The 72,089-nt window shown below is 44.0% G+C and overlaps 1 protein-coding gene across 2 annotated transcripts; it reads right to left on the minus strand.

Moving 5' to 3' along the window:
* Window positions 1-1,884: 1,884 nt before the first annotated feature.
* On the minus strand, window positions 1,885-57,687 carry SGCA (sarcoglycan alpha). Of its 2 annotated transcripts, XM_082271253.1 has the most exons (10): window positions 57,621-57,687; window positions 50,249-50,371; window positions 47,814-47,962; window positions 47,656-47,728; window positions 40,585-40,783; window positions 21,468-21,627; window positions 12,384-12,583; window positions 9,730-9,756; window positions 3,913-4,131; window positions 1,885-2,330 (listed from the first exon to the last, which is right to left on the minus strand). In XM_082271253.1, the coding sequence occupies exons 1-9, from the start codon at window positions 57,649-57,651 to the stop codon at window positions 3,942-3,944; spliced, it is 1,152 nt and encodes a 383-aa protein (XP_082127379.1). In that variant the 5' UTR covers window positions 57,652-57,687; the 3' UTR covers window positions 1,885-2,330; window positions 3,913-3,941. The 2 variants fall into 2 exon arrangements, with proteins under 2 accessions (XP_082127379.1, XP_082127380.1); XM_082271254.1 differs by lacking the exons at window positions 1,885-2,330; window positions 9,730-9,756 and having other exon boundaries at window positions 4,023-4,131; window positions 12,357-12,583.
* Window positions 57,688-72,089: the final 14,402 nt, after the last annotated feature.

Raw genomic sequence — 72,089 nt, forward strand, 5'->3', positions numbered from 1 at the left:
AAAATAAAAATTTAAACCTTATTTCCTGTGTCTGTCTTGGTGAATATATACTCCCTAATTACTCCCAGCATTCTTCTGAAATCCATTATTAGACAGAGTCACATGGTACAATGGTCCAATTAAAAGTATGGAAAGTTTGGTGTATTAGGGACCACACATTTTGAGTTATTAGTCCAATATTTTACTTAAAGTGTCTGTAAAGTCAAAACTTTTTATGTTTTTTTTTTTTTGGTAAAAGGTAGGGAATGGTTCAGACCCCTGCCAGTTTTTTTTCTGTCTGTGTCCTTTGTTCCCCCCCCCCCCCCCCCAAATTTTCAAAAGTATTCAAGCTTGCTCTTCCTTGTTTTTCTATTGTATTAAATATGGAGATGCATTGCTTAGCCACTAGAGGGAGCTCTCATTAGCTCCATGTGATTTCAAATTCTTTACAGCTGTTAAGAAAAATCAGAACCATGCCACTTATGAGTCCAACTGAGGCTGGCACTTATGGAGGCACAGTGTAGGGCAGCCCTGAGGCCAAAGTGTTCACACAGGTATGCATGTCCAGCCATATGTACGTTCATTCACCTGGCTGCTTTGTGTCATCGGTTGTTATGGTGCAGGCAGCTGTAACCAATAACGTTGTGATGCCCAGCAGCCTGCGTCCTAGCAACCAATGATAATGTGTTTCCCGGCAGCCAACATTCTAGGGACCAATGAAGCTGTGTGGCCTGTCTATCAGCATCCTAGGAAACAGTATACTGTGTGGCCCGGCCGCCAACATTCTAGCAACAAATGTAGCTATATGCTCCATCCGACAGCATCTTACCAACCAAGATACTGTGTGGCCACCAATATCCTCTCACTCAATGAAGCTGTGTGGCCCGGCCGCCAACATTCTAGCAACCAATGTAGCTGTATGCTCCAGCTGATAGCATCTTACCAACCAAGATACTGTGTGGCCACCATTATCCTCTCACCCAATGAAGCTGTGTGGCCCGGCCGTCAGCATCCTAGCAAGCAATGATAGTGTGTGGCCCAGCCGCCAGCATCCTAGCAACCAATGATGCTCTGTAGCCTGGCCGCCAGCATCCTAGCAACCAATGATGTTGTGTAGCCTGGCCGCCAGCATCCTAGTAGCCAATATCAAGAGGTAATCAGAAAATTGGGGGATTTGAAAGTTGAAGATAACGTAGCAATTCATAAAAAGTTTACTTGTGCAATCATTTATTATTGGTTAAATATCTACTTCATGAAATAACAACGATATTTAGGCAGGAGAACAGTTTTATTGAGAAAATTATCAGTAGCTGAATAATGAACACCATTATAGGATGAGAGTACTTTCAAAAAACGTAACCTTATCAGTCCCCCTTTATGATATATATAACTTCTACAGGTTTTAGATCATCCAGGGACCCATAAGAGTAGCCATGGTCAATTCTGGGGCAGAATTCCCTCCTGTCTTCCAAGCCAGTTTACCCTGTTATTCATAGACCCCAATAGAGAAGTTCTTTACTTTTAAGCCTGCAGAGAGACGGCTTTTCCATTGGGAAAAACAAAGCTTGAAGTGAACCTACAAGTAATGAGGTGCCAGAAGAGACCGCTTTTCCATTGAGGTCTATGGACGAAGGCTGGTCATATGCAGTACTGTTTCATCCCGCTTGTCCCGAAGAGGATGGAAGTACCACCAAGCTAGGTGTAGGCCATGGCTTCCCTGCCTTGGTATGTAAAGGGGGAGATATAGTAGGGAGAATAATGGGGGGCTGTTAGGGTTGTAATTTTTTTTAAGTACTGTCATCCCAAAAATAACTCATATAGGTTTTTAAATTAAGGTGAAAATGAAAATAAAGATGCCTACAGCCTCATAGCAGTATATCTGCAGCGTGAGATCTAAGGCTCTGTCTGTTAGTCTCATGAGGTTTGCGGTAAGGTTTAGTGATGTCACCCCTGTGCTGCTCACTGTTCTCCTTGCTGGAGGCTCTGACATGGGTAAGCAAAGCCCTGCCTCTACCAAAATGGCAGCCCCCACATACAGACACAGTGCAGAACAAGGCATAATGGATCAGTAATGGAGAAAAGCTGCAGGAAAGACCACAGGCAATACTAGTTCTTTGCCTTCTGCTTGTCTTGTTCAGCACAGCTTCCAGAGTTCAGTTTCTTGTTAACATTTTGTATACATAAATTATTTCAGGGCTCCAAAGTCAGAGGTAACAGCAGTGGAAGAAGTTCAAGATCAATGACTTTATTACAGGAAATTGTTTCCTTTACATATCATACATGTAAGAACTGTAATTGTGCTACAAAATGTCCCCCATCTCTGGTTCCCAGATACAGAACAAGTCTTCTTCCTGAAAAATAAATCAAGATTACTAAGGAGGTATACATGACTAGACAAGAATATAAAGAAAAGGTTTTGGCTAGAGTCAATTTTTAAATCCATTCACACTATGCTTGGTGTTAACACTCGAAAAAATCTGATAGGAACCCTTTTTTTTTTCAAAGCGGAAATAAAGGCAAAAAAAATCACCTATGGTCCAACAGTTTGGCACCTGCAAGGTCCCTCGCTGGCACCAGAATCTCCTCCCAGGTTTTCCACTTGCCGAGCGCCAGCCGCAGTTTTACTGCGGCAGGCTGGCTCGGCTGCGCGAACCGAAGTAGTACTATGTCAGTTGTATGCGTGGTGCTGGGGGGTGAGCGCGCGCCGCCGACTGCGCGCTCCCCTCCCACTAGGCAGTGGGGATGCCGATGCGCGGGGCTGGCGGCACCGATTGCCGCCAGCCACCCACGATCGCTGCCCGCTGAGAGAGAAGAACGGGCAGCTATTGTAAACACAGCCGGCTGTTCCTCTCTCTGAAATGTTCACGGAGCGCCTGTGATCCTTCTATATACAGGATCACAGGTCTCTATGGTCATTTCACAAGCCCCTCCCCCCACAGTTAGAAAACACCCCCTAGGCTCACATTTAAACCTTTGATCACCCACTAGGTTAACCCTTTCCCTGCCAGTGTCCTTATTACAGTAACAGTGCACAATTTTAGCACTGATTACTATAGTAATGTCACTGGTCCCCCCAAAAGTGTCAAAAAGGTCAGTTAAGGGTTCGATCTGTCCGCCACAATGTCGCAGTCACACTAAAAATCGCAGATCGCCGACATTACTAGTAGAAATAAACAAATAAATAAAAATGACATAAATCTTTCCCCTAGTTTGTAGACTCGATAACTTTTGCACAAACCAATCAAAATACGCTTATTGTGATTTTTTTTTTTTTTTTACCAAAGATATGTAGCAGAATACAAATTGGCCTAAAAGGATGAAAAAATGTGATTTTTAATTTTTTATTTTTTTTTTGGGGGGGGGGGGGGCAATGTTATATAGCGGAATGTGAGAGATGTTTTTTTTTTTTTCAGAATTGTCGCTCTTTTTTTGTTTATAGCGCAAAAAAAAAAATTGCACAGGTGATCAAATACCACCAAAAGAAGGCTCTATTTGTGGGGAAAAAAAAGGACATCAATTTTATTTTCGTACAGCGTTGCACAACTGTGCAATTTTCCGTTAAAGTAACCCAGTGCCGAATCGCAAAATATGGCTTGGTCATTAAGGGAGCAAATCCTTCCGGTTCAGATCGGTTAAGGGGCTCGTGTTCAGCTGTTTTGATTGGCCAGGGTGGGACGATGTACCATTCATCCCAGCAAATTGGCACTGTGCCAGAAATGTATATGAAGCTGGGCATGCCCTAAAATGGGCTTTAAAATATAACCAAAATCTTTCTTTTTCTTTTGAATTGCCCATTTCCTAAAAGTCTACAAAGGACTATTGAAGGAAAACTTTTCAGGAAAAATAACAGAATAATGTAAATAATGTTACTTGTATAATTTTAGCCTGCATGCACTTTTTCCAGTAAATTACATTTATTAAGCGTCTACATACCTTATTGTGTGGTGGTGAGGTAAGTACTTCTACTGCTGGGACAGGATAAGAGGCACGCGGGCACTGTCATCTGTTAGATCCATTGGCGATGTCCTTTGCCCAGTTCGAGCATTAAACATGGGCAGCGTGGAGAGTGGTCGTGGAACATCCCGATCGCAAGCCATCTTCCGAAGTTCTTCCGTGTTGGAGAAGATGGACTGCTGGTGAACCAACTGGAGCCTGTGGGACGAAATGGTTGTGTTGTATTATCATTATATACAATGTCGTCCAACCTCCATTACACTACACTACGGTTATTCTGCCACCCATGAGAAACTTGCAGCAGAACAGAATTAAAGTTTAGTGCTTTTTGCAGTACCAAATCTAGCCTATCTGATCTGGGGGTGCAGTAAAAAAAGTCAGGGGGCATAGTGTCAATACTGTATGTGAGTCATTGACAGTCTATCACACAGTATCATGACCTGGGAAACACTATTAAACAGAACCTGTGCCCCTTTATATCAGATGTCCCTATCAGAGTCCCCCTTTACATCATGACAACTCGGAGTGCCCCCTTACATCAGATTTCCCCATCAAGAGTGCCTCCTTACATCAGATATCTCCATCAAAGTGCCCCCTTACATCAGGTGTCTAAATCAGAGTGTCCCCTTACTGTAGGTGTCCTCATCAAGAGTAACCCCCTTACATCAGGTGTCCAAATCAGAGTTTCCCCTTATATCAGGTATCCCCACCAGAGTGCACCCTTCAATCAGATGTCCCCAGTAGAGTCCCCCTGTACATCAGTCATCCTATCAGAGTAGTCCCTACATGGATTGTTCTCAGAGAGCCTCCTTACATCAGCTGTCAACATCAGACTGGCTCATGGTGGATCAATAGATGCACTCTCAGAGACCTGGGGGGGCAAACTAAAATCTGGTGGACTGCTGGCCTCTTTCTGAAAATGCCAGTTGACTGGGTGTCATGCTGACCCTTTGACTTTCGTATTTTCTGAGTCTTTTGAACTGGGATCAGCTAGCAGATCAGAAAAGTCTGAAAACAGTCACAATGCCTTATTTTCATAGTTGTTCCTAAACAGTAAATCAGAGTATTGGGGGGAAAGGGTCAGCGTGACGCCACAGTAACCAGCATGTCTTATTCTTCCTTCCTGTGACTATAGCCAGTGCTAACAATATTCACTGTGTGTTCTCCTGGCAGGGACAGCTCCCCGTGCCCAAAACTACCACCACCCCCCCTTCCTGCCTGTGGTTTTTGCATTCCCATACAAGTCTATGAAGCAGGCCAGGAGGTCAACTGATGGTCAAATGCACCTGTCAATAATTGCTGAATGACCTCAGAAGCATCTACAGTTTATGACAAACTGATGCCATCCACATGGGCCCAAAGCCTGTTTAACACCCCCTACCACCTTCCAGTTATTACACTGCCCTCAACTGCCCTTATTAGGGTCATACTGCTGCTTATCAGGATCTCTGCCGGGCTTGCACATAGTTACATAGTTACTGTACAGAGTTGGTAAGGATAAAATAAGACATCAGTCCATCCAGTTCAACCTGTGCACTCTTCATTTAATACTATAGCAAAGCATTTCTCAACCGTTTTACCCATGAGGAACCCAGGTCTTCAGGTCTTGGAGAACACTTGTTAAAATCAATTCATTGGGGGGTCAGTGGGAAAGTTGCCCCTTACAGTGGTGGCAAGTGGAAAGAAAGCCACCCCTAGTGAAAGCTAAAAAGATCATAGGTGTCATCTAGACTGACTCTGCATTCGTGATGTTGGCCCTGGAACTATGAAGGCACCATCAGATGGGAGGTCAATCAGCCACATCTCAAGCAACCTCTGGAGGAACTCTTGTTGAGAATGGCTGCTATAGAAAGGTTGTACTCTATATTCCAGTAGAGTGCAAGTTATACATCGGACTGAATAGAAAGTGTGACATATATGTACAGGCCCAGTGAAGAATCTCCAGACAATAACTTTTTTGGGTCAGGAACCAGGGCCAGATTAACGTAGGGGCTATTGGAGCTGCAGCTCCAGGCCCCTACCTTTATATAGGCCCCGGGTTGGCCATATTCACTGTTACCCCTCTTCTGTCACTTGTAAACACAGAAGTCTGGCTTCTATGCTCGCTTCCCCAGGCAGCTCCCTCAGAACCTCCCCACACAGCACGAAGGCCGGACAAGGAGGGACAGTTGCCGATGCATGGATGTGTTTATGGGCTTCAGAGACAGCATCCCATGTGGAATTAGGCATGCATGGCTGCACCCTTCCTCCTCTGGGTGCATGCCAAGGCACGGCCCTTAAGGCCCTTCAAAATCCTCAGCACCAAGCCCATGATGCTCTTAATCCGGCCCTGTCTAAGGATCAAATGAGTATAAACTCTGTGATAGGCAATTAAAGGTAAACTCCAGTCTTACCTATAGTATTGTATAGGCTGAATAATTTCATTAGCACATTGATAGGGCGGAAAAGGAGGAACCGTGGAAGGCAAATATAAGGCTGAATAAGCTTTAACTTGAACAGACCCTGTCATCAGTATTCTTGCTGTGAGAAGACCATGCAGAGGAAACATCTTCAATATCTTAACCTCTTCCTGCCCAACCCCCGCGTCCCTTTAAATAGATCTTTAAGCCAAGAGGATGGGACAGACTTCCCGATTACATGACCACTGTGATTGGCTGTTACAGTGTGGTCACATGATCAGGAGCATGTCCTGCCTGACTAGAGATGGAGAGCTGTCTATGACAGCTCAGTCACTGTGTTGAGAGCACACACTCAGCACAGAAACGTTGGCCATCCATTGACACATATGGGTGCTACGTGAGCAATAAGAGGTTAATATTATTCCAGCCTGTACCTGAAAAGTTCTGTGGGTTATCTTGGTGGCATGTCCGTGGCTTCTAATGCAAATTCTATATCTATATAAAATGTTGTGATTTTTTCTTCATATAAGAGACATCCTTCATACTGTCTTTTGTAATACAGAGAGCACAACATGTTGCAAACAGCAACCACCTTGCAAACACAAACATTCTGTAATCAAAAACATTAAAAAATCATATGTAATCAACCAGATAAAATACAAACAGGGAAGGATGACTCCAGACACTAAGGACAATCGGCCAGAAAGCTGCTCATGCATCAGTAAAATCTTCAGCCATGCTAAAGTCAGTGCATTTCATTTATCTTAAAACAGAACAACAGCCTATCCATGCACCTCCATGGATTTTAATATCAACGCTGCATTTAGATTTCTATGCCTAATAATGGTTCTGATACTGCGAAGGTTTGATGATATGTAAATTAGAAGTGGCTACTCACAGCTCCTAATTTTTTATGTTTTTACATGTATATCACAGAAACATTGGGGGCCAATAAAATAAACCTAAACTTTGCACATTTGTTTGTATTGTGTGACTCTCTCCTGTTCTTCTGACAATGTCAAACTGGCTGCAGAAGCAACCAAAGGCTCAGCTCAAAGACCAGGAATACTGACTATCTGTGATCTACCAAGGACAGAGCTCAGAGACAAAATATATTGACTTTCTTTAGGATCTATCAATAGTAGAGCTGGGAGACAGGGAATGCTGACTCTATCTGGGATCTATCAAGTGTATAGCTCAGGGACAGATTATACGGACTCATCTGGAATTGCTTAGAGACAAGGAAATTGTATTCTATCTGTAATCTACCAAGGGCAGGGCATAGAGAAAGGAAATACTGACCCTCTCTGATCTCTGCCAAGAGCAGAGTTCAGAGACCAGGAATAAGGACTCTTTTTGGGATTTACCAAGGACAGATCCCACATACAAGGAATACTCACACTCTTTGGGTCTACCAAGGGCAGGGAATACTGATTCTCTTTGGGTTTACCAAGACTAGGGAATACTGACTCTCTTTGGGTCTACCAAGGGCAGGGAATACTGATTCTCTTTGGGTTTACCAAGGCTAGGGAATACTGACTCACTTTGGGTCTACCAAGGGCAGGGAATACTGATTCTCTTTGGGTTTACCAAGGCTAGGGAATACTGACTCTCTTTGGGTCTACCAAGGGCAGGGATTACTGAATCTCTTTGGGATCTACCAAAGGAAGAGCTCAGGTAAAGGGATTACTGACTTCTTTGGGATTCACCAAGAGCAGAGCTCAGAGACAGGAAATTCTGACTTTATTTGGGATCTACCAATGGCAATGCGGAGAGACAGGAAATACTGACTCTTTTTGAAATCTACCATGGGCAAGGCTTACAGACAAGGAATAATGTCTCCCATTGGGATCTACCAAGGGCAAGAAATACTGACTCTATTTAGGATTTACAAGGGGCAGAGCTCAGAGACATGGAATACTGACTCTCTGTGGTATCTACCAAGAGCAGAGCTCAGAAACAGGAAATAATGACTCTCTTTGAGATCTACCAAAGGCAGGACTTAGAGACGAGGAATAATGACTCTCTTTGAGATCTACCAAAAGCAGGACTTAGAGACGACGAATAATGACTCTCTTTGGGATCTACTAAGGGCAGGGAACACTGACTCTTTTTGGGATTTACCAAGGGCAGAGCTCAGTGACAGGGATTACTGACTTCTTTGGAATCTACCAAGGACAGAGTTCAGAGACAGGGATTAGTGACTTCTTTAGGATTTACCAAGAGCAAAGCTCAGAGACAGGAAATACTGATTTTATTTGGGATCTACCAATGGCAGTGCTGAGAGACAGGAAATGCTGACTCTCTTTGGGATTGTCCAAGGGCAGGGAATACTGACTGGGATCTACCAAGGTTGGAGCTTAGAGACAGGGAAATATTGACTCTATTTGAGATCTACCAAGGGCAGGACATAGAGACAAAGAATAATGACTCTCTTTGGGATCTACCAATAGCAGGGAACACTGACTCTTTGGGATTTAACAAGGGCAGAGTTTAGTGACAGGGATAACTGACTTCCTTGGAATCTACCAAGGGCAGAGCACAGTGACAAGGATTACTGACTTCTTTGGAATCTACCAGGGGCAGAGCTCAGAGACAGGGATTACTGACTTCTCTGGGATTTACCAATGGCAGTGCTGAAAGACAGGGATTACTGACTCTCTTTGGGATTTATCAATGGTAGTGCTGAGAGACGGGGAATACTGACTCTCTTTGATATCTAATAAGGGCACAACTTAGAGACGAGGAATAATGACTCTCCTTGGGATCTACCTAGGGCAGGGAATACTGACTTTCTTTCTGATTTACCAAGGGCAGAGCTTAGTGACAGGGATTACTGACTTCTTTGGGATCTACCAAAGACAGAGCTCAGAGATTGGAAATACTGACTCTCTTTGAGATCTACCAAGGGCAGAGCTGAAAGATAGTGATTTCTGACTCTTTGGATGCTACGGAAACCAGAGCATAGAGACAGGGAATACTGCATTTTAAAAAAAAACTGATTTGGAGTTCTTTAGAAACTGAGCACATTGGCAGCCATACTGATTTAAGCATCAGTGCCGTTAGCAGGTTGCCTTATTTGACCTCTTCTTCTGAAAATACCTAATTGTAAGTAAGGGCCTCTGACATCAATACCTGGACTCACTGTCCAGAAACAAGTAACAAATAAGGACTTTGGGTGTGAGGGGTGACCCATCAGAAGTACTGGAAGCTCTAGTGGCCATAATTTATCATTGCCAACAAAACCAAAGTTTTGGTAGTGGAGTTACTTTTTGCGTATTTAGGCCCACAGTTCAGTTATACACTAAGAATTATAAATGGAGGGATATGGGCAAAACACTCCAGTACAATGTGCACATGCAATGCAAAAGCGGGACACACAGGATTTGGAACTTACTCCGCTGTATTGGCGTCTCTCTTCTCTCTTAAGGTAAAGAAAAAATAACAGTGTGATCTCCATTAATAAGTAACACATTCAGAATCAATGTCCTAAATATTATGTTCCTATTTAGGGATGAGCTTCAGGTTTCAACCAACCATGGTTTCACAGTGAATCAGACAGATCACCAAACATTTACCCCTTGTCGCAGATGTTTAAATAAAAGCTAGGCAATCACTCAAAAATAAGGAGGTGAGCAGGTGCTGCCGGAGTGGTGGTAAGGCCACACACACAATGGCCAACAAATCCAGCCACATTATATACAAAAGTAAGGTGCTACTGAAAAAAGAAAAATAACACAGCCAAGAATTTGCTGCCAAAGTATGCTGTCATTAAAGCCGCCAGTGAAAATTGTGCTGTTCCGTAAAACCATATACTGCTTAAAAGTGGTGATAAACCCAAAAGCAAACATTATATTGCAGCTTACCATTTCTTAGATGTTGTGGCTGCATTCGTTTTCTTTTTTTAGGCATTAATTTCTTTCTTGCTGATCTGGCCAGTAAATCTGCAGATGTGGCAGTAAATCTGGCCAGTAAATCTGCAGATGTAGTAGTTGGAGGGTTGAGACAAACCATTTACCACTGCCAAAGGTGCTTACAATGATCAACTTTTATTTATCTATAAAAAATCTTTATGCCAAAAGGGGAAAAACAGTTACTTTAACTGCTGAAGGAGTATGAGCTTCTGTCAGCTTCTGTTTGTGAGTGTATCTAAATCTGCAAATACATCTAACACTCCCCTCCCCACAGACAGACAATGTTGCTATCCAAAGTTGCCCCCTGTGCTCCTCCATCCAGAGTAGAGGCACTCTAATACAGGAGGTGTGTTACTGGCCAGATCACCAGGTGAAAACAGAGGGGAAAATAGCCTAAAAAATAGACAACAAACACAGCCACCACATTTAATGATTGGTAAGATGCAATATATTAAATTTTTGGTTTGGGGTTCAATACCGCTTTAAGAAATTTTATTCATGTTGCTGTCAAAGCCAAAAAAAAAAAAGGACCTCCCCTCTCTGTATTTTTTTGCATTTGCACAGATCCCCCACAGTAGTGGCAGCCTGCCTATGCTAATTGGACTGTTTAATATAAACTAATGAAATAGTCCATTTAGTGTAATAGATAACACTCCGCAGAAGTAGTCATAGCGGGAACCAGACCACCAGTGGTGACAGATGAAATAGATGAAATGGAGGTAAAAGGGTGACTAACTTCACACCCAAGGTGAATAATATAATCCATTTACCAGATTATACGACCACTAGATTATAGGTGGTCAGGAAAACTTGATATCAACAGGTCTCACATGAGGTTGATATCACATATAGCCGATGTATACGAGTCCCAAACTATATAAGACAAGAAAGACTTCCATAGTGCATAAAAAGATTACTTTTAATAAAGGTGATGGGTAGTGCTGCACTTACAGATTTCTAAATGAAGGATTGCATAAAATGATCATGTACACGGTGAAGAAACGATCAAGCGGTGTCCCTGCAGGCTCCGATTCATGCGTCCGACTCACAGGTGTGATCGACCAATCGGATTAGGTTAGCGTGATGACGTGATGACGTGATGACGTAGCTCCTGTGGACCCAAGTGGGCAAACCCCAGTGGATGTTATCTGTGACGAAACATGTAGGGGGTCCACGGCGGCTACATCATCACGCTAACGTGATCAAATTGGTTGATCACACCTGTGAGTTGGACACATGAATCGGAGCCCACAGGAACACTGTTTGATCATTTCTTCACCGTGTCCATGTTGATTTTATGCAATCCTTCATTTGGAAATCTGTAAGTGCAATACTACCCATCACCATTATTAAGAGTAATCTTTTAATGCACTATGGAATCCTTTCTTGTCTTATATCTTTTGGGGACTGATGTACATCGGCTATATGTGATATCCACCTCATGTGAGACCTGATGATATAAAGTTTTCCTGACCACCTATAATCTAGTGGTCGTATAATCTGGTAAGCGGATTATATTATTCACCTCGGGTGTGAAGTTAGGATCTTTAGTCACCCTTTTTCCTCCATTTCATCTATTTCATCTGTCACCACTGGTGGTCTGGTTCCCGCTACGACTACTTCTGTGGAGTGTTATCTATTACACTAAATGGACTATTTCATTAGTTTATATTAAAAATTTTAACTTTAGCGCTGCACTCCTTTTTGCATATGTATGTTTAGAGTATGGTTGATTGCTCTTAGTGCTGGCAGCTTTGTTATGTATACTTTAGTGCAGTGTTTTTTTGTCTTTTTTTGTTCCCTATGCTAATTGTTTGGCAATGCCCAGCAGGCCAACATTGGGTCCCGATTTCCAAATAAAATTCACCTCCCATTGACTTCAATGAGGTTTGCAGCAAAAATCGCAGTTCACAAACTTTTGCATGAATCTGAAGAAACCTTGGTGACTCCTACCTTGGTGGATTTGCTCACCCCTATTCTTACTAATACAGAAATGAAAACTTGTTCAACATGAGCAGAAAAATCAGGACCTACAACTGTTCTCAGTGAACAGAACCAAAAGTGCTACGCACAAACCCACAGTGACCAATAGGAATTAAATTTCCTGGACTGAGCGCAATATCTACGTTATACTTACACCCCCTCTCTGCGGCAGCACATGATATAGGACAGCAGCAGACACAGCAGCAGAGCAATGAGGATGGGAAGTAGAAGGGTGAGCAGGTAATCAGGGAGATAGTTGGTTTCCTCCAGGGTGTCAGGAGGTGGATTAAAGTCCCCTTCAAATTCCAGGGCTTTATAGCTAGGAGGAGGGGGAGACGGCTCCAATTTATCAACCTGCAACAATAAATAAGGAATGTTATCGTCCATGTCTGGGGATGAAATCTAGCAATCAAGAAATCATCATACAGGAGCATTTTGCCATGACACTCAATATTGAGCTCAGGTGCATCCTGTTTCCACTGATCATCCTTGAGATGTTTCTACAACTTGATTGGAGTCCACCTGTGGTAAATTCATTTGATTGGACATGATTTGAAAAGGCACACACCTGTCTATATAAGGTCCCACAGTTAACCTTGCATTTCAGAGCACAAACCAAACTATAGGGTCCAAGGAATTGTCTGTAGACCTCCAAGACAGAATTGTATCAAGGCACAGATCTGGGGAAGGGTACAGAAAAATGTCTGCGGCATTGAAGGTCCCAATGAGCACAGTGGCCTCAATTATCTGTAAATTCGTAGACCCTTCCTAGAGCGGGTCGCCCAGGCCAAACCGAGTTTTCCGGGGAGAAGTGCCTTAGTCAGGGAGGTGATCAAGAACCTGATGGTCACTCTGACAGAGCTCCAGAGTTTCTCTGTGGAGAGAGGAGAACCTTTAAGAAGAACAACCATCTCTGCAGCACTCCACCAATCAAGCCTGTATGGTAGAGAGGCCAGACAGAAGCCACTCCATAGTAAAAGGCACATGACAGCCCACCTGAAATATGCTAAAAGGCACATGAAGGACTCTCAGACCATGAGAAACAAAATTCTCTGGTCTGATGAAACAAAGATTGAACTCTTTGGCCTGAATGGCAAGCGTCATGTCTGGAGGAAGTCAGGCACCGCTCATCACCTGGCCAATACCATCATTATAGTGAAACATGGCGGTAGCAGCATCATGTTCTGGGGATGTTATCATTTATATTATACAAAAAAATTGGGGTTAAATATTGTGTTTTTGTTTTTTTTTTTGTTAATTTTTTGTTAATTCATTAAAGTGTATTTTTTAAAAAAAAAATTGCGTTTGCAAAACCAAATACCGTGTAACATAAATATTGTATCAATTGCCATTTTATTTCCTAGGGTTTCTGCTATAAAAAAAAAAGATGTATAATGTTTGGGGTTAATTTTAACTTTCTAGCAAAAAATACTGATTTAAACTTATATACAAAAAGTGCCAGAAAAAGCCTGGTCAGCGAGTGGTTAATGCTTTGCTGCTGAAAATCTGGAAATATTCAATGTGGCTTCCCCAACATACCCCAACATTATTATTAGTATTATTATTATATAGGATTTATATAACGCCGACAGTTTCCGCAGCGCTTAGGCGCTATTCACATGCTGGCGTCTTGAATCGCGGTAAAATTGCGCAAACAGAATCGCAGGACGCCTGTCACCCAAAAGAAGTTCTAGTACTTTTTTGGACGACAGGCATCCCGCGATTCTGTTTGCGTGATTTTACCGCTGCGTTTAGGGTACCATTGCAAGCCCCGGAAAATTGCACAAGCGTCCCGCGATTTGCAATGATTCAGGATTGCGTGCAAAGTCGATCTGAGATGCCAGTGTGTGAACGGAGCCTTAGCCTTACCCTACGCCCTAAAACCGGCCTAGATGGTTCAAATCTCAGCCCATTCAGCAGGGACAGACCAAGATTCAAACCATCTATAGTGTACCCAATCCATCGACCGACTTGGGTACAATCAGCATTTAGGACTTTTAGCATGCTATTACTGCCATAGGTTATAGCTGCTAGCAGTAATCACTGTGTTCTTCTGGCAGGGACGGGTTGCAAGAAAGAAAATCGCATCATCTAATAATGATAATGCTTGGCACTTAACGTCATCATAAATCAACCTTTTATATGGGGGTTACAATACAAGTCTGTTTTAAATGACTCAGGGATTAATTCTGATACAAACATCCCTACAGCCTCATGGAAGGAAAATACCTGATTGTGAATCCTGCTGTCAGTCTACGTCGCTGCAAATACATATTTATCCACTAGATGGCCTCACAACCCAGACATTAGATCACATAGTTCCAGCCAGCATAGACACAATGGAAAAATTGACACATACTACTAAAGTGCAGCATGTGACTTCCCAATCAGACAAAGGAGAGTCCTACCTATACACTCCTGCAGTCCTAAAATATAAGGAAATCAGTACTGCTGAATTCAGAGATTAATGGGAACCGGTACAATAACTCTGCAAAAAAAACTTTTTTTTTTTTTTTTTTTAAAGACATCTACACCCTCCCAAACCCAAACTATATCCAAATACTCAATTTGATCTTATGATTCCATGTTCACATGATCACTATATGTAGCTGCAATGCAGAGAGTGCCTCTCTATAGTCATATAGTCCCTCAATTGGAACCCTCTCCTTACTCAGTTGTCCCTTTTTTGCCTTGTGTACAGACCTATATAGAAATGTATTATTTAAAGTGTATGTTCACCCTAAATCTATGTATATTTTATAGAAGTGCATTTACTGTATTACCTCTCCCTGACAAGGTCTTCATCTGCTTTTCACTACAGGACGGCGCCATCTTTGTTCCAGAGTCACCATCAACTTTCTAGATTGAGATGCAGATTCAGAGATGACACGGTTATGTAAATCCTGGAGCCCGTATGGTTTGTGGCTGACACAGATCAGCCCCTGCTGTAGCCTTTTACCCAATAACAGAGTATAGTCTGAGTGATCACTGGGAAGGTAGACACTGTGAAATGCTGCCTGCAGGAGACGGGTGACCTTATCTGAGCCTAGGCAGAGTCATTGAACTGGAGCTGAAGGACGGAATATTATACAGATGCTGAACATTGTGACAGCGAAGATTTAGTCCCGCAGACTTGAATAGTTACAGAAAGGTCCACTTTAAGAGTAAAAATGAATATGTTATGTATTTTATGGCTGGGAATTTCTGAAGAGAAACGTAAATGTCTTCTTTAAGCCGGCAATACACTATACCAGTGATCTCCGAACTGCCAGATGCGGCCCGTTGTTTGCCTTTATCTGGCCTTTAGGGCACTTTTCCTCTGTTGACACCAATCATGGGGCATAATACCTGTTACTGAAACCAACAATAGGGCACTATTCCTCCACTGACACCAATGATGGGGTACTATTCCTCCCACTGACACCAATGATGAGCCACTTTTCCTCCCACTGACACCAATGATGTGACGCTATTCCTTTACTGACATCAATAATGGGGCACCATTCTACCCTTAATGCCAAAGATGCACTATTTACTCCCACTGATGCCAGGACAATTTCTACTCCCAATGGCCACAGTCCACCCCCCCCCCCCCTTTAAGGCTGAAGGAAAGTAAACTAGTCCTTTGTATAGAAAGTTTGGACATCCCTGCACTATACAATCTGATTGTACAAAACTTTGTAATACGAGAACAGACTTAAACTGTTCAATCGATTTGAAGCAAATCCGCCAGGCCCTTAGCTGACTGTAGATCAAAAGGGGATTGTACAATCTGATTGTATAGTATATGGCCAGCCTTAGTGTATTATGTTACGTTGGGATGTTAGAGTAAAAAAGACTCACCAGTGACGGCATGGTGTTCGTTCATACTATCAAGAACTGGTGAACTGGTCTATAATAAAGTGGAACTACACTGCACCTGAGCACTACAAACCAAAAACACTATTTACTTCAATTTTTATATTCAAAGCGAACCCGCTCATCCATCCACGTTTCCATGCTTTATTTGGTTGAGAAATTCAACCAAATAAAGTATGGAGAGGTACTTTGAAAATCACCCCCCCCCCCCCCTCCCAACATTTCTGGCTGTGGCCTTCCTGGAATCCATCTGCCCTTAGCTCAGGCTTGCAGCCAGGAGGCTGTGCTAAGCTGGGAAAACCCCTCCTCCCCTCCTGAAGACTTCTGGGATGTTATGACATCATTTGCCTAGACCAGAAACCAGGAAGTAACTGAAGAAATGTAGAAAAAAAAAGTATAAAAGAAGTAAATATGATATATTTTCCTATCTATTTACTAATGCTAGCAGCATGAGGATTAAATATAGTCAATGTTGATTGGGAGGGTGAAGCTCCGCTTCAAAATTATATTAATAAATGGTCGCCTATTTCCATTTATTTCTTATAATTTTACGACATTTTGCTATTCTGCATATTGGCACAAGCATGTCTATAAATAGCGCACACAGAGTCTGACACGGGCTATATAAAGAATCGGAGATGTCAGAACAATTATGGGACTTGGCACTATTATACAATGCTGTGCAGGAACACTTTGCTGTGCTGGCTCTTAGCATAGCATGTCACAGATGGAGAACACAGAATACTGAATCCTACTGCCCAACCAGCCTACGACGTGTTCATTCTGCCCTTCTTACACCATGAAGGTGTGCTCTTCTATGCTCTACCCCCATGGTCACCAATTATGCTACATGACCACAAAGATCAACACCAATGTGTGCTAATGGAGGCTGGATGTTATTGTCTTCTCTAAGGAGCTCCCACAGATTATTATTCTGTAGCATGCAGAGGTGGAATGAAGTCTGCTTTTTACTTGAGCTATGGAGAGTCTCGTAACTCCTCAACATTTTTTGTCTCATAAGTTCTCTTCAGCTTAATTTAATATTGTCCCAGGCAGGGGGCAACTACAGATCATGGGGGCCCCATGGCAACTATTTAATGGGGCCATCTGGTGATCTCACCAGTGCATTAAAGTGGCTGTAAACCTCAAACATGAAATATAAACAAAGAATATCCCTCTATAGCAGCCCTCAAAATTTCCACTCGCCTACACGCATTAGGCGAGTGGAAATAAGCTGAGGGCGAGTGTGGAGCCGCATTGTGGGGAGGCGGGTGCCGCCGGCAGGTGGTTGGAAGGGGCAACTGGTGGCGCGTAATTCTTAAGGTCTGGCTAGTAGCTCAGGACTTGAACTTTTGTGCCCTGCTCTATAGTGTGTACTTGTCTCAATCCATAGCACTAAGTGTAATTTCTGTCTGCTACTTAATTCCTCTGCTACCAGCATGATCACTTCTGACACCAAGAGAAAAATGGTGACAGGGGAGGGACCTCCAGTTGAATGACAGTCTCAGCTCTGTTCCTGTGTGCTGTGTGTGTGGGGGGTGACCCTTTCCTCCAATCAGCTCTCAGAGCTCTCCTCACTGAGCTCTGCAGAGTGTGAATTCTGCTCTCAGACAAGCTTTATAAATTCTGCACTTTAAATGGGTGTAGAGAAGACAGCAGATAAACAGGCACAACTTATGTAGGAAGATTAGTTTCATCTCTGTGTATCACCTGAGGCCAGTCACTTTACTGGGTATATTTAAGAGTTTACAACCATTCCAAAGGTGACACACAAAGATGAAACAAATCCTCCCGCATATGTTGTACCTGTTTACCTGCTGCCCTCTCTTCTCTATAGAGATCAAAGGCTACTTTTCATCTCCAGGAGGCAGGGGGTGGGGATTTGATGCCATAAACTGCTCAGCATAGAGCAGGGAGCTGAGTGTAATCTGAGACCTGAGTGAAGATAATGGACAACCCCCTCGTACACAGTCTCATAGGGAAACATGGACAGCTGAGGCTGTCGGTCACCTGTGCTGGAAGGGGGGTGGGACCATCTCAGTGAATTCTATGGTGTCAGAATGAATGCAGTTATCGGAGGGAAGAGAGAGAAGACAGAAATTACATCAGGTGCTTTGGATTGAAGCAAGTACACGCTATAGAAGGATATGCTTTGTTCATTTTTTATTTCATCCACTTTAATTTTAAAGTGATAATAAAGTCTTGTTTTTTTTTTTTTTTCATTTAAAAAATAACAAACGTGTTATACTTACCTGCTCTGTGCAGTTAGTTTTGCACAGAGCAGCCTGGATCCTCCTCTTCTCAGGTGCCTTTTCGGCCATCCTGACCCCTCCCTCCTTCTGAGTGCCCCCCACAGCAAGCAGCCTTCTATGGGAGCACTGGAGCCGAGCCACTGATCTGTGTGTCCATTCAGACACGGAACCGTGGCTATGCCCCACTCCCTCTCTCTCCTCAGTGAGCAGCGGGAGCCAATGGCTCAGCCAATGAGGAGGAAGAGTCTCGGGCAGCCAAGGCTCTTGTGCACATTGCTGGATCGAGATGGACCTCAGGTAAGTATTAGGGGGACTGCTGCACACAGAAGGTTTTTTATCTTAATGTATAGAATGCATTAAGATTAAAAAAAAACTTCTGCTTTAGTGATGGGTAAATTTGCAATGTTTCAACCAAGTTGTAACTGTAATGTGAACCAAATCAAAATCAATGCAACCAATTGAGCCCCGCTCAGCATTCATTGGTTGCTTGGACGCAACCAATGACACATCTCTGGCCCTATTCATTGCCAGCCAGGAGGTTCCCATACCGAGTGCGGAAAGTAAGCAAACGAGTAGGGATTCTGGCTGACGTCATTGACCAAAATATGGCCATGACTGGGGATGCGTCGTCAATTGCTAGGGCGCCAGTGGCCGCCGGCATTCTAGCTAACAATGATACCTTAGCGGGAAGCTACCAGTGATATGGACAGAAGTTGTCTGGGGAAAAGGAGGTGCATCAGTGCAGGGAATTAACTTTTACCATTCATTTTGCAGCAAACCACAACTTTTTGGGAATAATAATAATACAAACAATAATAATATAGACTATAATAAAAATAAAAAATAACTGTAATATATTTGGTTCCACCACCTGGTGGCCATAAGTAATACTACATAAACTATATTACCCAATGTACTGGAACGCCTGCCTTGACACACACATGAACTTTAATGGCATCCCAGTCTTAGTCCGTAGGGTTCAATAAAAAGTTGGTCCACCCTTTGCAGCTATAACAGCTTCAACTCTACTGGGAAGGCTGTCCACAAGGTGTGCCTATGGGAATGTTTGACCATTCTTCCAGAAGTGCATTTGTGAGGTCAGGCACTGATGTGGATGAGAAGGCCTGGCTCGCAGTCCTGGCTCTAAAGTTGTTCTATCAGGTTGAGGTCAGGAATCTGTGCAGGCCAGTCAAGTTCCTCCACCCTAAAATTGCTCATCCATGTCTTTATGGACTTTGCTTTGTGCACTGGTCCAAATAATTTGGTGGAGGGGGGGGGGGGATTATGGTGTGGAGTTGTTTTTCAGGGGTTGGGCTGTGCCCCTTAGTTCTAAAGGCGTCAGCATACCAAGACATTTTGGACAATTTCAAGCTCCCAACTTTGTGGGAACAGTTTGGGGATGGCCCCCTTCCTGTTCCAACAAGACTGCACACCAGTGCACAAAGCAAGGTCCATAAAGACATGGATGAGCGAGTTTGGGGTTGAGGAACTTGACTGGCCTGCACAGAGTCCTGACCTCAACCCGATAGAACACCTTTAGGATGAATTAGAGCAGAAGCTGCGAGCCAGGCCTTCTCCTCCAAGATCAGTGCCTGACCTCACAAATGCTCTTCTGGAAGAATGGTCACACATTCCCATAGACACTCCTAAACCTTGTGGACAGCCTTCTCAGAAGAGTTGAAGCTGTTATAGCTGCAAAGGGTGGGCCAACTCAATATTGAACCCTACGGACTAAGACTGGGATGCCATTAAAGTTCATGTACGTGTAAAGGCAAGCATTTGAATACTTTTGGTAATATCGTGTAATATTTGCCACTAGTATTATTACCATCCAAAACAGTAGAAAGTGTGCAATCCTGCTCATATCCTGTTCCAGATGAAACTCACAGTCAGCTGTGGAAACCAGAATGCTCATGTAGAGGGATGCCTGATGCCTTCCTTGTGGAAGTATGTACTGCCTGCTTCTAGCACTTTGTGATCTCCAGCTGCTACATAACTGCAGTGCAGCATATAAGCCTTGTTTATAGCTCCTGGCACTGAAGGTATTGAATCAAACAAGTATGCAGGGTAGGTGAAACTTGTCTTCATCCCGTGTCTACAAACTGCATATACAGTAGGTTGAATGTAAATAAGACAAGATTTACACAGGCCCAGGCCTGATAAAAGCTTTCAAATAGAAGAAAAAGAAATGCAGTAGTAAAGAGTTGTATTTGCTTGATATATTTGGGTATTAAAAAAAATGATAAAATGCATTTTAAAAGGAGAGTCATCCTTTCATAAAACTTTGGACAAAAATTCCAAGGTCTCCAGTGATTTCAGGATCCTGATAAGGGTTGTCTTTGCATTGCTTAATTTATTAGTTATAGAACAATATTGAGCTTTGCTACCTGTATCATTTCGCAGCTCAGAGTCATATAATCTGGGCAAAACATGACTATGATATACACATGGCAACTGCTATTCACCTGGAGAACCATTGTGTTATCATGGCCACTTATGCCATCTGGTGTTCAATTCTGGTAGTACATCCACTCACCAAGCTTACATTGCACCAGTCTATGACTTTATTTATTGAATTTTACATTTATTTTATTCACATATATTGATCACCACCGGAAAATACGTATTTATCTATTTATCAATTCCTTGGAACTTTTTATTAAATTTCATGTGTTTAATTGATTTGTATTTTCACTTATATTGTAAAGATAAGTTTTCAACATTGTTCACATACATTAAGTTAATTGTTTTTCTGCGGCAAGCGCTGTATATAGCCTAGGTTATTTTTCTATCATCCATTTTAAATCTACAGCTGCTGCCACACAATATATATTTTTATACTTATATCTCACTAATTACACACATATTTTTATCTTATATTTAATCAAAACCTTTTCCGAGGCGCGGGGAGATACACTAGTATAGTGTTATCTTTTTTCTATCTTCACAATATTGAGCATTGTTACCTGTATCATTTTGCAGTTTAACTCAGAGGCATATAATCTGAGCAAAACAGGACTATGATATACACATGTGCACATGGCAAGTGCTATTCACCTGGAGAACCATTGTGTTATCATGGCCACTTATGCCATCTGGTGTTCAATTCTGGTAGTACATCCACTCACCAAGCTTACATTGCACCAGTCTATGACAAAGTCATTTAGTTGAAGTTCTTGGCAGAACACCGGCTTCTCCCTTTGCTGGCACTTCTGTCGGATCTCAGAAGTCTGGGAGTCAGTAAAGCACTTCGGAAAAGGGATAACAGATCCAACCTTTATAAAGACCCTGTACAGAAAAGGAAGGAAGAAATTGTCAGAGAGTTGCCAATATTTTTTTTCTCCTTTGTATGACAAGAAATATACTTTTTAAAATTTGCCCTGCAGAGGTATGTTGTTTCTTAAAGGTCCAGAATGGAAGTCAAGCTTACAGAGCACACGAGCCCCTGTCAGGAAGGCATTAGGTACATTGCAAGGCTCAGTTCTCTTGGAGCACAATATTACGTGTGGGCCGCTGTAAAGTGAGAACAAAATCCACCCAACTGTTTACTTTCATTCATTATCATTTTGACACAAGAGAAGACACCAAAGGTAATAAACTAACATTATTGGGGAAAAAAAGGAACTAACATAGAGAAATGTATTCTCTTCTTCTACACGGTTCAACTGCTGTACCCGTCCCTCTATACTGGAAAAGGAGAACTTGCCTGCATGGGCAAAGCACAGTGTAATGCTAGTATGGCATGATCCAGGGGGAAAGTAGCAGATTTGTGGATGCAGTCCAAATGTTTTACAGAGTTTTTTTTTATTTAAACAAGTTTGGTATTCATCAAAATAAAATACTTCAATTAAATAATATTAAAAAAATGCAATTAATAATACCCAAATGTATCCTAGCCTTCCTGTAAACCTCTGCACATCAGCATTCAGAGCGGGATAGGGAGGGGTACCACTGTAAAACAACTGTATATTTTGTTCTTTCTTAATCTAACAAGGGGTCTCACGTAGGAGAGATCAGAGAGCTAACCTCATCAGTAAGCTGCTATTCCTTTATTATCCAATCACTGTTCAGAGCATGCTGTATTGCTTTGAATGCAGTAGGGAAATGTAAATGGTCAGGACCTTGTAAAGTGTCTAGCAAGAATTAGTGAGGTTCATTTGGGAGAGAACTAATAAACACATATATATATATATATATATATATATATATATATATATATATATATATATATATATATATATATATATATATATACTGTAGATATATATGTATATATATATATATATATATATATATATATATATATATACAGTATATATACACTATATTACCAAAAGTATTGGGACGCCCGCCTTTAAAAGCAGACTGCTCTATTACCCTCTTACATTGTCTGTTACGGTATCTGTGGAGGATTCAGGAACCATCTGAGGTCAGGGATACAATCTTTAAAGCCAAAAAAGATGATATATAAATATAAATATATATATATATATATATATATATATATATATATATATATATATACACACATTAAATTACCATAAGTATTGGGATGCCTGCCTTTACAAGCACGTGAACTTTAATGGCATCCCAGTCTTGGCCCGTAGGGTTCAATATTGAGTTGGCCCACCCTTTGCAGCTATAACAGCTTCAACTCTTCTGGGAAGGCTGTCCACAAGGTTTGTTCACAAGGTTTAGGGAATGCTTGACCATTCTTTTAGAAGCGCATTTGTGAGGACAGGCACTGATGTGGATGAGAGGGCCAGCCTCCGTCTCTGCTCTAATTCATCCCAAAGGTGTTCTATCAGGTTAGGGTCAGGACTCTATGCAGGCCAGTCAAATTCCTCCACCCCAAACTCGCTCATCCATGTCTTTATGGACCTTGTTTTGTGCACTGATCCAAATAATTTGGTGGAAGGGGGGATTATGGTGTGGGGTTGTTTTTCAGAGATTGGGATTGGCCCCTTAGTTCCAGTGAAGGGAACTCTCAAGGTGTTAGCATCCCAAGGCGTTTTCGACAAATTCATGCTCCCAACTTTGTGGGAACAGTTTGGGGTTGGCCCTTCCTGTTCCACCATGATTGAGCACCAGTGCACAAAGCAAGGTCCATAAAGACATGGATGAGTGAGTTTGGGGTGGAGGAACTTGACTGGCCTGCACAGAGTCCTGACCTCAACCCTATAGAACTCTTTTGGGATGAATGAGAGCAGAGACTACGAGCCAGGCCTTCTCGTCCAACATCAGTGCCTGACACCACAAATGCGCTTCTGGAAAAATGGTTAAACATTCCCATAGACACACTCCTAAACCTTCTGGACAGCCTTCCCAGAAGACTTCAAACTGTTATAGCTGCAAAGGGTGGGCCAACTCAATATTGGACCCTACAAGCTAAGACTGGGATGCCTTTAAAGTTCATGCGCATGTATAGGCAGGCGTCCCAATACTTTTGGTAATATAGTGTATTTATAATGAAAAATTTACTATCAAATACTTACCGTAATTTTCCTTTCCTGATGGACTCCATGGCAGCATACGTTTGGGTAGCCCCACCCTCACTCCTACCCTATTGGACCTCACTCCCATAAATTTTCAGGCTGGGCTAGAGCCCGCGTTCCATAACCAGCTTACTCATGAGAGGGAACTCCTACTGCAAAGGAGTCCATCAGGAAAGGAAAATTACGTAAGTATTTGGTAGTAAATTTTCAGCTTTCCTGACAGACTCCCATAGCAGCATACGTTTGGGAATTAACGAGCCACACAAACCACACAGGCGGGAGTGATGAACAAAAGAAGGTTCAATTTTCATCACTGACAGACAACACTTTAACCACTTAAGCCCCGAAAGATTTTACCCCCTTCCTGACCAGGGCCTATTTTGCGATTCGGCACTGCGTGACTTTAAGGGACAATTGCGAGGTCGAATTTGACGTCCTTTTTTTCCCGCAAACAGAGCTTTCTTTTGGTGGTATTTGATCATGCGCTATAAATAAAAAAAGAGCGTCAATTTTGCAAAAATAACAATATTTTTCACATTTTTTTATATGAAATTATGCTACCTATGTTTGGTAAAAAAAATTGCAAAAAGCATATTTTGATTGGTTTGCGCAAAAGTTATTGCGTTTACTAACTAAGGGAAAGATTTTTGTAATTTTTGTTGGTTTTTTTTTAACCAGTAATGGCGGCGATCTGCGATTTTTTTTGCGGGACTGCGACATTGCGACGGTGTAGATCGGACCCTTGACTGACATTTTTGACACTTTTGGGGTTACCAGTGACATTACTGCAGTAATCAGTGCTATACATATGCACTGTTACTGTAAAAATGACACTGGCAGTGAAGGAGTTAACTTTATTGGAGAGGGAGGGGTTAAGTGTGTCCCTAGGGGCGTGTTTCTAACTGTGATTGGCTGTGGCTACTAGTGTAAGAACAGAGATCAACGGTCCTACATAGTAGAACCGTGTGATCTCCATTCTTACACAGGGAAGTATGACAGGCGGCTTTGTTTACATTAGCCGCCTGCCTTTCTTCTGGTGTAACGGACGATTGCGAGTGCGGAAGCGCGCCTCCGGCGGCGCACACTCGCTCCCTAGAGCCTCACAGGCTAGCGACGTAGTCCTATGTCGCTTTGCCTGTGAGGGGCTGACCGTGGCGGTCGGCAAGCGGTTAAGGCCAAAGTAAACAGAAGCCAAAGATGCAGGCTTAAAGCAATAGTGAGCAAAAAACGTATGAATGGACGACCAAGAAGCCGCCCTGCATATCACTATGGGACACAGGGAGAAGCCGCTCAGGATGTCGACGCCGTTATTGTCAAATGTGCAGTTACCGCCTCTGGGAAAGCCAAGCTCTTAGCCCTATATGCTTGATGGATGGCTAGCACGATCCTCCCATAAAAAAGCACAAATAGGCCATCAGAGAGTCTGAAGGACTCTGTAGCCCTTAGGTAAACCCGCAGCGTCTCCCCTACATTCAATAGGTGCGTACTGCCATCCTCTGCTGCCTTGAATGTGGGGAGGACAATTTCCTGATTTTCATGGAATACCGACGTCACCTTTGGTTTTGAATAGAGCATTGGAATTAAGACCATCCGGTCAGGAAAGAAAGCCAGAAAAGGCTCTTTGCACCCCAGAGATGCAATCTCAGTCACTCTCCTTGCCAATGTAATGGCCACGAGGAACGCTGACCTAGTGAACAAGTCTTTAATCAAAGTTTCCTGGTGCTGAATCGAGGCGGGGTACAAAAAGAAGTTGAGCACGAGGGGAAGGTCCCACTTGGAAAATCTTGGTTTTCTCTGAGGTCTCAGTCTGGCTGCTCCCCTGAAGAACCGGGCCACCAGTGGATGACTCCTCTATGAGGTGAGGGCTGAGAGGGTTGAGGTTTGAACCCTGAGGGAGCTGACACTCAGACCCAAGTCCAGGCTAAACTGTGGAAAATCCAGAATAACAAAGCTCCAGCTCTACGTATAATTTGCCTGAAGCTGAGGCAAATTCCGTAAATTTTGACCAGATTCTGTTGTAGACCCGATTAGTGCTGGCTCTTCTAGCATTTATCAGGGTGGACAAGACTCCTGAGGGGTAACCATCAGAAGAAGAGAGGAAAGTGCAATGGTGCTGGAATAGTCTCTAGTGCTGTGATGACTATATACTGTCCCTTCGCCGATCACCACGGGTGTTCAAATGGTAAGAAAACTCACTTACCAGATGCTGTGGATTCCTGGTGGCATACGCCAACAGGAATCAGAAACGCTTTGGTTTTTTAATGCCTTCAGGCTCCTGGTGCAAACCGAGGTCCTCTGGGTCAGGCTGTACTCCTAGGTGATGGCGGACACAGGACTCCTCTTCCACTACAGCTTGGTAGTTTAAAAACGTGTGGGAATATAAAAAACACAAAGGGCTTCTCCTCGTGTAGAGTGTTATAACTCCTTTTATTTATACACACACTTAAAAATCAATATGCCACTGCAAATTCCATAAAAGCATTCCATAAAAACATTCCAGACAGTGCAAGCACTGTGATTTAAAATTCCACTTCAAACGTCTATAATCTCATAAATGCTCCTGCCCTTTGCTCCGGTGTCTATCCAGCCTCTCTGCTTGGTTTTTACCGTGTAAAGTTGGTGGCTCCGCCGAACCCGGAAGTGCGGTCCCGGCGTGCGTTCCACCAGCGGGCTTCAGAGCTAGGCAACGTGCGTATCAACTTGACGCGTTTCGTCAGAGATGTGACGTCTTCGAAAGCGTAAGAATCCACTTGAAGACCTCCGCATGAAGGGACCATTCGTTGTTCAGTGGGAACCGTGAGAGAAAGTCCGCCTGAGAATTTTGAACCCCTGGAATGTATACCCCGGAGACACAGCCATGGATCAACACGAAGATGGCGGTAGAGGTGATCTGTAACTGAGGGGCCAAACATTCAGGTGCCCATCAGCAGCAGGGTGGGGGGGATGAATGGCAGTATGGAGAGCAGCACATTCACACACTCACCAATACCAAGGGGCCACCAGAGCTAACATCCACTGGTAGCATGGATCCCAATGCGACATGAGATCTGTCAGATTTAAAAATCTCCCCCGTGATGAGTCACGCCCCTTCCGCAGCCACGCATATGCGGAACTCCGGCCCTGGAATTCTTTTTGAGGGGCTGGGACCAGAAGAACCATTTGCACATGTACGTCCGGAACTGACAGCCGCACTGCGCATGCGCAAACCAAGATTCAGTTTGGCTCGAGGCTCTGCGCATGCCCCGGACAAACCGTAAACCGCTGGAGCTATGGAGAGCGGTGGCATGGGACGCAGAAGCGTTCTAGCCACCATGACAGGCCAGTAAGCACTAGAGCCAGGGAAAAGACAGAGAATAAAATAAAAAAAATAAAAGCCACTCACAGGACCTGGATCCCAGAGGCAAGAGCAGCTGCAGCATCATCATCATCGACATCATCCTTATCAGTAGCAATCATGCTAGGGCACACTCCAAGGGTCCCCCGCTAATAGCAGGGCATCCGACCAGCGCTAATGCCTGCCAATGGCTGGGCCTTAGTATGTAGGTGTCAATCTCTGCACTTGTGTGCCATACACTACCCCACTGATAGCTGGGGACTCAGTGACTGCCGGAGCCATCCTGGAAGACTTTTGGACACCGCAGGATACCACAAGATGCTCCTGACATCCGCGCAGCTGTCCCGCATGAGACCCAGTCGCCGACACTTCCAAAAGGGAAAACCTCTTACACCATGGTCCTATGAGTGAGGAGGGCAAAAAAAGGAACGTGGCCTCTGGCCCATCCTGAAAATTTATGGGAGTGGGGTCCTATGGGGTAGGAGCAAGGGCAGAGGTACCCAAACATATGCTGCCATGGGAGTCTGTCAGGAAATGATAGTAGAAGGTGAAAAATTAAGTAGTAATTTATTAACAAATAGTTAAATATTGTTCCAAATATGTTGATAACATAGTGGTGAACAATGTGCTTGGGGAAGAGCCCAAGTGTGAGGAAATAAAAAAGAGGTTGATTCTGAAAGAATCAGTGACATTAGTGCAATAGTGACATTTTGTAGGGATTTTTTGGCTGTTTTCAGGGGATGCTTGACTCTTCCCTCCCAAACCACCAATTCTCTGGAGTGGGATCAATATAGCTACTGCTGAAAAATTTTTACTTGCATATTGTTATGTTATTTTATTTATTTTCAACCGTATATAACAACTTCTCTCTGATATCATGCTTTGATATACCTTAGAAATAGAGATGTATAGAACTGTTCGCCGGCGAACAGTTCCCGGCGAACTTCGCATGTTCGCGTTCGCCGCTGCGGGCGAACATATGCGATGTTCGGTCCGACCCCCATAATACATCATTGAGGCAAACTTTGACCCTGAACCTCACAGTCAGCAGACACATTTCCAGCCAATCAGCATACCTCCCTCCCACACCCTCCCACCTCCTATAAATAAGCAAGGGCAGCATCCATCTTAGATCATTCTGAAGCAGTGTGTGTAGTGAGAGTAGGGAGAGCTGCTGCTGCTGCTGCTGTTAAGCTAGGGACAGTTAGTCAGTGTTCCTGGTCTTGCAGTGTTCTTGGTCCACTACTGCTGTAATATCAGCACCCCAAAAAGCCCTTCTAAGGGCTGGTATTTGTGTAATTTTTTATTTTTTTATATATATATATATATATATATATATATATATATATATCTAGCGTCCCCAAAAGCCCTTTTAAGGGCTGGTAATTGAGTTGTTTCTTCTTATATATATATATATATCTATCTATCTATCTAGTGTCCCCAAAAGCCCTTTTAAGGGCTGGTAATTGAGGTTTTTTTTTTTTTTATTTATATATATACATATATATATATTTAGCGTCCCCAAAAGCCCTTTTAAGGGCTGGTAAGGTAATAGAGTTTTTTCTATATATATATATATATATATATATATATATATATATATATATTGTACACTGTGACTGCAGTTGCCTGCCCGCTGTGTGTGAGAGGCCACAGACCTACCACAGACTGTACTGTGTGCACACCACACTCATTTCGGGTGGCACAGGCACAGTACCTGGCATTTTAAAAAATATTTTTTTTTTCCTCTGTCATAATTGCAGTGAGTGCTGTGTCAGGTCCACAGAGTGCACTGTACCCACTGCAGTGCACTGCCCACCACTGATATATATATACGGTGGCACAGCATCTTGTTGCAATAAATTGAAAAAAAAAATATTTTTTATTATTGCAGTTGCCTGGGCTGCCAGTGACTGTCAGGTCCACAGAGTGTACTGTGCCCACTGCAGTGCCACTGTGTGCCCACCCACCACTGATATATAAGGTGGCACAGCAGCTTGCAAAGTAAAAAAATATATATTTTTTTTTAAATTGCAGTTGCCTGTGTGCCAGTGACTGCTGTCAGGTCCACAGAGAGTGTACTGTGCCACTGCCCACCCACCACTGATATATAAGGTGGCACAGCAGCTTGCAAAGTAAAAAAAAATATATATTTTTTTAAATTGCAGTTGCCTGTGTGCCAGTGACTGCTGTCAGGTCCACAGAGAGTGTACTGTGCCACTGCCCCCCCCCCCCCACCACTGATATATAAGGTGGCACAGCAGCTTGCAAAGTAAAAAAAAATATATTTTTTTTTAAATTGCAGTTGCCTGGGTGCCAGTGACTGCTGTCAGGTCCACAGAGAGTGTACTGTGCCACTGCCCACCCACCACTGATATATAAGGTGGCACAGCAGCTTGCAAAGTAAAAAAAAATATATATATTTTTTAAATTGCAGTTGCCTGGGTGCCAGTGACTGCTGTCAGGTCCACAGAGAGTGTACTGTGCCACTGCCCACCCACCACTGATATATAAGGTGGCACAGCAGCTTGCAAAGTAAAAAAAATATATATATATATTTTTTAAATTGCAGTTGCCTGGGTGCCAGTGACTGCTGTCAGGTCCACAGAGAGTGTACTGTGCCACTGTCCACCCACCACTGATATATAAGGTGGCACAGCAGCTTGCAAAGTAAAAAAAAATATATATATTTTTTAAATTGCAGTTGCCTGGGTGCCAGTGACTGCTGTCAGGTCCACAGAGAGTGTACTGTGCCACTGCCCACCCACCACTGATATATAAGGTGGCACAGCAGCTTGCACTCATAGTACAACAGTAACAACACATTAAAAAAAAATGACAGGCAGAGGCAGGCCACCCCGCAAGGGCCGTCGTGGTCGTGGTGCTGTGATTTCCTTAGGCCCTAGAATAATGCCCAGTGTTCAGAGGCCACCACAGACCCTGAACTCAAAAAATTCTGAGGCCATAGTTGACTGGCTTACACAGGACACCCAATCGTCTACAGCTTCCGCTCGGAACCTTAATGCACCATCCTCCTCCAGCTCAGCTTCGGGCACCTCTCAATTTACCACTCGCCAGCCCGCCGGCACCACCACCAACACTAGCACCACAGCCGCTTCACTTGATCCATCAGAGGAGTTATTTTCACATCAGTTGGAAGAAATAAGTGATGCGCAACTATTAGTGCCAGAGGATGTAGATAACGGGGATATGTCTCAGTCAGGCAGCATTATACACATGGACGTACATTGAGATGATGATGATGATGATGTTGTACCTGCTGCTGCTGCCTTTGCTGAGTTGTCAAGTGAAGCGGCTGATGATGACGATGTGTCTGTGGATGTCACCTGGGTGCCTGCTCGAAGAGCAGAAGAAGAGGGGGAAAGTTCAGATGGGGAGACAGAGAGGAGGAGGAGGAGGAGACGAGTTGGAAGCAGGGGGAGGAGGTCATCGCAAGGAGCTAGTGGCGCAGTCAGACAGCATGTAGATTCGGCACCCGGGGTCAGCCAGACAGCACGCCAATCAACGCAAGCTGTTGCCACCACCAGAATGCCGTCCTTGCAAAGCTCAGCAGTGTGGCATTTTTTTTGTGTGTCTGCCTCTGATATCAGCGATGCCATTTGTAACCTGTGCCAAAAGAAACTGAGTCGTGGGAAGTCCAACACCCACCTAGGTACAACTGCTTTGCGAAGGCACATGATCTCACATCACAAACGCCTATGGGATCAACACATGAGTAAAAGCAGCACACAAACTGAAAGCCACCATCCTCCTCCTGGTCCAGCGTCTTCAGCCACGTCAACCACTGCTGTCCTCCATGCCCCCTATCAACAACCCGCCCCTCCGCCTCTCACCTTCAGCAGTTCCTGCTCACCTGCCCACAGTCAGGTGTCTGTCAAGGAAATGTTTGAGCGTAAGAAGCCAATCTCACAGAGTCACCCCCTTGCCCGGCGTCTGACAGCTGGCTTGTCGGAACTCTTAGCCCGCCAGCTTTTACCATACAAGCTGGTGGAGTCTGAGGCCTTCAAAAAATTTGTCGCTATTGGGACACCGCAGTGGAAGGTACCCGGCCGAAATTATTTTTCACAAAAGGCAATCCCCAACCTGTACTCTATTGTGGAAAAGGAAATCATGTCCCGTCTGGCACACAGTGTTGGGGCAAGGGTCCATCTGACCACTGATAGCTGGTCTGCAAAGCACGGTCAGGGCAGGTATATAACTTACACTGCGCATTGGGTAAACCTGCTGGCGGCTGCCAAGCATGGAATGCGTGGCTCTGCTGCAGAGGAGTTGGTGACACCGCCACGACTTGCAGGCAGGCCTGCTGCCACCTCCTCTACTCCTCCTACTCCATCCTCTTTGCTAACCTCCTCGGCTGAGTCCTCTTCTGCTGTTGCGTCTTGCTCCACACCAACTGCACCCCCCCAGCTCCCCAGGGGCTATTCCACATGCCGGATACAACAGTGTCACGCTGTCTTGGGGTTGACTTGCCTGAAAGCAGAGAGTCACACCGGACCAGCACTACTGTCCGCCCTGAATGCACAGGTGGATCAGTGGCTGACCCCGCACCAACTGGAGATCGGCAAAGTGGTGTGTGACAACGGCAGCAATTTGTTGGCGGCATTGAATTTGGGCAAGTTGACACATGTGCCGTGCATGGCACATGTGTTGAATCTGATTGTGCAACGTTTTGTGCAGAAGTACCCAGGCTTACAGGACGTCCTCAAGCAGGCCAGGAAGGTGTGTGGCCATTTCAGGCGTTCCTACACGGCCATGGCGCACTTTGCAGATATTCAGCGGCGAAACAACATGCCAGTGAGGCGCTTGATTTGCGACAGCCCGACACATTGGAATTTAACACTGCTAATGTTCGACCGCCTGCTCCAACAAGAAAAAGCGGTCAACGAGTATTTGTATGACCGGGGTGCTAGGACAGCCTCTGCGGAGCTGGGTATTTTTTTGCCACGTTACTGGATGCTCATGCGCAATGCCTGTAGGCTCATGCGTCCTTTTGAGGAGGTGACAAACCTAGTGAGTCGCACCGAAGGCACCATCAGCGACATCATCCCATATGTTTTTTTCCTGGAGCGTGCCCTGCGAAGAGTGCTGGATCAGGCCGTAGATGAGCGTGAAGAGGAAGAGGAAGAGTTGTGGTCACCATCACCACCACCAGAAACAGCCTTACCATCGATTGCTGGACCTGCGGCAACACTGGAAGAGGAGTGTGAGGAAGAGGAGTCAGAGGAGGAATGTGGCTTTGAGGAGGAGGAACACCAACCACAGCAGGCATCCCAGGGTGCTCGTTGTCACCTATCTGGTACCCGTGGTGTTGTACATGGCTGGGGGGAAGAACACACCTTCAATGACATCAGTGAGGACAAGGAATTGGACATGAGTAGCTCGGCATCCAACCTTGTGCAAATGGGGTCTTTCATGCTGTCATGCCTGTTGAGGGACCCTCGTATAAAAAGGCTGAAGGAGAACGACCTGTACTGGGTGGCCACGCTACTAGACCCCCGGTATAAGCAGAAAGTCTGTGATATGTTACCCAATTACCGGCAGTCGCAAAGGATGCAGCAGCTACAAAATAAGTTAAAAAGTATGCTTTACACAGCACAACGGGAATCCAACAGGGGAAGAGGTGAAAGTAATCCTCCTCCTACCACCACAACCACGCCGGCAAGGACAGGACGCTTTACAGACGTCTTGTTGATGGAGGACATGCGGAGCTTTTTTAGTCCTATGCATCGCCACAGCCCTTCGGGGTCCACCCTCAGAGAACGACTCGACCGACAGGTAGCAGACTACCTTGCCTTAACTGCAGATATCGACACTCTGAGGAGCGATGAACCCCTTGACTACTGGGTGTGCAGGCTTGACCTGTGGCCTGAGCTATCCCGATTTGCCATTGAACTTCTGGCCTGCCCCGCTTCAAGTGTGCTGTCAGAAAGGACCTTCAGCGCAGCAGGAGGTATTGTCACTGAGAAGAGAAGTCGCCTAGGTCAAAAAAGTCTTGATTACCTCACGTTTATTAAGATGAATGAGGCATGGATCCCGAAGGGACTGACAGTGGGGGATGCATTTGACTAAAAAAGGCCTGGTGATGACTGAGATGCCTTGGCCTAAAAATGGTCCACACGCTGCTGTATATAATCATTCTCTGCATGCCGGATGACTTACGTGACGTCTCCGCCACCAACTACGGTTCAAGCCGCAATGTTTTAGTGCACTTTCTGCCTTAAAACCTAAATTTTTCAGGCCGCTGCTACAGCAGCGGCTGCAACAATACCTGCTTTTTCATGCATGTGTACATGCCTAATTTTTCTGGCCTCTGGTGCTACACTGTGGCTGCAAAAAAACAAAAAAAAAGGCACATACATGTGTCAATTCCCCTTCGTGATCGTTACCTTGTCTTGGTGAAGGGGCTTGCGTATCACAATGAAGCGATCACCTCTAGGATTGTGTTGGCACACCCCAGATGATAAGGTCGTTGCTTCATTGTGTACAGACCAAAAGCGATCCGCAGGATAATTTTTCATAGAAAAAACATTCATTTTCTTTCATTCTTTCTGCGGAGCTGGGTATTTTTTGGCCGCGTTACTGAATGCTCATGAACAATGGCTGTAGGCTCATGCGTCCTTTTGCGGAGGTGACAACCCTGGTGGTCAGTCGAACCCAAGGCAACATCATCGACCTCATCCCATATGCGTTTTTTCTGGAGCGTGCCCTGCAAAGAGTACTTGATCAGGCTGTAGATGAGCATGAAGAGGAAGAGTTGTGGTCCCCATCACCACCAGAAGCAGCCTTGTCGTTGTCAATTGCTGGACCTGTGGCAACGCAGAGAGAGAAGTCTGAAGAAGAGAAGTCAGAGGAGGATGTTGGCTTTGAGGAGGTAGAATACCAGCCACAGCAGGCGTCCCAGGGGGCTTGTTGTCACCTTTCGGGGACCCTTGGTGTTGTATGTGGCTGGGTGGAGGAAGAGACCTTCAATGATGTCAGTGAGGACAAGGAACGGGACATGGCTAGCTTGGTATCCAACCTTGTGCAAATGGGGAGTTTGCGGTTGTGCAAATGGACTGACTGACTGACTGTTGTTAAACGGGGAGTTTGGTCTGTCAGAGTTTGGTCTGTCACTGTGAAGCGGGCGTAACCCTTACACTACTTGACCGATAAAACATCATACCTGATCGTATTCACACACTGGATGTTTTAAAGCACGTTATTCCAAACAATTTAGGAATGTTAGGTGATTTATGCCCTTTATGGATCAAAACCCGACTCTGCGTCAACTACGTCATTTTCCATGGGCGTTTTGCCATGGATCCCCCTCCGGCATGCCACAGTCCAGGTGTCCCTGCTCTACTGAAAAATTATCTTTTGTTTCTGGTTCTGGACATGCTACAGAGCGGAAACTTCACACAAAAAAAGTTCTTAAAAATTGTCATTTTTGATAGAGAGCCAATTATTGAAAAAAAAAAATAAATAAAAAAAAAAAAAAATTCTTTGGATTTATTGTCTGGGGGGTCTAAAAAGTGTACCTGTGAAGTTTCAGCTCTGTAGCATGTCCAGAACCAGAAAAAAAATAGAATTAGGGTTAGGGCTAGGGTTAGGGTTAGGGCTAGGGTTAGGGTCAGGGCTAAGGTTAGGGCTAGGGTTAGGGTCAGGGCTAAGGTTAGGGTTATTTTTAGTGCTTAGGGTTAGAGTTAGAGGGGTAGGGGTAGGGCTACTAACTCTAACCCTAAGTATCTCACCGTAACCCTAACCCTAGCCCCTAACACTAAACCTAACCCTAACCCTCTAACCATAACCCTAACCCTCTAACCTTAACCCTAACCCTCTAAACCTAGCCATAAAAATAACCCAAACCCTAAACCTAACCCTAGCCCTAACCCTAGCCCTAACCCTAATTCTATTTTTTTTCTGGTCCTGGACATGCTACAGAGCTGAAACTTCACAGGTACACTTTTTAGACCCCCAGATGCTAAATCAAAAGAAATTTTTTATTTTTTTTTTAATTTTTCCAATAATTGGCTCTCTATCAAAAAATTACAATTTTTAAGAACTTTTTTTTGTGTGATCCCTCTCCGGCATGCCACAGTCCAGGTGTTTGTCCCCTTGAAACAACTTTTCCATTACTATTGTGGCCAGAAAGAGTCCCTGTGGGTTTTAAAATTCGCCTGCCTATTAAAGTCTATGGCGGTTCGCCCGGTTCGCCGGTTCGCGAACATTTGCCGATGTTCACGTTCACCGTTCGCGAACGGCGAATTTTAGGTTCGCGACATCACTACTTAGAAATGATTAAATGCACGATTGTGGTGTTTTACATCTAAACCGATATACTCTGATACCCAACATGCATGAGTGACGGATGACAGCCCTGCAGACCAGCTTCCCTGAGTCCTCGCAGCCACACCCAGCACGGGTAGCCCCTTCGTGTTCACGTGGGGGCTGCTCGGGACCTGCCAATCACCTTAGGGGAAAGGCGGGCCCCTCCTTCCGTGCTGGCGGCCACGGAGCGTCCCTGACTACAAGCCATAGTAATGTGCGCGCGCATCCACCAAGCGCAGGCGCACAACAGAAACCACGTCACGCTCCAAGTAAGCCCTCGTACGTGCGGCAACTACTGCGCATGTGCGAAGGGCTTTATAAGGCCGGGGATCGACTGTCTGTCCTCACTTCTCTCGAGCAGAGGGAAGGGGACGGATGGAATCTGCGCTGCCAGGACGGATCATACTTTCATCAAGACCTACTAAAATGTAAGTTCTAAAGGAAACTCCTTGTTCATCAATAAAATTCGGGCACCTAAGTCACTAATTACTGTTTTAAGCACAAAATCACTACACTGATCCGGAATCATAGCCACTAAAAGCTACAAGATATAAGCTATATCAGTCACCTGGATTAATCAGTGACACCATATATACTACATTAAAACAGACCAAGATTCTGGCCAAGATAGAGGGAAAAGGAAAAGGAAAAAGACCTACCCTCCGTGGAGGAACGTTTTTAACCCCTTCAGTCCACCAAACTATAAGTGGCCACATTCTCTCTATATGAATCGGACACAATGTGCTTATAATGCCCATATTTCCACAAACTTCCTTCTCTACCATCCTAGGCTATATGCAGAACACGATCTCGCTGTGACTGCGACTAGGACAGGGGAGCCCTGCGCAGGAACTGCTACCTACACTCATGTATGTAAAAAACTGTCTTTCTTACTTCAAGCACACTTGATGACATTAACAAGGAGTTAAAGAAACCTATGTATTATTTTCTATAGATCAAGTACAGAGTGACCCACGCTTTGAAAAAGGCCCATAGTAGAGCCGAAACGCACCAGAAATTGGGATTTTTTTTGGGGGGGACAAGCATCCCCTGAAAACAGCCAAAAAATCCCTACAAAATGTCACTATTGCACTAATGTCACTGATTCTTTCAGAATCAACCTCTTTTTTATTTCCTCACACTTGGGCTCTTCCCCAAGCACATTGTTCACCACTATGTTATCAACATATTTGGAACAATATTTAACTATTTGTCAATAAATTACTACTTAATTTTTCACCTTCTACTATCATTACTTATTTAAATCGTTTTGTATATACTGTATATTCATATACCTGTACTCTCGCCCACTTGCCCATAAAGTCCCATTCTTATTGGTTTGAGGCGCCAAAAAAACCCCCAACGTTTTACACAGGGACGGTGGCAACACTTACTCATTTGTGTGCAAAAGAAACCCCCCCCCCCCTTCGTTTATATATATATATATATATATATATATATATATCATCTGTTTGGCTTTAAAGATTGTACCCCTGACCTCAAATGGTCCCTGATTCCACCGCAGATACGGTAACAGACAATGTAAGAGGTTAATAGAGCAGGAGGATGCATTCGACTTAATCCTTCATCAACATCTGTCTGTGCGGCAATAATGTTTTTCTGTTTCCAGCAAGTAATCCTCTGCTGCATTGACCACCAGTTACCACCCTTTCCATAAGGGAATCCTAATTCTATAGCGGAGGCTTACTTTGCTTTTTTTTTTTTTTTTTTATTGACAGTTAATGTAAAAATCCTATCTTTATTTTCTAGCAAATTTCATACTGTAATGCAGCAAGTATTTTATAAATTTTTATATAATGTTTTATTATTAATATTTGTATTGTTATTGATGTTGTAACTATTATTAATATTAATATTGATAATTATTAGAATATATTATTATTATTAATAAAATTAAGCATAATATCATTATAGTAATATATACTGAAACATTTTAATATACAACGTTGTATAATTTGATTATAATTATTATAATATAATTATATTATTCTTATTATTGTTGTTGTTGATAACAATAATATAATTTTATTGTAATAAGTATATTAAAATAATAATAATAATAATAATAATATAACAATATATAATATTTACTGTAAAACATTCATTTTAGATGATTATTTAGCAACAATGTATTTAATAAAGGGAATGTTAAAGCATAGACATTGGTTCCTGCTACTGAAAGGGATAACAGTCTAATATTCAGGCTACACTTATACACACACACGATATTGTAACAGTAATTTTGGGTGAAAGCCAATCAGCTGCCAGTAAGCTTTGCCTATCAGGAGAAAAGCAGAGCATGCACATCTGCAAGACAGCCAGGATAATCTCCAAGCCGTACATGAAATCATTGAATTGCTAATAAACCGCTGTGAAGTGCTGCTAAGGCCTGATTTACCATAAAGTGCAGGGCTTTTTTCAACAAATAGGAGCAGGTACTCTCCCCTTCTCACCCCTTAACTCTGCCCCCTCCCTACCTCAGAGTATTGTCTCCTGGTACCACCCAGTACCACCCGTTTTAGAGAATACAGAATAAAGTATCATTATGTGATGCTAAGTCATTTGCATGGAATTTGTTAATTATAAGTAAAGCAGTAAAATGGATCCCCTGCTGCTAGCAACAATGGACCCCCAGCAACATTAGATTCCAACCAGCAACAATAAACCCCCACCAACAACAACAATGGAACCTCCAGCAACAATAGATCCCAGCCAACAACAATAGACCCCCCACCAACAACAACAATGGAACCTCCAGCAACAATAGATCCCAGCCAACAACAATAGACCCCCCACCAACAACAACAATGGAATCCCCAGCAACAATAAATCCCAGCCAACAACAATAGACCCCCACCAGCAACGACAATAGACCCTTCCCAGCAACAATAGTCCTCCAGCAACAACTGATCCCCGCAATAGACCCCAAAAGCAACAATAGATCCTTACCAGCCACAATAGTCCCCTCTCTCAACGGTAGATCTCTCACAGCAACAATTGACGCCCAAGAAATAGTAGATCCACCACCTGGAATAATAGATCTTCCCAGCAAACATAGCACCCCCTGCCACCCACAACAATAGATCCCCCAGCAGCCAGGAACAATTGACCCCAGTACCCTTTGCCCGCATTTGCACTGAAAAAAAAGCCCTGTTAAAGTGTAATGCGGACACCAGCTTTCCCTTCATAGTTGTACAGGCTCCTCTTCTCTCCTTTACTAAAATCACTTACTCTATCACTGCACAGAGTGAGCCCTACGCATTACCTTGCTGGAGGTCATCCAGCATCATCTAGCCTTTTTCACCCAAGCTTCTTTCTCTGGTTCTTTCAATCATGGAGGATCAGCATCACATGCGGGCATTACCCAGGGTGGTCTGCATGCGCACTTCTACACTGAAATCAGCCGCCATCTTCCAGCCATCAAGACAGAAATCCTCCAGCCATCAAGGCATTTTGATATTTGCCTAACTATGCCCAAGAATTAGCCCACTGATTGCATCAGGGCTGAGGGCTCCTGAGAGGATTACTAAGACAGGGTGCTGTGATGTTTTTCAGGAAGCCACCATGTACAGCATCCTGCCAGCCCCTCTTATCAGCCATGATCTTCCTGTATTTCATAAAAAAGCACAAGTAATGACATCACAGTGTCTAAAAAAAGTTATGTAATGAAAACAGTTTTTTTTTAAAAATGTCATAAGGTTTATAGTAGGGATCGACCAATTATCGGCAAAGCCGATATATCGAGGGCCGATATGCACTTTTCCCGATATATCGGAATTGGCCCCTGAGGTTACCGATATTGCCGATATTTCGGGAAAGTGTTTGAAATTGTATCGGAGTGATGCCTGCAGCTAGAGGCATCACCCCGGTACCGGCGTCCATAGCCGACGGTCGGCTGTCCTGTCATGACAACCGATGCGGCTGAGAAGCCGCTCGGCTGTCATTACAAGGAGCCGGAGGGGGTGTCCCCCCTCCCACTGCCTTCCGTGGCTTGCCCGGGTCTCCCGTCCCACCGGGAGACCCAGACAACCAGCCTGCACGGTGGCCGAAAACCCGATCAAAGTCGCATTTGGCTCTGATCGGGTCTCCATGCAAAAACCCAGAAGTGATGTCATGACTCATGAGTGACATCACTTCCAGGTACTGTCTGGCGCCAGATTAAAAAAAATGACAACATTCAAAACAGCCAAACTTGGCATTTTGAATGCTTTAAGTGCAGAGGAGGGGTTTGGGGTCTTTTAGACCCCCAGATCCCTCCACAAGTGTACCTGTCAAGAGAAAAAAAAAATGTTAAATGTACAAAAATATCGGCGCATATTGGCCGATTCCGATATGCATTGGCCAAAATATCGGTGTCGGCAACGAAAATATTAAATCCATTACATCAACATGACAAAACAATTAGCATTTTCAGAAGGAGAGGCTAACAATGGAAACCTACATTTTCTCTTACTTCTCTTAAGAGTATCCTTATTTCTCTATTTCAGGTGGTAATCATTTGACATTTGTCATCCAATTAACAACCAGAAGTCATTTAGGAAAACAAATTTTATTTTAATAAAGCCCCCATTTTTTTTTTTTTTTTTACCTGAAAGTGTAAAGCCTCGTACATAGGCGTCGAAATTCCGCAGGGAGTTTTCGTCCGACGACCGATCTGCCGATTTTCGGCTTGTTAGGATGATGCTTCCGACAACCGACTCTGACTTTTCGGCCGAAAAAAATCTGGTGTGCAGGCTATAAAATTTTTGTCCGCCGTCAAAACACGGCCGATTTTCGTGCAGTCAGCACAGATTTCGACAGGAAAAAATCTTATGAGCAAGACTGGGCATGCTCAGAGAAGAAAGAACACAAAGAAAGCAAACCAACACATGACATCACTTCTGAAGTAGAATTTTGTCTGGCGAGAAAATTCGTGTGCAGTCTAGGCACATTCCAACCAACAAAACACCACTCTGGACAAAAGATGGACGATCGGTCGGCCGATAATCGTTGCGTGTGTACGAGGCTTTAATCTCTTTAAGAGTAAAGGAAATGGGTAGATGAGAAAAGTAGCAGCATACAACTTACCCCTCTTTACGTCCTGGAAGTGGGAGCGGCACCCTTCCTCCTTTGTCCAGTGCTGATGTGATATTAATGATAGACAGTCTCTGGGTGTTCCAAACCACCTGCAGAGGAACCTGAAAGTTGTGCTGAGCTTCTGGGGGAAGCATCTCCTCCACGTCCATGTTGTCAACCAAAAACTCAGCTCGAAACGGGGGTGGCACATCTACAAACACAACGTTTTCGAGGAAAATACATAAATGAGATAACAAAAGTAACGAATCTGCCTCAGTCATGAGATATTCCACCCAAAAAGAACGGTACATTAGTACAACTGGTAGTTCTCTGAGCTGGGTTCATTACCAAAGAGTTGAGAAAGTATAGTGATCTCACCCACCCCTATGGTCAAACCAGCCTTTTTAAAACTTTTTGCCCAAGAGAAGCACTTAGAAAATGTTTAGGTCTCAGAGAACCCTTCTAAAACACATTGCTTAAGAATTATTGGTAAAATGCCTCTTACATTGATGTCCAGTTGGAAAAATGTCCCTCTAATAGTGGTGATCAGAATGCCACCCCAACAAAAAGCTAAAATGATTATGGGTGTCATGCTGCTGGTTCTGGAAGTATGATGGCACATCGAATGGGAGGTCAATCAGCCACAGCCCAATGAATCTCTAGCAACCTCTGGAGGAACCCTGGTTGAGAATGAATCGATTAGACTGACCCTGAGGATAATGGCACACTAATGATTCTGGCACTAGCATCTCTACCGAATGGACCAGCCATGAACTGATATCTTGCTGGTCCAGTCAGTGATTTGGATAAGTGAAGGCAAGTGGATTCTTAGCAATGTGACATGGCCTTCAGGGTTAACTTTTAGGGTTAACATTTTTTTAGGATTAAGGTGAGAGTAAATTGAACTTATGCTTTGCAATTCAAAGCAACAAGTTTAGGTGATCCCTGATGACATCACACGTAGGCTGACGAAACCGGTCGGGTCCGCGCATTACGCCCACGTCACTTCCGGTTCCTTGGAACGCAGCCGGAACGCAAACCGGCGTGCGATGCTGTAAAGCTGTTCCTTTGACTACCTGATGTAAGTGGCTCCTTTTTTCCTTTATTAAACTGAGTATACGTACTATGCCATGAAGTCACTTCTTTCTTATATGATCGGTCTGTGTGAGAGGCTTTGGATCAAGAATTTACCAGTTCCCCTAGGTGGACAGATTAACATACGAGCTAGGGCGGCATTCCATTCCTATTGGGACCCTGCGTACAGCATACCACTTACCAAGGCTAGACCCCAAGGGGTCATCTGGTAAGTGTGTAGTACATTTGGTGGTGGATTTTCTTTCCTCTTCCTATCTCGCCATATGGAAGCACCTTTTCTCACAGCACTGAGCACTTTAAAGTCATTGGACTATATTTTTTGATTTGTTGTTGTTTATACTGCATTTGCAATTTTGCACATAAGGACTGCCTTTATTATATGCACAAGTTGCTAACAAAAGGAATTACTCCTTTATGAATGTAGAGCACCTAAAGTCACTGTATTTTTTGCTGCTGATATTACATTTGCATTTTGCACATAAGTTCTGTCACTATTTATATGCATTTAATTTTTTCTACATAGAGTTTATGCACCGTCACTTTAATCATTGCGACACTTGCACTGTCACTTTATTTGAATGTGATATATTTATACCAGCAATATTATTTGTGTATGCACCAAATTTTAGGTATTTCTTGACCACCAATTTTGAGCGCTGTCTCTCCATTTTTGCATTAAAGCAACAAGTTTGCTTTGTTAGTGACCGTCAAGCTGCTTATACTTACCTTTCCTTTACTCCTTCATCACTGTTCAGACAGCAGCAGCAAGGTGAGCTGTATGGACATAGCACAGGTTCTCTATAGGGCTTACCTGCTGGGGCCTGTTTCAGGGTTACCGTTGGATTAAGGGTGGAGTGTTAGGCTAAAGGCCCGTACACACGTACCGATGGTCGGCTTACAAATGTTCCTCTTTTCTCCCCGGGATGTCGGTGTCTGCTGAAAAGTGCAAAGACAGCACAAGGACAGCACAAGAATTTTGTCCGCCGACTGCAGAAGTGATGTCATGTAATGGTTAACTTTCCCTGTGTTTTCTATTTTCTGAGCATGCCCAGTCTTGCAAATCTGCGGTCTGTCGGCCGAATTGTGTACTGACAGGCGAACAATCGTCCGTTCTGGTGTCGGCATACAAATATTTTCATGTTTGCACGAAAGACTTTTGTCCGCGGATTGTGCGCAGACATCTGTCGGAGGCACCATACTAACACGCGTACAATCGGCAGATCCTTCGTCCACCGACGTTTGTATGCCGACGATCGGTACGTGTGTACGGGCCTTTAGGCTAGGGGTCAGGATTCGGGGAGATATTAAAGGGCAAGTTTTAGGCTGTGATCAAATGTGAAGGTTGTAACCCATCCTTGGGGGACTTTTTAAAACTTGAAAATGGCTCTTCTTGGGCTCAATTTGGGCTCAATTAGGGCACTTTTATACATATGATTTGGGAATGCCGAATGTTAGGACTCTTCAGCCTCAGGTGATGGAATTTTTGGCTAAAAATTTTGCCTTCCAAAACATATATAACCCACTTTTATGTTTGCTAGGTGTCATTGGTGATGAGGAAATGAGTAAAGCCTGGTACACACAATGAGAACATTGGGCGAATGATCGTCTTTTTTTTTTTTTTTTTTTGCATGCTAGTCTCCATAATTTAGAGGTTACTAAAGTTACAAAATTCTCGTATGACTGAATAAAAATTTCGGAAGTGTTGTAATGTATTGTATTGTATTTTGAGGATGTAGCCCAATCATAGGTAGGTGCCAGGTAAAAGCATCTTATGCTCCTTCTGCCTATCAGGTGATCCTGATCTATTAGGTTGCCTGTTGCATGTTCCCATGTGTGATTCACCGGGTCTAAGGGAGTAACCCCACTGCATCCAATAGGGGAGCCTGTTGGACAGTGGAGGAAACCTGGCCAGTGACACATTGGCATTTATGAGAGTCCCAGTGGGAGGGCACTCTTGCAGTGCATCCTGGGATTTCTCATAAAGGCCGGGGGGACATGTGACAGGGCGTCTTTGGTGGGAAGCAGAGTCTCAGGAGGAGGCTGACGGCTGGTCTCTCCTCCTGCTGTATGAGGAAAGTGGTCTTAGGCAGTCAGCCTAGTGAACCAGGTGTGGAGCTGAGCTGCAGAGGATCCAGTAGAGCTGACAGTGGTGCTGCTGGCAGAGTCTTCTGGGAAAAACAGTGTCCGAAAGTACCAGGGGACTTGCCAAAGGGTCTGCCCAGGAAGAGGGACCACTCCAGTGAAGTCAGAGGATCAAGGGGCCAGCTCACACAGAGTGTCAGAGTAAAAGGGGGTGCCGTTTATAACCTTGAAGAGGGGGACAAAGGGGGTGCCGAGTAGGACCCTGAAGAGTGATTCACAGTGCAGTACAGTTCAGTAAATTCTTCTTCACTAAAGTGGCAAGGTGAAGCAGCGGCCTTGCCACACTCAGCGTTACATAGAAGCCCCAGCAATTGTACATAGTTTGTTCAGTTGGAGTATCCCACTCATCCCTTCTCCTATCCCAGTTCTCAAATAAATCAACCAAAACCCCTGGACTATTTTCTGACTGAGCCGAGCACTTAGAATATGCTATTTTGTCAAGTTGTTGCTATGGGTAACCTAGGGGAATCCGTAACCAGCAACTCCCATGGCAGTAGTGCTACATGGACAAAAGGTGTACTGATTAAACAAAAATCGTACAATCTGGTATTGTACGGAAAAAAAATTCCTGTTTGTCCCATAGGATAATTGTGCACAATCTGATTGGCTCTCAAAAGCTGTGTACTAACAATCAGATTATCATAAGTCCGCTTCCAAAATGGTATTTTTTTCGTACTTTTTTTATGTATGGGCCTTAATGATACAAAAATTTTTATTAGGCTTTTCTTTTTTATGTGTGCAAGCTGTTTGCCAGGAGATGGATATATGCAGACACTCTTATTCTTGGAAACAACTGGTTAATACGTACCTTCCACTTTATAGAATGATATATGAGACCGTGGATGCCCCAAAAAATTTACCAAAGTATGGTTCCAATGGGAGGAACTCCCCAGCAACCTTGGAGGAGGCTCCAGAAGGTGAGTGATTTATAATAGGCTGGAATGAAGGGAGGTTCGAGGACCCCCTATACTTGGGGCATAGAGCTCATAACGCACTCCAGTGGTTTAAGGGTTTGACAAGTTTTATTTGCTTTTGTCTTTTTTGATTTTGTTTCTTTTGCTGAACAAGGGCTTGTATACAGGTCACCGGTTAGCTTTACTGGTATCTATGATAAGAATCACTATGATTGAATACTTTGATGTACTCATGTGTAATATGCTGCCTGTGGATCTGTCCTGTAATTACTTGAATTTTTGTCCCAAGATCTGCTTCAAAAGCGCCCTCCCACCATACTGGCACCAAAAATCACTGTTTTACCAGAGAGACATCTGTGCACAGATGTTCCCCAAATCAGCTGCCTTTTGAGCTAGCCATCTGTAATTGACGAATAATTCTGTCATCTGCTTATGCCTGTAGTTATAACCACTTGCCGACCGCCGCAAGTATATATACTGTGGCGGTCAGCCCCGTGCAGGCAAAGTGACATACCGGTACGTCACTCACCTGCGAGCCAATAGGGGGCGAGCGCGCCGCCGAAAGCGCGCTCCCGCCCCTGTTCGTTCACTCTGATCCCCGCGCGTGTGACCGGCGGACATCATAACCGGCGGACATGATGTACGTCGGTCACTCGCGATTGTCGGTTACAGAGGGAGAAACGCAGGCGGCTAGTGTAAACAAAGCCGCCTGTCATTCTCCCTTGTGTAACAGCACAGATCATACGGTCCTGCTATGTAGGACCGTAGATCTCTGCTGTTACATGAAAAGCCACGCCCCTTTACAGTTAGAAGCACGCCCCTAGGGACACACTTAACCCCTCCTTCTCCAATAAAGTTAACCCCTTCCCTGCCAGTGTCATTTTTACAATAACAGTGCATATGTATAGCACTGATTACTGTAGTAATGTCACTGGTACCCCCAAAAGTGTCAAAAATGTCAATCAAGGGTCCGATCTGTCCGCCGCAATGTTGCAGTCCCGCAAAAGAAAAATCGCAGATCGCCGCCATTACTCGTTAACCACTTGCCGACCGCCGCACGACTATCTACGTGGGCGGTCAGCCCCTCACAGGCAAAGTGACGTAGGTCTACGTCGCTCGCCTGTGAGGGTTTAGGGAGCGAGCGCGCGCCGCCGGAGGCGCGCTCCCGCTCCCGCGTGGTCACGGACCCCCCCGCGCGCGTGACCGGCGGACCCGATCGCCGCCGGCCACTCTGCGATCGGCGGGGGAGAGGGAGATAGTCAGGCAGCTTGTGTAAACAAGCTGCCTGTCATTCTCCTCTCTGTATGAGAGCTGATCACATGGATCTACTATGTAGATCCATTGATCACTCTGCATACAGTTGAAGCCACAGCCAATCACAGTTAGAATCACGCCCCTAGGGACACACACAGCCCCTCCCTCTCAAATAAAGTTAACCCCTTCACTACCAGTGCATTTTTACAGTAACAGTGCATATGTATAGCACTGATTACTGTAGAAATGTCACTGGTAACCCCAAAAGTGTCAAAAATGTCAGTCAAGGGTCCGATCTGTCCGCCGCAATGTCGCAGTACCGCAAAAAAAATCGCAGATCGCCGCCATTACGCGTTAAAAAAAAAAACAACAAAAATGACAAAAATCTTTCCCTTTGTTAGTAAACGCAATAACTTTTGCGCAAACCAATCAAAATACGCTTTTTGCGATTTTTTTTACCAAACATAGGTAGCATAAAACAAATTGGCCGAAAATATTAAAAAATTTTGATTTTTACATTTTTTTTGGGGGAATTTCATATAAAAAAAAGGGAACAATATTGCTATTTTTGCAAAATTTACGCTCTTTTTTTGTTTATAGCGCGTGATCAAAAAATCGCACAGGTGATCAAATACCACCAAAAGAAAGCTCTGTTTGTGGGAAAAAAAGGACGCCAAATTCGTTTCGGTACAGCGTCGCACGACCGCGCAATTGTCCGTTAAAGTCACGCAGTGCCGAATCGCAAAATGCCCTCTGGTCGTTTAGCAGCCAAATCCTCCGGGGCTTAAGTGGTTAAAAATAATAAAAAATAAAAATGACAAAAATCTTTCCCTTAGTTAGTAAACGCAATAACTTTTGCGCAAACCAATCAAAATACGCTTATTGCGATTTTTTTTTTCCAAACATATGTAGCAGAAAATAAATTGGCCTAAAATGTTAAAAAATTTAGATTTTTACATTTTTTGGGGGGGAATTTCATGTGAAAGAATTTTAAAAATATTGTTATTTATGCAAAATTGTCGCTCTTTTTTTGTTTATAGCGCACAATCAGAAAATCGCACAGGTGATCAAATACCACCAAAAGAAAGCTCTGTTTGTGGGAAAAAAGGACGTCAAATTAGTTTAGGTACAGCATCGCACGACCGCGCAATTGTCTGTTAAAGTCAAGCAGTGCCGAATCGCAAACTACCCCCTGATCAGGAAGGGGGTAAAATCTTCCGGGGCTTAAGTGGTTAACTAATTAGCCATGTTAGTCTGTGTTGTGTACATCCAGTACTAGTAATCTACTACTGCCTGTTACTACAGGAGGAGATGATGACAATATCATTATATTCTTTCAGATAGAAAGAGGGTGTTCTCAATTTAGACAGTGTAGGCCAAGGCAATGTCAAAGATCCAATACTGCTATATGAAATAGTATCATCCGATGTAGCCAAGGTACAATGGATGGTTTCGTTGAATAATATCCCTGCAAACGCCATTCTTCCCAATGCTCTCTTCTGATGCAGGCACCCCAGAGAACATTAAAAGACGGGGAACAAAGCATAGCAGTGTATAGATATTGTATAGCTTTGGACAGATACATACATTATTCTTCAGTCGGGACTCGGAAACACCCCATTACTATATGAAATGTTACTGTTGGCTTACACATTCAAGAGTACTTCAAACCACCTACCTTCAGCAGAACGGATATGGAAAATTATCTTTTCTCTAAGCATTTCAAATTTGTGTCTATTATACACTGTGATCTAAAAAACAGATAAAGATAATTTAGGTTACCATTTTATATGGGCTGTGAAGAAGATACCATTCTACAATATGAACACAAATTACCTCTATGACTTGCTTCCCTGGGTTGACTGGGGAACCATACAGATATCCACTGTGCCATGGGGAGCGCTGGGTATAACGCAGCCATCCAGGCAAGTCTGGGAACCCTTCCAAATTAGCATGGAAGGAAATAGGTTGAGTTTGCTCATTACCTGGAGATGTGGAACACAACATTGGGTTGAAGAGGAATCTCAAGTTTCTATAAAAATACAATATTTTTTATGTAAGTGGTTCAAATGTAAACTTTAACCTTGGGCATTGAGTGTGCAGATTTTAATATGTCCAGCTCTAACGATGCATGGTCAGGTGTATTAAACACCCACCCAATGCTTAAACATGTACTTTGCCCATTTTAGACAAAATAATAAGTTCACTTTGATCCATGGAGTATATGAAGCACATTTTTACATTTTAGTGATTTCCCTGCTGCACTGATCGACTGCCGGGTTGTCCAAAATCCCTAGACCAGGCAAGCTGATACTTACATAGTGCTTGAGCATGCTTCCCCAATTGCCATGTAATAGCGCTCGAGCACTGGCCACTTAGGCATAGGCACCAAAAGCTACACTGTTCAGAGGTGGGGGAATGTCATGTGTTTCTCTATACTTGGAAGTACCAAGTATTTCTTAGATGGGCTGTTAGCATACCAAGGGGTTAGTAGACAAAATAAGTTATGTAAAGTGTATATGTCAGGGTATTGAAAGTTAGTGCCATTTCTTGGTGTCGGCAGGCATTTTGTGTTGGGTCAGCAAGATATCTGATGCTCTCCCTATTGGTATACATGAATCAAAGAGGTAAATTTCCTGCCTCCGTAACATAAAAACATAGGCAAATTGAGTATCTCCTAACTTTTAAGGGCAAGAATAACTGTCAGCGGGGGGGGGGGGGGGGGAGTGGCCGGATACCGGATGTGAAAGCAGCGCGGCTCCGGAGCTCCGTCCTGTATGCCCTGATCCTCCAACTATCCTTGTGGAACCCGACCCCGTACTCACCTACTACGGACACCTTCTTCATCCTGGTCCCTCGGTGCATCCGCAGCAATGGACAAAATCGGCCATCCCGGTCCAGCGGCGCCTGGATTCCATCTGCCGGCCTTCTCGATCGCTCTGTCCCAAGATGGCGCTGGCTTGCCATGGAGCGTGGGGCCTCCGTCTCCGGCTGGGCGCTCCTCGGAACAGCCTGTGCACACTGCTCTGGGCCGTGTTGCAGGGGATGCTGTCTCCCCCGGATCCTCCCTGATGCCAGCAGCGGTGAGTGATCTCTTTTCTCTGTCCCTGGGCCCCCCCACTCCTTCAGAGTAGGATCCCTCCGCTGGTAGGCCTGAACCTACCCTGTCTGCCAGTATGGATGCCATCCAGCATTGTCAAGCCTCCCTCACTACACAGATAGATTCTGTGCGGATGGACTTGTTGTTCTTAAAACAGGATGTCCTTAACCTCCGCCATAGGGTGGGCAATGCTGAACAGCATATTAGTGATATGGAGGACGCATACCGCCCTTTACAGGCCACTGTGTCTGATTTACAGAGGGGTCATGCTGCTACTACTGACAAGCTTACTGATATGGAGGATCGCCTCCGGCGCAATAATTTGCGTTTCCTGGGAGGATCGGAGGGCAAGGCTCCTGAATTGTTCATGGAAAAGTGGCTTTCTGACACCTTTGGAAGAATAACTGTCAGTCAGTGCTTAGGGTGTAGGCGGTGAGAAGACAATAAACTGGTTAAAGTAGAGGCAGGCTGTTAAAAATATGAATAAACATCAGCCGCGCTCCACTTAGCTCTTTCTATTGTGAGCAAGCCAGGAGTGGCGAAACACATTATGGAAGGTTGGTTCTCGGGTGGAGACAATGTTGTAAGAAGTCAACTTATTGACTATTACATAATACAGTAATAGGAGCTACGTGGAGTGCAGCAATGTTCCTTCAAATTTGTAAGAGTGTGTTGATGGCCAGTATCGGGATTGTCCATGTATAAGAGAGGTGAGTCTTGAGCGAAGCTATGGATCTGTAGAGGTTGTTGGTATTGAAGGAAAGAAGAGTTGGGATATGCCACCATTGGCGACTAACTGCTTTTTTAGCTAATTTGTAGTAGAGTGGCTTTCCTTTCCAATACCTATCAAAGATAGAACCAGACCATCAACCTTGGCTTTAAAGAATTCCATAAGCAAAATTATTTTCTCAGGGCCCAGGGACAGAGAAAAGAGATCACTCACCGCTGCTGGCATCAGGGAGGATCCGGGGGAGACAGCATCCCCTGCAACACGGCCCGGAGGAGTGTGTCTTTGTTTGTGGAGTGAGTGTAACAAGTATCATGAATTTGTCACTGAAAAGTTATATAACTTATAACCTACTTATGTAAAGGGAGTTACACTTTAAATTGCCATTAAGGGGTTTGAAATGCATTTGAAAAGCCAAACTATATCGATGGGCCATGTACTCACCTGATTTATTCAGGAACTGTTGTTGATAATCCTCAGCATCCAGCTTGTGCACAAAGAGGGTGCCCACTTTAGGATAGACATTCTGGTCACAAAGGCCTCCAAACAAACACAGCCAGAAAAATACTGGATGGGAAAAGCATAATGCCAAATCAGAAAACACGTTGAATTATAGAGGAACCCCTTTAAAAATAGACTCCAGATAAACAGCTAAGAAAACTATTGAAATGCATACATACTGTATGCACTGTAATTGTCAGAAGCTAAGAAATCTATCTACCAAGACTTTGATCTACCACCAGAAATTGGATTATTGTAAAACTATAACTGGGAAATAAATTGACAGCTTTTTTTAAGAGATCTAATTAAAAACAAGTGAGAAAAGTAGTAGTTTTGTTCAAAAACAATTCGATTTTTTCCTGTCAGGTTTGCGTGGGCAAATTTCGGACACATTAATTTGCAGTCAATTAATCCATAATTTTAGGTATTCTATTGCTTTTTGACTTTGGAAAAAAAAAGAATCTAAAGTTTGATTACTCTAGTTCAGTGGTCTCCAATCTGTGATCCACAGACTTGCCTTTATCCAGCCCTTGGAAGGAAAGCAGGGAAAGTCGGGACTTTAAATGAGGTTACAAGAATTTTTGTATCTCCATCCCTAATATAAACATGAAAAAAGGGGGGGGGGATTGGGACTTTAAATGAGGTGTGTGATTAAAATGACCATCAAAAATGATACACAAAAGTATATGTGCATACATATCCAAACAAAAAACATGAAATGGTGCACATGTAATCTAATTTATTTGTATGCACAGTTGTAACATCATAAAGACAGTAATGCCGTACAGTAGATCCCAATAAACATAGCATATCAAAAGGGTATACAAGCATATGTCATAATGAGTAAAAAAATGAATTATAAAAACATTGTGTAACAAGGTAGTACATAATCCATAGTAATTGCATTGTGTATGCTCTACGCGTTTCGTGTATATAACACTTCCTCAGGAGCTGGTGCAATTGATTAACTATAAAAAAGGGGAAATAACATGAAAATCACAATGCATATAACAGTATAGACCACCATTAGAAAAAAATGTTTTGTGTATAGAGTTGCTTACAATTAAGTTGAAGCTGTTGCCTCAAGGGACTCGCCATGGAAGGACCCCTTGGGGCACTATTCCTCCGACTGATATGAGGCACTTTTCCTTCCACTGACACCAAAAATGGGGCATGTTTCCTCCCATTAATATAAACAACTAAGCACTATTCCTCCCTCTAATGCCAACTAATGGGACTCTATTCCTTCCATTGACACCAATGATGGGACACTTTCCCGCCCCCTGACACCAATGATGGGGCACTATCCCTCCTCCTGCTGACCATAGGCACTACATAATATTTTTACTCTTACCATCAAGGTATATATATTGTCTATTCCCACTAATACCGGGACATTTTTGATTTCCCACTGGTCACAGTCTGGCCCCCTGAGGTCTAAAGGACAGTAAACTGGCACTTTGGTCAGAAAGTTTGGAGACCCCTGCTCTAGTGAATTGCTAGCTACATAAAGCTACGTAAGGAAAAGTGGGACCTCTTGTTAGGAGCGTGTAGCGCTCATGATCCCTCATAGCTGCTGGTTTTAGCATCTCTAGGTAGAAACCAAACCTGATTTGAGCCAGCCAAGCCTGCAGTCTCATGCTTGTGATAGTGTGTGTAATACGTGCACAAGCTCTCTGTCTGTCTGTCCTGCTCTGCTCTTAGACTCCTCTGTTTATTACCTTGAATCGTATTTTAACTAGTCTCTGAACTCTACCTACCTTTTAACTACGGATTGGACCTTGACTACTCTGGACCTTGCCTGCCTTGTACACGGACTGTCATTTAACACACTCTGCTTGTCTACCAGCTTCATATCCCTGTTTGCTTTGCTCAGTTCGTGCCTGTCCCAGTGTGGTAGCCAGGCACTATAGCATTGTGTATAAGTCCTGGGGGCAACTGAGTATCGGTAGGCCTGCTAGCCTTCTTAGAAAGGGGGCTGCTATAGGCGAAGAACACAGAAGCCTGCTGTAGTACCTGACCACCTGCATTAAGGGTACGCATAAGACTTCTGTGTGGCCGCTACTTTCCAGTATGTGACACAGCTGAACTGGTCAGTCAGCTTTACGTAGTGTTTGAAAATGGGTGCAAAGTTTGCCAGGATTACTAGTGGTAGGCTGCATATCATAAACTCTGCCATTATGGGAATAGAAGTTAAAAGGGTTAATCAGTTGCATTTCAGAAGCTCTCATGCTTATATTAGATCCAGATGCTATTGGACTTTTGTAACATTTCACAGAATATAAGACAATAAAAAATCACAGAGTGTGAACATGATAGATGTGAAGCCAATGACAGAGATAACCTCCTGGAGATTTATAGTATACGATCTGGCCCTGGATTTGTCCCCTTAGTGTAGTCTGTCTATCATAAGCAACGTTCTTCAAGCTGCTGTCACGCAGCTCTATTATGTCTACACAACAGGTTCACGCAGCTCCATTATGTCTACACTCCATTTCTGAAGACGAGCTGGCAATGACCCAACCTAATACATTTTTAAATAATAGACCAAAAAAACTGCCGTACCAACCAAAGTTTATCGGATTACAGATCTTTATTGTTACTCCAGTAGATATCATATATATTTAGTTGATGCAGCAGTTTTGTGGTCTCTTTTTTTTTTTTTTGTATTATTTTTGAACCTTCCATATTACTAGTGTAGCACCCTACAAGGTAGGTAAAGTGTAGTGGGCCTTGTCTGCTTATCAGCAGGGCCATGATTTTCAGCTGGGCTGTCATGGTTCCCAGGTGTGGCTGTTGAGCCTAGGGAGTCTCCCCACTGTTCTCAATGAGAGGGCTCTCATTGGGCAGTGGAGGAAACCCAGTCAATGGCTTACCCAGGCTTGTATCTACCCCAGAAAGGCAGATTCTGCCGCACAGCATTCTGGGAGTGGGTATAAGTTTGAGGGGAGCACTTGACGCAGCGTCTTTGGCGGGAAGCAGAGTCCCAGGAGGGAGAGCACGGCTGTCTCTCATCCTGTCAGAGGAATCGGGTGTCCCAGGCGGCTTGCCTGAGGGGACGGAGGGCTGAGCTGAGCTGCAGAGAGGATCCGGTGTGCTGAGGACCAGCGGAGCTGAGAGGGGTCGAGTTTCAGGAAAGCATTCCCAGTCATGAGTACTGTAAACTGCCCCTGGGGGTCTACCTAGTGAGAAGGGACTACTCTGGAGAAGGTCAGAGGGATCCGGGAGCTAGCTAGCCGGTGCAGGAGCAAAAGGAAAGGGGTGCCAGTGTTGACCATAGGCGTGCGCAGAGGGTGTGCCAGGTGTGCCTGGGCACACCCTAATTACTATGCTGCAGGATGAAGAGTGGGGAAAGGGGCTAGTAAATATGTAATTTACTGGTGCCTTCCTTTTCCAAATGAACATTGTGAACGCAACTAGGTTTACTATGCTTCAGTTTGTGAATGAACAGGAAGCCCCTCAGCACAGAGCACTTCCCATTCATTCACTGTACAGTGCAGCTGAGGCTGCAGAGAAAGGCATGTGTGTTTGAGCTTTGGGGTGCACACCCTAATGCAATAGGCTGCGCACACCTATGGTGTTGACCCTGAAGAGTAAAAGGGGGTGCCAGTGTGGACCCTGAAGGGTAGAGAGGGTGCCAGCGGTTGGGCCCTGAAGTGTTAAGTGTACAGTGTGCAGTGTGCAGTGTTCAGAATTGTGGCAGAAGCCATTTACAAAGGCTACCTCAGTCAGGATGGACTGGAGGGAGCAGTGCTAGACTTTTGAGCTAACCAGAGTATCAGAAGTCAGTCTTCAGTACAGTGCTTGACTTTTGAGCTAACCAGAAGTGTCAGAAGTTACACTCAAGTTCACAGACAGCAAGTCAGATTCACAAGCGCCAACGGGCGTTGACCGGCATTCAGCCAGCGTCAAGGCAGCGTCAGTAGGCATTTTTCCTCAAGAGTCCCAATTTGTACCTAGTGGAGCCAGAGGAGTATCCCACTCATTCCCTTCTCCCATCCCCATATAAAATAAACAAAACAAAGATGCCGAACTGTTCATTGTCTCAGATCTCACACTTGGGTATTCAGCTTAAATGGGCGGCTGGCGTTTCCGATAACCATGGCAGACCCACATCAGGCCCAATGCCTGGAAATTCTGCTACACTAGGTACTCCTTCCACATGCAGGTGTTTACTGAAAAACGGAGCTGGGATAGGGTCCTTTAGCATCCAAGACGAAAAGAACAATGTGCACCCCCTCTCCTCATGAGGTTGCAATTCCTGCTCATTTTGCAGCCCCCAGCTGTTGAACCACTGAAAGCGTCTGCCTCTTCTGCCTGCCCTTTGGCTGAAGGAGCTAGCCCAATGTCACTTTGGCTTCTTCTTCTCCCTATCTTTCCCTTCTCTCCTCAACTCTCACCAATCCATTTGGCCATGATAAGGGAAAGAAAGCCCTATGTAAACTGCCACACACAAGGCTTTGTACTCTTTTTCTGCCCAAACACGAGGCACCAGTGCTGTCAAGGATTGATCTGTAACCCCGGGCCCCCTGCAGCCTCTGGGGCCCTTGTGCAGCTGCACTTGCCTCACTAATAGATCTTCAACTGGAATGTGCTACAGATGACTCAGACAGCAGCTGATTGGTGATGTATGAACACATTTACATCTGTTAGCTCTTCCCATCTATACCGCTGTAACATATTCAGAGAAGCCTGGAGTCCACCAGCCACATTACAACAAAAGCATGACATTCCACACATAGATCACAGTTATAATTGATCTAGACCAAAAAAAGGTTCTCCTACAGATACTTATAAATACACACACTCACCCACCCACACACACTGCCATGTATTTATATCTCTGATGTATATATAGATCGGAACTGTCAATTCTCAGACACAGGGGGTAGAAATTACTGAAATACAGAATAGGAGGCAGGAGAGAGAGGGGGATAAAGGGGGAGAGATAAAAAGAGGGGGAGACCAGAAAGAGAAATAGAGAGGGGGGAGAAAAGGGGAGAGATAAAGAGAGGGGGGAGACCAGAAAGAGAAATAGAGAGAGGGGGAGAAAGGGAGGAGAGATAAAGAGAGGGGGGACCAGGAAGAGAAATAGAGAGAGGGGGAAGAAAGGAGGGAGAGATAAGAGAGATAAAGAGAGGGGGGACCAGAAAGAGAAAAAGAGAGGGGGGAAGGAAGAGAAGAAAGGAGGGAGGGATAAAGAGAGGGGGAGACGAGAAAGACCAATAGAGAGAGGGGGAGAAAGGGGGGAAGAAAGGAGGGAGAGATAACGAGAGGGGGAGATCAGAAAGAGAAATAGAGTTGGGAGAAAAAGGAGGAAAGGGGGATAAAGAAAAGGGGGATAGAGAGAGAGCAGGGATAGATAAAGAGAGGGGGGAGACACAAAGAGAGGGGAGAAGAGAAAGAGAGACCCATTACCCCCCCCCCCCCCAAAACCAAACTGCTTTGGCAATGCTAAAATGTATTTGGTCATGCCAATAAAGCTTATTTGAATTGAATTGAATTGAGAGAGAGTGGAGGGGGGAAAATGAAATGAGAGTGAAGAGGGAGGGAGAGATAAAGAGAAGGAGGTGAGGAAAGAGTGTGGGAAGAGAGGAGAGAGAAGAAAGAAAAAGAGTGTAAGAGAGAAGAAAAAGAGAGAGTCAAGAGACAGAAAGAAGAAAGGGGTGGGGGAAGGAAGAGGGAGAGTGAGGAAGAGGGGTAAGAGAGAGAAAAAAGAGGGGAGAGAGAGAAACAAAAGGGGGGGTGAGGGTGATGGAGAGGGGAAAGGGGGGGAATTAAAGAGAGATGGAAAATGAGGGAGAATGGAAAAGAGAGAGAAAGAGGGGGGGATAGACAGAGAAAGAGGGAGAGGAGAATAAGGGAGACGAAGCTATGGAGGAAAGGCAGAGAAAGACAGAGAGAGAGGGAGGAAGGAAGGGAGAGAAGAAAGGGGGAAAGAAAGAGTGTGGGAGAGCAGACAGAGTGAGAGAGGGGAAAGGGTGAGATAGAAAGAAGGGTTAGAAAGGAAAGAGAGAGCGAGGAGAGAATGAAAAGAGAGAGGTAGGAAGAGGGGAAAAGGGGAGGGAGAGAGTGGGAAGAGGGGAAAGAGAATGTAGGAGAGGGAAGAGAGAGAAAGAGACAGAGAGTGAGGGAGAAGTGAAAGATAGAGGAAGGAAGAGGGAAAAGGGGGGCAAGAAAGTGAGGGAGAGGGGAAATAAAAAACAGAAGGGGGAGAGAGAGAGAAAGAGACAGAGAGAGAGTGGGGGAGAGGGGGAAGATAGAGGGAGGACTAAAGGTAGAAAGAGGGAAAAGGGGGGAGAGAAAGAGCGGAGAAAAGAGAAGAGAAGGAAGGGAGGAGAAAAGAGAGTGGGGGAGAGAGGAAAGAAAGAAAGAAAGAAAGAAAGAGAGAGAGAAAGAAAGAGAGAAAGAAAGAGAGAAAGAAAGAAAGAAAGAAAGAAAGAAAGAAAGAAAGAAAGAAAGAAAGAAAGAAAGAAAGAAAGAAAGAAAGAAAGAAAGAAAGAAAGAAAGAAAGAAAGAAAGAAAGAAAGAAAGAAAGAAAGAAAGAAAGAAAGGGTAAGAGGGAGATAGCAGGTGAGAGGGGAAAGAGAGAGAGAGGGTGGGGGAACCAGAAAAAAGAGAGAGGTGAAATGGAGAGAAAAAAACAGAGAGGGAGAGTGGGGACAGGGATAATAGAGAGAGTAGAGGAGAGGAGAGGAGAAAGAGAGAGAGAGATAGAGAGAGGGGGGAAAGAAAAGTTAGGAGGGGGACGGAGATAAAGAACAGAGAGAGAGAGGGAGAGGTAAACAGAAGATTAAATGAGAGAAAAGAGAGAGAGTTTGAGAAAAGGAGAGAAGAGAATGAGAAGGTATGGAGCTGTTGCTCATAGAAATCATTAAGACCTTTTTCATTTTCCTGTGAAATGAAAGTTTAGCTCTAAATAAGTGCTCTGGGCAACAACTCCAAACTCATTTTCCATTCAAGTCAACCAAAAAGAAGAGAGGGATGGGGGATAGAAAGAGAGAGGAAGAGAGATTTGAAAAAAGAAACAAAAAAGAGAAAGGGATAGAAATAGAGAGAGCGAGGTGGGGGGGGGGGGGGGGGAGAGAACTCTGAGTAGGGTGAAAGAGGGAGGGGAGATTGTGAAAGGTAAAGTTAAAGACAGACAGACATAATAGGAACAGATAGTACATATCATCAGACAAGGAGAACTAAGCAAAGTGTATAGAGGAAATTGGGGGTCATGCACACATAGTAGGGTGAAGGGACATGCAGGGTGGGGTAGGAGCGCCATGCACACAAACGCATACAAACACTCAGTATAGCTGTCCCATGCCTGATATTAGAGCCACTCTCCCCGATGCCATATTTGCTGTGACTGTGGAGGGGATGGAAAGGGCAGAGTGACAATGGCAGCTGGGGAGGGGAGGAGAGAGCTAGACGCTGGTGACACAGTGACAGTGGCATGCCAGTTTCTAACCGCAATGTTATTAAAGTACTGCTTCCCCCAAAAGTGTACCTGTCACCTACGCAAGTTCAGCAGGACTGCTTTGGTCCATTTTACAGGAATAATACCAGGTTCAGTCATTGCCCCCAGCAGAGCAGAGACTTGTGGATTTAATGAATCTAGAGATAGAAGTTGTGGAGGAAAACTACAGACTTACTCCCTGTGTGGTGTCACCTGGACAGGAAGTGGTGGAAAAGTGTTGGGGGAGGTCAGGTGAGGTCACTTTGCTCTGTTCTCCTGGCAGTACCTGTTTGCTGCATCACAGTGGTGTAGTGGTTAGCACTTTCATCTAGCAGTAAGAGGGTTGTGGGTTCAAATCCCAACCATGACACTACCTGCCTGGAGTTTGCATATTCTCCCTGTGCCTGCGTGGGTTTCCTCCGGGTACTCCGGTTTCCTCCCACTCTCCAAAGACATGCTGGTAGGTTAATTGGATCCTGTATAAAATTGACCCTACTATGTATGTATGAATGTGAGTTAGAGACCTTAGATTGTACGCTCCTTGAGGGCAGGGACTGATGTGAATGTGCAATGTATATGTAAAGCGCTGCGTAAATTGACAGCGCTATATAAGTACCTGAAATAATAAATAAAAATAAATGAATACCTGACTGACTCTTAGCCCTGTCCTCCATTGCAATACTTCCATTTTAAATGTTCATTAAGTGCATAAGTACATTTGTTTATCTGAATTTCTTCATATCTGGCTGAAGTTCAGCTGTCCTCCACTCCTTAGCAAAAAACATCATGGGCTGATGACTATAAATGGATGAACAACTTTCCTCTAAGAGTAGAAGAATTTAAAGAATATGTAAAATAGCATTTCATATTCCTGATATGTACCTGCTGTATCATGAACGTGTATGAAGAAGTATCCTGTTCTCTTTGTATTGCTTCCTTTGAGTGAAATCCTTGCTCTGCCTGCCAGTCCCTCTGCTTTTCTATTAAAAACTGACCACACTAATCAGGAGAGCACAGAATGGTCAGTTCTCTAGCTATGCCAGCTCTCCCCCAATAATCAGGCTTGTCCTGACGTTTAACAAGACAAAAAGATTTCCAAGCTCTCCTTACCGACCAATCTGCGACCAACCGAATTGACCTGTCCAACAGTACGTGTTAAAAACAGGGGTTTAGTTGCACACATTTGCAAATACATGCGTAAGCCACAGAGCCCCGTCAAGGCACCCCATTATCTGTGGTCCTAACTCTAAATTCTGTGAGTCTTCAACAATGGAAGCACATGCATTTAATGGACAGGTGTAGGACAGATATACCTGAAGGGAGCCTGACGTTTCCTCGCCCTCCCACACAGCCATTCACTGGGAAGATCAGTGTACTGCCGTTTCTTCTCCCCCAGCTCTTGTGCAGCTAAGAACAGAGGAAATGTGATCACTTATAAACTTCATAGTATGCTTTGATGATAGGAGCAGGATTTCCCCAGAGATGCGTGAAGGTTGGGGTGAACAAGTGGGGTTCCTTGTGTCACATGCAGTGCTAGCTTTCAATAGTCTAAACCAAGGGTCTGCTAACTTTCATGAAGAAGGCCACATTGTATATTTTACATATATTTGTGGGCCAAAAAAACAGTTTTTTTTTTAAATGAATGAATATGTTTTACTTGGATCTTTTTTGTAATTAGCATATTCAGAACAAAAGAAAATCCCAATCTCTGATTATCTCTGATAACAGGGTCCCCCCTTATGTTAGGGTCCCCATTACAATCTCCCATACATCAGAGTTCTCCTTTACAGCAGGGTCCACATTATGGTCCCTCCTTACATCAGGGCCCCCATCCTAGTCTCCCATACATCAGAGCCTCCATCAGAATCATCCGTACATAAGAGTCCCCAAAACATCAGAGCCCCCCTTACATCAGGGCCCCCATCATAGTCTCCCATACATCAGAGTTCTCCTTTACATCAGGGTCCACATTATGGTCCCTCCTTACATCAGAGCCCCCATCCTAGTCTCCCATACATCAGAGCCTCCATCAGAATCATCCTTACATAAGAGTCCCCCAAACATCAGAGCCCCCCTTACATCAGGGCCCCCATCATACTCTCCCATACATCAGAGTCCTCCTTTACATCAGGGTCCACATTATGGTCCCTGCTTATATCAAGGACCTCATCAGAGTCTCCTTTACATAAGAGCCCCCCCTTACATCAGGGCCCCCAGTTGAGTCCCTCCTTTCATCAGGGCCTCCATCAGAGTCTCCCATATATCACAGTCCTCCTCTAAATCAGGTTCCCCCATCAGACTCCCTCTTACATAAGAGCCTCCATCAGAATCACCCTTACATAAGAGTCCCCCAAACATCAGAGCCCCCATTACATCATTCCCCATCATGGCCTCCCATACATCAAAATACTCCCTTACATCAAGGTCCCCAATCAGAGTCCTTCTTACATCAAAGCCCCAATCAGATTCTCCTGTACATAAGAGTACCCCAGCCCCAAGTACCCCTTACATCAGGGTCCCTGTTATGGTCCCTCTTTTCATCGGAATCCCCATTACAGCGCTTCCTTACATCAGGGCCCCCATCATAGTCTCCCATGCATCAGAGTCTTCCCTTAAATCAGGGTCCCCCATCAGAGCCCTTCTTACATCAGAGGCCCCATCAGAATCCCCCTTACATAAGAGTCCCCCAAAACATCAGAGACCCCCCCCCCCTTAAATCAGACTTCCCATAATGGCCCAGTCTTACATCAGGGTTCCCATCAGTCCCCCCCTTACATGAGGGTCCCCATCAGAGTCCCTCTTACATAAGAGCCTCCATCAGAGTCCCCTTTACATAAGAGTCCCCCAAACATCATAACCTCTCTTACATCAGGGTCCCCATCATAGCCTCCCATACATCACAATCCCCCCTAAATCAGGGTCCCCCACCACAGCCCTTCTTACATCAGAGCCCCCATTTGAGTCCCCTTTGTATAAAAGTCCCCCAAACATCAGAGACCCACTTATATCAGAGTCCCTATAATGGCCCTGTCTTACATCAGGGCTCCCATCAGTCCCCCCTTACATGAGGGTCCCCATCAGAGTCCCCCCTTATATCAGTGTCCCCATCAGAGTCCCCCCTTATCACTGTAAAGCTTACCATATGGCTGTAGCATCAAGGCAGAAGACACAGTAGTTTGGACAGAGAAAGTTCCATCTGCTTGTGAATCCTGGGGCAAGCCTAACATTGGTTGCTAGGATGCCTGCGGTCTTAGCAACTAATGACAGCGATGATGACAGCCCGGGGGGGGGGGGGTAACCTGCGCTAGAGACTATGTGTGGGGAAGAATGTTGGAGGGGGAGAAGCGAAGACTGCAGACAGCCTCTGCTGACGTTAATCCTCCATCTGTGCAAACTGAGGATACGCCACTGACCCTAGCTCTGGGCCAAATAAAATCTTGTAATGGGCCGGATGTGGCCCATGGGCCGTAGTTTGGAGACCCCTGGTCTAGGCGGATATTACCTTCTTTCTCTTTCTTGCCCACGCCATGTAAAAATAGAAAGAATCCGATTTTTCATCCTGGAACATGCAGTGACATTGCTGTAACCAGTGAAGGTCACAGGATGACTAAGATATCAGCCCAATGTGTCAGTAATTGGTACATTATGAAATGAAAAATGTCACATGAGCAGCCGCACTGACAGCTGTCACATTACCAATTTGTAACTTTTCCTGCATTTCCCCTGTTTTGCTCTATATGTCCTGTTTGTTGTATCACTGTTTGTTTCCCTATAAGATGTATCTGCTCCAAGGATCACTATTGCATTTAATGAAATCTACATTTCAGCAAAATGAAACAACTGCTGGTAAACCGCGATAAAGTATACCGTACAGAAGGGATAACGTTACAGAAAGTTGCAAACAGGAAAAGCAATAATTGGTAAGGTAGTGTTAACCCCTTAGCCTAATACATTGAGCACAAAAAAAAAAAAAACTATTTGGTAAAATTCTTATCCCAGCACTTGCAGTTTACAACTTTCAATGCTGCTGGCTTCTGCTCTTTCAGTGCTGCTTCCCTCAACTTCAAGATTACAAGAAAGAGTGGACAGTGCAGTCTCCAGTCAGATTGCTAGCTTGGATAAGGGAAGAGGGAGGAGGAGGGAGGAGCAGGGGAGTGCCTTCTCATCCTAGGCTGTGTGTTTCTGTTGATGCACGCAGTGTAGGAAGACACAACTCTAGTCTCGGCTCCATAGGAAGCTGAAAGAGAAAGAAGCCACACTAAAGCATAAAACTTAGGACAGCAGTCATGAAACCAACTTAAACAGGAACATAGGCAAGGGTTAAAAGATGAAGATACTGCATACTCAGTGATTAACCACTTCAATACCGGACACTTTCACCCCCTTCCTGCCCTGGCCAGTTTTCAGCTTTCAGCGCTGTCGCACGTTGAATGACAATTGTGTGGTCATGCAACACTGTACCAAAACTATATTTTTATCATTTTTTTTTTTTTTTTTGAGACAGATAGAGCTTTCTTTTGGTGATATTTAATCACCACTGGGTATTTTTTAATTTTTGCTAAAAAAAAAAAAAAAAAAAAAAAAGACCAAAAATTTGAGAAAAAAAATGTTTTTCTTTAGTTTCTGTTATAACATTTTGCAAATAAGTAATTTTTCTTCTTTACTGATGTGCGCTGGTGATGCTGCACTGATGGGCATTGATGGACACTGATGAGGAGGCACTGGCGAGGCTGCATTGATTTGCACTGATGGGCAATGATGGACACTGATTAGGAGGCACTGACAAGGCTGCACTGATGAGGCTGCACTGATGTGCACTGACAAGGCTGCACTGATGAGGCTGCACTGATGTGCACTGACAAGGCTGCACTGATGTGCACTGACAAGGCTGCACTGATGGGCACTGATGTGCACTGATAAGCTGCACTGATGGGCATTGATGGACATAAATGAAGAGGCACTGACAAGGTTGCACTGATGAGGCTGCCCATCAGTGCCCATCAGTGTAGTTGCTTAAAGTGATTGCAAAGTCTTGTTTTTCTTTTTTGGTAAAAATAACTTACCTGCTCTGTGCAGTGGTTTTTGCACAGAGCAGCCCAGATCTTCCTCTTCTCAGGTCCCTTGTTGCTGCTCCTGGCCTCTCCCTCCTGTGCCCCCACAGCAAGCAGCTTGCTATGGGGGCACCCCAGCAGAGCCGCAGCTCTGTGTATCCATTTAGACATAGATCTGCCTCATCAGTGCAACCCTGTCAGTGCCTCCTCACCGGCGTCCATCAATACCTATCAGTGCATTTTATCAGTGTCCATCAGTGCCATCCCATAAATGCAACCTTGTCAGTGCCTCCTCATCAGCGTCCATCAGTGCCCATCAGTGAAGTTTATAAGTGTCTATCAGTGCCGCCTCATTAGTGCAACCTTGTCAGTGCATCAATGCCCATCAGTGTAGTTGCTTAAAGTGATTGTAAAGTCTTGTTTTTTTTTGGTAAAAATAACTTACCTGCTCTGTACAGTTGGTTTTTGCACAGAGCAGCGCAGATCCTCCTCTTCTCGGGTCCCTCTTCTGTGCTCCTGGCCCCTCTCCCCTGTGCCCCCATAGCAAGCAGATGCTATGGGGGCACCCGAGCGGAGCTCTGTGTATCCATTCAGACACAGATCTGCGGTGGGGCCCCATCCCCTTTCTTTCCTCATTGGCTCACTAACTTTGATTGGCAGCAGTGGGAGCCAATGGCGGTACGCTGCTGTCTCAGCCAATGAGGAGAAGCGTCCCAGACAGTCAAGTCTCTCGTGCAATTTTTCTGGATCTAGATGGACCTCAGGTAAGTATTAGGGGGGGCTGCTACACACAGAAGGTAAGATAAAAAACCTTCTGCCACTTTAATTTGCAAAGGCAAACATGACTGGATGACAATGAGGATTGAAAATGAAGCGCCACATCCCTGCTAAAAAGTCCAGTTACAACCTTATTTAATTAAAAGTCAGGGGTACAATCCAAAAAGTATTTAACGCGTTTCAGGGACCCAAGACTGCTCCCTTCATCAGGGCTTGATTGACTACAATGTGAACACACAAGAAGTGAACTGGTCCTACAATGGCATTTTTTTCCATTGTGAATTATAAGCACAGGTCTTTTCAGCAACTTGTTTGGCAGCCAAGCTCTTGCCTGGATCACAAGACTAGCCAATCAGAATAACAAATCCTTGCTTTTCATTGGTGTATTTATCTGGTTATCTCATGTTCAGGTTTAACAATTTTTTTGCCCATTTCGTTTTGTTCTGCTTATTGAGGAACTCCACCCTTACTATCAAAAATAAAATGTTTAAGTCTTAAAAGTCCCTGTTTGAAAGAAGTTTTTAAAGTATTAGGAAAAAATAAATACTGTTTATTAGGGTTAAGTGTTATCTTGCATGTAGGGAAAGTTCTCTATACACTACTCCTCCCCGGCACCGCCATCTTGAACTTATTTCCGGCACATCTACACCTGGCAGATCTCTGCGGCATGGCTGCACCTGTCCCAAAAGTTTTGCACATGTAAACTGGCAGATATCCGTGCCCTTTCTGGAGAAAAAGAAGGGGGAAGGTGTATGGCGCTGCCAAAAGGTGCTGATGGTTCTGTATGTCCAAAATAGGTGCTAAAGGTATATACGATATAAATCACCACTATGAATAATAATTAAAGTGTCAAGTGCATCATATGTGTATCTCTAATAAATATGTGCAATACTGTAGGATATTCCACTCTGTGGCTGATAAATATTTGTGCTATGAGAAAAAGGTTGATGCAAAATGGGTGTGAATTGGTGTAGATACAGTTTGATAAGAAAATTTAAAAATCAATAAAGTGTATGAAATATAAAAAAATATATAAAACAGTGGGATCCACTTAGATCTATAGCCTTATAATCGTAAAATACAAAGCATCAAGTATGGCATAAATAAGGTGCACAGTAGGTATATAAATATTGTGGCAGCAATAATACAAGAATAAATAAGTCCGTAACACCTAAAAAAGACAGATAGTCCCACAATGCTAAAAAACTTTTCCTAAAATACAGGGCAAAAGGTGACTTGAGTGCAGGTGCTCTGATGATAAATATTAAAGGTGCTCAGGTATATGGTGACCATTCAGTGCTCCCCGCACCCCTTGGACCGCACTCACCAGAGCTATATACCCCTACAGGGGTGTCAGGCCTTGAATCTATAATCCTGGGTCTCCTCCACTGACCATCAAAGTGGTTGGGTGGTCCAATTATCTGCCCGAATCTTGTAAACCCGGCTCCTTGGAATTAGGGTCCACAGGTATACCTGTTAGGCCAAACCAAGTGGTTCATCCACTGTGATCACAGTGGATGAACCACTTGGTTTGGCCTAACAGGTATACCTGTGGACCCTAATTCCAAGGAGCCGGGTTTACAAGATTCGGGCAGATAATTGGACCACCCAACCACTTTGATGGTCAGTGGAGGAGACCCAGGATTATAGATTCAAGGCCTGACACCCCTGTAGGGGTATATAGCTCTGGTGAGTGCGGTCCAAGGGGTGCGGGGAGCACTGAATGGTCACCATATACCTGAGCACCTTTAATATTTATCATCAGAGCACCTGCACTCAAGTCACCTTTTGCCCTGTATTTCAGGAAAAGTTTTTTAGCATTGTGGGACTATCTGTCTTTTTTAGGTGTTACGGACTTATTTATTCTTGTATTATTGCTGCCACACTATTTATATACCTACTGTGCACCTTATTTATGCCATACTTGATGCTTTGTATTTTACGATTATAAGGCTATAGATCTAAGTGGATCCCACTGTTTTATATATTTTTTTATATTTCATACACTTTATTGATTTTTAAATTTTCTTATCAAACTGTATCTACACCAATTCACACCCATTTTGCATCAACCTTTTTCTCATAGCACAAATATTTATCAGCCACAGAGTGGAATATCCTACAGTATTGCACATATTTATTAGAGATACACATATGATGCACTTGACACTTTAATTATTATTCATAGTGGTGATTTATATCGTATATACCTTTAGCACCTATTTTGGACATACAGAACCATCAGCACCTTTTGGCAGCGCCATACACCTTCCCCCTTCTTTTTCTCCATTCTCACTATATTCTTAGGAATATAGTATAAAGGTAGGCTGCAGCCAATATCAAACACTAGAAATCTAAAATTATCCTAAGCGCGGATTTTCTACCTTTTAATCCGTGCCCTTTCTGTGCACGTGCAAGATCCCATGATCTGCCAAGAGGCAGTTCGCAAGATTGTGCGCACGTGCCGTATCAGATCCCAGAGTAACCCGCAGGATTCCTGCACGTGCACGGGTTCCATGTATGTCATTCTTGCCTAGTTGAAAATGTCGGAGCTGAACCTCAGGAAAAAATATATACCGTATTTTCCGGCGTATAAGACGACTGGGCGTATCAGACGACCCCCCTTATTTACAAGTTAAAACATAGGTTTTGGGCTATACTCGCCGTATAAGACTACCCCCCTTCCGAAGCAAGGCATCACCATTGAAAAACATCAGATTTCTCATAGATCTCCAAGGTACCCCAAGTACTGTAATACATGTAATCTCTCATAATATCTCCAAGGTACTCTAAGTATAAGTATTACCAGTAGTTGTAATCTCAAGACGCTGGCTGTGTGGGAATCCTGTACCGGAATACCGTATTTACCGTAGCTTCGGCTACATACAGCATACTGCGCTGAGCCAATCACAGTGAGCGATGTATTCTATTATTGAATGCAAAGCCTGCTTGGATTGGCAGAGTCAGAGAGGCGGGCTGATGTTACTCCGCCAATCTGAGCAGGCTTTGCATTCAATAATAGAATACATCGCTCACTGTGATTGGCTCAGCGCAGTATGCTGTATGTAGCCGAAGCTACGGTACATACGGTATAACGGTACAGGATTCCCACACAGCCAGCGTCTTGAGAGATTACATCTACTGGTAATACTTATACTTAGGGTACCTTGGAGATATTATACTCGGCGGATTTTTTTGAGGTTCAAAAGTAGTCTTATACGCCAGAAAATACAGTACTTTAAATTTTTCTTTTTTTGCAGTTCTGTTATATGGAGGGGAAGGAAGAGAGAGCAACATTTAAAAAAAAAAGAAGGGCGAAGGTCCACTTTAAAACACAAAATAACATATAGTCTCATCATAATTCTATTTTTGTGATGTTTACTCCTTAAAATCTGCCACCACCCTCTAAGATGCTCTCCGCCATGACTTCCCCGGCTTCTCTCCGACCACTTCCCCCCTCTCGCTGATTATCTGCGCCCCCCTGCAGAGGACGAGGCGCACAGTCACTTGACAACTACAATGTCCTCAGGCAAAGTGACATTAACCTGCATGTGACCTGACAGACAGTGAGGATGAATGTGGAGACGGGTGGTGGTGGGGGGGGGGGGGGGGGGGCAGTATTGACTATGCATTAACACAAAGGACAGAAGGGAGTGTGTACAGTGTAGGGAATGGCTGAGTACAATTTAAAGGTATATGCTTTAATATTCATCATTTCAAGGATCATTAGCATACAGAGAAACTAAACTCTTTTCTTCTTCAGAATATAAAGTATTATGTACTACACAGAGGTGCAAGAGAATTGAAATTGAGGTCTTTGAAGGCTCATTAACGTGACTTTTTACAGAAACGTATGTGTATTAACGCAACGTGTTATCGTGCATTAAAGTGTGCTGCGCTAAGGCAACCTATTCATTTTGTATGGGCTTGTGGTGCAATCTGAAAAGACGCCAAAAAAAGTAAAATAAGTAAAAGTAAGTAAAAAAAAAAACACAAAAATAGCACAAATGTTTGCAATGTGAAAAGACAAAAAAAAGTAAAATAAGTAAAAGCAAAAAAAAAAATAGTACAAATGTTTGCAATGTGAAAAGACAAAAAAAAAGTAAAATAAGTAAAAGCAAAAAAAAAAAAATAGTACAAATGTTTGCAATGTGAAAAGACACACAAAAAAGTAAAAGAAGTAAAAGTAAGTAAAAAAAAAACACAAAAATAGCACAAATGTTTGCAATGTGAAAAGAAACAGACAACGCACAGCATGCACTTAACAATAGGAGTGCATAAGGTGCCGATCAAGGTGAATAGCAATGCAATGCACCGCTCTACGGTTTATTTGCTATTGGTCATTGTGGCAACAGGCGAACAAGATATACTGGATACATTTTAGCTGGCAACTCAGTATCTTCCAAATAGGGTCATTTTTATTCGCTACACCATTGATACAAAATAAAATACGCGTTTCGGCCATCTGGTTTTAATTATAGTATGCTATGATTAAGGCCTGATGACCAAAACGTGTTCACTTGTTTTATTCTGTAATGGCAGTGCAGCCAATAAATGCTACCCTATTTGGATGATACTAAGTTGACGTCTAAAATGTGTCCTTTATGCTGAAGATGTACAAATGTGTGGACACTGAAGCTCCTTAAGTGCCAGTTCACACTAGTGCAATGCCAGACATCCTGTGTGATTCGCACTGCATTGCTGTGCAGATCACATGCGGTGTCTGTGCAATGCGACTGCAGAAATCTCCCTCCACTAAGTCTGGCTGAAGCCCTTTTAGCTGTGGGCAACTGAAGCTGCTGCCTGTTCACTTACTGTATTTACACAGACACACACACTATATATATATATATATATATATATATACACACACACACACAAACACACTCACGCCACTGGTTGCCTGCATTTCTCCTCTTTTTATGAATACTCATAGATCTCTGCAGTCTCCTGTTATCTCTGCCTTCATTCAGCCCCCTCACGCTCTGCAGCTCTCTTTGGCTCTCCTATGACTCATCCCTCCTCCCTTGCTGGCCAACTCTCACGAGAGTGAGAGATAGCCTAGGCCCAGTGATGGCGAACCTTGGCACCCCTTTTTTTTTGGAACTACATTTCCCATGATGCTCAACAACACTGCAGAGTGCATGAGCATCATGGGAAACATAGTTCCAAAACATCTGGGGTGCCAAGGTTCGCCATCATTGGCCTAGGCTAACTACCAGACAAGAAAGAGGAAGTGGGCTGTATAAGGTATTTACTGGCAGAAAATAAACTGTTTTACTATCCAAAGTTAAAACAACAAGGGCAGAAGATTTAATAAGTGGAAAGGAAAAAAAAATGACCGAAGGTCCGCTTTAAAGTGTTACTAAACCCAGGACCCTGCATTCACTATATCTGGTCTCCTACAGTACACATGACATAGACATTCAATTATTTTAGTAAATATAAACTGCTAAATACCTTTTCACATCAGCAGTATATAGCAATCTTGTGACTTTTATCAGTGTCCAGCAGAGCACTGCTTAAAGCTTGTAGGATGAGTTTTCATTCTGCTCTGACTCCTATGAGGCTGCATGACCCCTGTCCCACTGCCTGGACAGTGCTGATTGGCCCTGTGCTGATCACATGCACCCTCCCAATAAAAGAAAAAACTCTCTAGCAATACACACCACACTGAGCATGTGCAGAGTGCCTTCAAGGCTCTGTCTTATTAGCAGATGGATTGGGGACAGTGGAAGATGGGGATGATCAGAAAAACAGAATCAAACAGCCTTTTACTCAATGCGCAGGAATAACCCCTTAGGTTCCACAGTGAGTATAACAAGCATGCTTTACTACATATACAGACTGGTTTTACTGTTGAGGGTTTAGTAACACTTTAAAAACTGGAACATTGTTTCCTACAAACCTGTGTACAGCCCAGCCTCATGATGATGGTGTGCTGACATGACCTAGAACTTTTACTTTTCATCCTAATTGCACTGAACGCATTACACAATTAAACAGAGCTGTGATTGTGCTGTGATCAGGGATTGAGCCATGACTAATTATTATAGAGCTGAGTAATCCTCTGCTGACAGCGAGCGCAGAGAATTACAGAGTGTTGCTAAACCAGGAAATGTCACATATGGTCCTAAGACCCCCCATTGGTGCGGGGGGGGGGGGGTTGTCATCTCTCAGATTTACCCACATAAGGAAGAGATCTCCTCTCACTTCCTGTTGTGTCAGCAGGATAAGAAGCGGAGGTAAATCTCCCCAACAGGGTACAGACTGAAAAATAACACAAGGGTTTTAACCATTCCAATACTATTTAACACTTGGAAAGAGAGGTTTTTTTTGGATACACATTCTAGTAAAAACAGATTATTAATAAAATTTCAGCAATAAATTCCATTTAAATATAAGGATAAGGATATTTAGGGATATATAAAGATGTGCAATGCACTAGGGGGGGCTGCGCGCGGGGGGGTGCAGCATTCAGGCGGCGGCCCTGGCGCCAGGTCAAAACTTCTGGTCACAGAGCTGACCTGGGGTTTGTCAAGCCCTGATTTAATGAATGACATGTCCACTGCCCTACCAACACCGATCATATTTTATTACATTTTAAAATGTTATTTTACGTGTTTGTGTGTAGCATATATATATATATATATATACACACACACTTGCATGCACATGTGTTTGAACTTGCAACTTGCACAGCTATGCAATGCAACAGACTTTATAAGGATATACAATGGACTATATTATATAAGGATATACAATTCACTATGCATGGCCGCACCTGTTGACGTCATGCTGACGAAATGCGTAGCGCGGAGCTTCTGGCGTCATTGTGTCACTTCCTGTTTGGTCTGTGGAGTACATGTGGATCCCGGACTTCCTGTTTTTACACTACCTACTGAATTCTAAACAAATGTAAGTGCATTTCTGCAAGTTTTTACATAAAATAAAGGGAAAAAAAACGTTATTGCACTATGGGATGTGATTTTTCTTTGCATAAACTGCTTATACTGAGATGAAGGGGCCAACTGTATAAAGAAGCAAAGATATTTACCAGCGAGGCTCTGTGTTCTAATACACAGCAGCTTGACTGTGAAAGCGTAATTACCCCCTGAGGGGAGAACCTTCTGCTGATTGCATTAACATAGAGGAGCACAGAGTGGAGCACCTGCACCTTTATATCTGTTTACAAGCACGGATAAACGGCACCAGTCACTTTTAAGGCTCCTTTCACACGGGCGGTGCGCCCGACGGAGTCTGTTTTGCTCAGCGGGGATCGATCCGCCGATCCCTGCTGAGCAGGTGGATGACAGTTCCGTCTCCGCTCTGTGTGCAGAGACGGAGCTGTCAGAGCCCCGCTCTCCTCTATGGGGGAATCAGATGATAACGGACCGCCTGTCCGTTCTCATCTGATCCGATCCTCCAGACAGAGGGAAAATAGGGTTTCCATCCATCTGGATTTCACGAACAGGATCAGACCGGAGAGCAGCAGGTGTCAGCGGAGATGTCTCTACTGACATCCGCTGCTCCAAGGGGCTGCATGGAGGATCCGATCCGGTCCGCCTGAACAACTGACAGATGGACCGGGTCGGAAAGCCCATGTGAAAGGTATGGAACAGGTAAATTTTTTAGGTTGAGCTCCAGCTAAGTTTTTGGATAACATAGGGAAGGGTTATCACCCCTGTATTATTTATTTTGCTGTCTGTACCCCTGTTCAGAAGTTTTCCCCTCACTTTCTGTCCCTATGACAACTATACTTTGAAAATTTTGGGTTGTTGTGGAAACAAGGATTAGAATAAAGCTTCAGTGGAGACACCTCTTTCCCATGAGAACTCTTACAGGAGTGAAATTCCCTTCCTAGGGGGAGATTTCTCCTCACTTCCTGTTGTCTCTCTTAGTTTGTAAGTTGGATGGCATACTTGTCTTTGTACTCCTCACCTGGTTGCCACCACACACGCTTGACACCATCTGAACCAAATCATTTTATCTTGGTCTCATCAGACCACAGGACATGGTTCCTGTAATCCATGTCCTTAGTCTGCTTGTCTTCAACAAACTGTTTGCCGCCTTTCTTGAGTATAATTTTAGAAGAGGCTTCCTTCTGGGACGACAGCCATGCAGACTAATTTGATGCAGTGTGCGGTGTATGGTCTGAGCACTGACAGGCTGACCCCCCACCCCTTCACCCTCTGCAGCAATGCTGGCAGCACTCATACGTCTATTTCCCAAAGACAACCTCTGGATATGACGCTGAGCACATGCACTCAACTTCTTTGGCCAACCATGGCGAGGCCTGTTTTGAGTGGAACCTGTTTTGTTAAACTGCTGTATAGCCTTGGTCACAATGCTGCAACTCAGTTTCGGGGTCTTGGCAATCTTCTCATAGCCTAGGCCATCTTTATGTAGAGCAACAATTCTTTTTTTTAGGTCCTCAGAGAGTTCTTTGCCATAAGGTGCCATGTTGAACTTCTAGTGACCAGTAGGAGAGAGTGAGAGCGATAACACC

Source organism: Pelophylax lessonae (genome assembly GCF_965119305.1).
Source record: "Pelophylax lessonae genome assembly, chromosome: 11".
Lineage (NCBI taxonomy): Eukaryota > Metazoa > Chordata > Amphibia > Anura > Ranidae > Pelophylax > Pelophylax lessonae.

Excerpts from the sequence above, each read along its gene's own strand:
- SGCA (XM_082271253.1), bottom strand. The coding sequence starts at position 57,651 with ATGGCATCGGGGAGAGTGGCTCTAATATCAG. Across the intron at positions 40,784-47,655 it reads CCATATCCGTTCTGCTGAAG|ATGTGCCACCCCCGTTTCGA; the intron begins GTAGGTGGTTTG and ends TTGTGTTTGTAG. Across the intron at positions 21,628-40,584 it reads CTTCCAGGACGTAAAGAGGG|GGTCTTTATAAAGGTTGGAT; the intron begins GTAAGTTGTATG and ends TTTTCTGTACAG.